This window comes from Bos javanicus, chromosome 19, assembly GCF_032452875.1.
Source record: "Bos javanicus breed banteng chromosome 19, ARS-OSU_banteng_1.0, whole genome shotgun sequence".
NCBI classification, from domain to species: domain Eukaryota; kingdom Metazoa; phylum Chordata; class Mammalia; order Artiodactyla; family Bovidae; genus Bos; species Bos javanicus.
The window spans coordinates 34139826-34200773 of record NC_083886.1 but is presented as its reverse complement, the minus strand read 5'-3'; the positions used below and the strand labels follow the sequence as shown (position 1 = coordinate 34200773).

General features: G+C 47.4%; 1 protein-coding gene across 3 annotated transcripts; it reads left to right on the top strand.

Moving 5' to 3' along the window:
• Nucleotides 1-11376: 11376 nt before the first annotated feature.
• Nucleotides 11377-39757, top strand: PMP22 (peripheral myelin protein 22). 3 transcript variants are annotated; one of them, XM_061391128.1, is made up of 5 exons: nucleotides 11377-11479; nucleotides 15657-15773; nucleotides 16989-17088; nucleotides 31382-31522; nucleotides 38436-39757. In XM_061391128.1, exons 2-5 carry the CDS (start codon nucleotides 15696-15698, stop codon nucleotides 38597-38599), a joined length of 483 nt encoding a protein of 160 aa, XP_061247112.1. In that variant the 5' UTR covers nucleotides 11377-11479; nucleotides 15657-15695; the 3' UTR covers nucleotides 38600-39757. The 3 variants fall into 3 exon arrangements, with proteins under 3 accessions (XP_061247112.1, XP_061247113.1, XP_061247111.1); XM_061391129.1 differs by lacking the exon at nucleotides 11377-11479 and adding an exon at nucleotides 13712-13730; XM_061391127.1 differs by lacking the exon at nucleotides 11377-11479 and adding an exon at nucleotides 14016-14106.
• The last annotated feature ends 21191 nt before the right edge of the window (nucleotides 39758-60948 follow it).

Below are 60948 nucleotides of genomic sequence, written 5' to 3'. Positions count from 1 at the left end.
AGTTCCCATCCATGAGCACTTTTCTAAGTCCAATTTGTTCATAAGTCCAATAAAATCAGCCTAGGTACCCAGCTAACATGATTGGCTATATATTGATAGTTCAGTTCAGTTAATCAGTTGTGTCTGACTCTTTGTGACCCCATGGACTGTAGCACACCAGGCTTCCCTGTCCATCATTGATAGTACTGAACTGAAATAGGTTTATAATACTTTTCACACATGATAAAGAATCCACCTGCAATGCAGGAGACACGGGTTTGATCCCTGGGTTGGGAAGATCCCCTGGAGAAGAGAATGGCAACATACTCCAGTATTCTTGCCTGGAAAATTCCACGGACAGAAGAGCCTGGTGGGCTAACAGTTCATGGGATCACAAAGAACTGGACAAGACTAACACACACTCCATAAAAAACAAAGAAAAATAAAATATTTTAAATTTTATAGTACAATAATCTTATAGACATATGAACTAACTCATGTGATTGGACTTGCAAATACATGTTTGCATCTTTGAAAGTTGGCAACTTGGAGTTTCGTATATAGGGGACTTACTGTACTAGTACAATGTCCAGAACATAACAAGTTGGTGATGATGGTTATTTTTAATGGTCATTAGATAGTGACAAAGTGCAGGCAGAGAGAGCATTTGGCTTTGGCAGTAATTCAGAGAAATTAAACCAGGGCCTAAAATAGAGTGGTTGCCATGAGAATGAAGGTGGTGGAAACAGTTTGGAGATGGAGCTGCTAACACTCGGTGATCCACGGGTAACTGGTGTTGAGAGAAGGTGCAGAGTCTGGGGTGATGCCACAGCTTCCGGTCTTGACAACGGATGGTTGGATGCTGGTACCTTTCAGAGGGGCCCATCCTTTCCGGATGAAGGAGAGCAGGCTCTAGAATGTCCTGGTCCCGAGGCTGTTTTGTAGTGAAGGAGCTGCAGCAGCCCTGTTTGACAAGTCGGCTCCTCTTATCTTCCCCACTTCCACAGAGCAATGCAAAACGTGTCAAGCTTTGTTTCCACCAGTGAGAGGAATATCTTAAGGCTGCAAGACTCAGCCTCAGGAAGGTGCTTCAAGGGACACTCTTTAAAGCACTTTGCAGATTTCTCTGGAAATGACAGCTCTATGGTCCTGGGGTCTGCAGGTTGTTAAGATAGTAGTGGCTCCGTGGAGGGGGGTGACCGCTCAGAATGTTCTAGAGTGTGGTTCCTGCAGCCCTGAGACCCTCGCCCAGCACTGTTGGACCAGTGCTCCGGGCAGGGCCAGCCTCAGAATAGTGCTGCCATCAACACTGTAGCTCAGGGACTTCCCTGGGTGTCTGGCAGTTAAGAATCTGCCTTGCAATGCAGGGGACACGGTCCAGGAACTAACATCCCATATGCCACGGAGCACCGAAGCCCAGGCACCACAACTACTGAAACCTGCACTTCAGAGCCTGCGCTCTGCCCAAGAGAGGCCACTGAAGTGAGGAGCCGTGCACAGCAAGGAGGACTTGACACAGCCAAAAGTAAATAAATAAATAAATACTTAAAAAACAGACTGTGGCTCAGAGATGGTGGTGATAGAGCAGTGCTTCCTGGTATGACTATTTTCTCTGGCCAAGGAAATGCTGAACGTTGAGAGTTATTCTGTTCATTATTCAGTGCTCTTCCCAAGTAAGGGTGCTGTTTTTCATAAAAACGTGCCTGTTACTTGATTTTCCATGGGCCTTGCTTTGGGGGTTGAAGACCTGAATCAGAGGAAAAGTGTTAATAGTCAGGTTTACGCCACAGATGAGAGCCCATGGTTCCAGGCAGGGGGCTGTACGAGTTGCGGGGTTGGCCTCAGCTGTCTCCACGGTGATGCTGCTGGAAGCTTTGTGAGCACACAGCTCACCAACCGGAACAGGGCTGCCATGAGGAAGTACACATTGAGAGTGAGACTTTAGAAGCTTTTAGAGAGATTTTACATGGCATGACACCCAGTGTGTGACCAGGGGACATGTCCCTCTGGCATATCTATTGGATCCTACAGAACCTTGGAGTCTTCTCAGTCTCTTTCTCTATCACTCTCATTCCTCAGAAATACAGCTGAGCCAGTGATTAAAGCCTGTCTTCTAGGCTCCAAAGAACCAGGAATGTGAGGAAGTCTATCCATGACATGGGTGGGGCCGGAGTGGGGGGTTGCAATTGCCTCTGCTGGCAGAGTCCTGCTTCTGATTATAACCTGTTTGATATGAAATCCCAACTCTATGATTCTTCATGTATCAGTTAGCTTTAGCTACATAAGAAATCATTCCCAAACTTTTATTTTTTTGGCTGAACTGTATGGCATGTGGGATCCTAGTTCCCCCACCGGATATTGAACCCTACATTGGAAGTTCAGAATCTTAACCAATGGGCCACCAGGGAAGTCCCCATTCCTAAACTCAGTGGCTTAAAATGACAATTTATTGATTTTCAAGATTCTGAGAGCTGGCTGGGCTTTGTTTCGCATCCCTTCTGATCTGGGCCTGAATCCACTGTTCTGTCCAGGGTGGCTTGTGGGTCTGGAGTCTTTGCTGAGTTGGGTGGGATGTTTCAGATCATGCTCCATGAGGTCTCCCCATACCCAGCAGGCTTCCCTGGGCTTGTTGTGATGATGGGGGAACAGTCCCCAGCAGTAGTGGATTAACCCTCAATGGGTAAGTGCTCTTTAAGCCTCCTAACATCCCATTGGCTAAAGCAGGTCTGCTCTGGATTCAAACGGTGCAGAAACAGACTGTACCTCCTCACAGAGGGAACAGAAAAGCTACATTGTAAGGAGGCGAGCAGACAGGGACCAGAAGCTTTCGTGGCTATTTTTGCATTTAATGAAGATTGACGAGACCCTGTGACAATGTTCACCCCTGGCTCATAGTAGCTGCTCACTAAAGAGTTATTAAATGAATAAGATTTTAAGACTTTATTTTTCCTTCTTTTCACATAGTTGAGGTTAAGATGCTCAAAATACACTGCTCCCAGAGGCTGGTTCTGACTGTGGATGCCAAAAATGCCCAGTCATCTGTTTACTCTGTCATCATGGAAGAAGCCAGTAAAGTCCAGTGACCTTAGTTAGAGGAACTGTATAGCTTTTGTTTCCTTTATAGAAGCAGCCACTGGCATAGACTGGGAACTCAGTCTTCATCCATTGTGTGGTTGTTAAAACAACACCAACTGGTTTCAGCTCCACCCAGGTATTCACACATAACATTGTGTACAAGGAGTAGGGGGTAAGGATCAGCCACTAAAATTACTGGGTGGAAAATGGCTCTATCAGGGATATCTCTGGAGAAAAGTCTAGTCTGAAAAGATGCATGCACCCCAAAGTTCATAGCAGCACTATGCACAACAGCCAAGACACGGAAGCAACCTAAGTGTCCATGGACAGAGAAATGGGTAATAAAGATGTCATACACATATGTCATATATATACAATGAAATATTACTCAGCCATAAAAAAGAATGAAATAAGGCCATTTGTGGCAACATGGATTTACCTAGATATTATCCCACTAAGTGAAGTAAGTCAGAAAGACAAATATCATGTGATACTGCTTATATATGAATCTAAAAATGAAGATACAAATTAACTTATTTATAGCACAGAAATACACTCACAGATATAGAAAAGAAAACAAACTTATGGTTACTGAAGGGAAATAGCAGGGAGGAAGGATAAATTAGGAGTGTGGGATTAACAGATACACTACTATTTAGAAAATAAATAATCAACAAGGACCTACTGTATAGCACAGGGGACTCTACTCAATATTTTGTAATAATCTATAAAGGAAAAGAATCTGAAAAATGATATACGTACACATGTGTAACTGAATTCCTTTGCCGTACATGTGAAACGAATACAACATTGTAAATCAACTATAATTCAATTTAAAAAAAAAAAGGAAAAAGAGGATAGAAAAACTTGAACTTACAGAAAAAGTCTTATTGCCTTTTCTAATAAACCTCACATTCTCAGGAAAAAGAAAAAGAAAAGTGGCTCCACCAGTCACCTGGGTGGACACATACCTGCTGGGGTGTTGTCTGAGTGTGGGGCTCCGGTGCCACCGGGCTTGTGCACAGGCTGGTGGACCAGGTTCCTATTTTCTCTATCTCCATAGCTGCGGAGTCCAGGTATCCAGCCCCTAGTGGTCGTCTTCCTCAGCTTGCTGGAGTGAAACTCTTTCTCAGAAGGTCTTCCAGTTGGGGGGCCATCCCTGACAACCCTCGCCAACCACTCTCCCCCTGGATTCTCTGGAAGAACCTCTTTGAGGGGGTTATTTGAGGAACCTGGGGTGATCTGAGTAACAATGTGATCAGGATGCTTTTATTTCGCTGGAGGAGTTCTTGCCCTCCCTTGCAGCCTGCAACCCTGGGGCATCGCTGGGCTTCTGCGCACTGGCTCAGTGTTCCTCTGTGTGTCACTGGTCTCTGTGTGTGGAGGTGTGTCAGGGGGTCCTGGAGCTGACCTAGGAGAAAAGATATGGCCATAAGAGCCTGCAACACACAGCAAGCTTCATCAGTGGGTCTTGGACAGGGTCGCATGAGAGACAAGGTCAGCGCATCACAGCTAGAGACCATACACAGGGACCACCATCCAGAAAGGGAGGAGGGGAAGGGACTCCTGGGAGTGGGGCCAGGAGCGAGGGCTTACATGTGTATCTGTGTGTATCCAGTGATGCTGCCCAATGGGACATCTCTGGGTCAGAGGACCGAAGGACCGTAGCGGTTTGCGGGGGTTTTACAACCACAGACTCTTTCTCATCAATGGCTTGGAGTCATGGGGTAAGGTCTCATGGGGCTTGCAAAGCAGCCAAGTTCTAAGTGGCTAAAACTTTTGGGCTATTTTTAAATAATTGGATGTGTAAGCATTGGAGTTAGAAGCCAGGGAGCTTTTAAGTAATGGGTCTCAGCCTGCAGTGAAGATATAAACCACCCGGAGGCCACCTTCAGATCATTCCTATAACCCCGTAACTGGGGTCTGGGTGTTCTTCCAAAGTCCATGATGAGGCCAAGCCCTGAGCTAAGACTCAGTGCTCCTCCCGAGAGGAGAATGACCACCTGATAGGGGAGAGCCTGAATGGTCACTGGGAACCACGTGTCCCTGATGGCCTCAGGCCACATCCTCCCTATTCCTTACTGGGGATCACAGCCCCTGTGAACACTGCCTCTTCCCTGCCAGGGTTGGGGAGGCCTTGGCCGATGTCTCCTGCCTCCACACCTGCCTCTTCATTTCCTGAAATGCCTGGAGCCATCTCTTCCGTTTGTGTCCATTGATTTAGGCTAGAATGTCAGGGCCCACGAGGGTCATGTAGCGCAGTGTTTCCAGTGGTGAGTTCCAGGGAATCTAATCCTTGGAGACAATCTGAGAATAAGCATTCAGTGCTCTGATATATCTAGGAAAGGCTTCATCACCTAGTCTCCTCCTAGGGGCTCCTAAGACACAGTTGTAGGTTCAAGGATCCAAGATGATAGCGGAGTGAGTATGTTGTGTGGGGCAGCCTTTGGGGAGGTTCTGGAAAGGACCTCGCTGGGGAGGAAAATTCAAAAGAGTCCTGATGTCTCCAAGGATCGAGAAGCTTACAAGGTAGTGAAATTCAGATTTTAATGGTATTTTTATTTCATTATGGTTGTACAGCATAAAGGATGAATGAGCTATGAGAGCGATGAGGGAGAGAGAGCAAAAGAGGGACAGAGAGAGATTCGGAGACATAAGATAGCAATACAAGGGGAGGGGCTTCCCTGATGGTCCAGAGGTTAATGCTTCACCTTCCAATGCAGGGGGTGCAGGTTTGATCCCTGGTCGAGGAGCTAAGATCTCATATGCCTCATGGCCAAAAAACCAAACCATAAAAAAACAGAAGCAATATTGTAATACATTCAATAAATACTTTTAAAAAAGGTGCACATAAAGAAATCTTTAAAAAGAAAAGGACAATAAGACAAGGGAGTCATTTAATCCCCATGGTTGAATGGACCACACTTTTCATCTGAACCATGTCTGACCTTGCTTTTAGTGAGAGTTATAATGACTCTCAGGCTTCCCAGGTGGCGCTAGTGGTAAAGAACCCGCCCGCTGATGCAGGAGATGTAAGAGAAGCAGGTTTGATCCCTGGGTGGGGAAGATCCCCTGGAGAAGGGCATGGCAACCCACTCCAGTATCCTTGCCTGGAGAATCCCATGGATAGAGCGGCCTCATAGTTGTGGTGGGCTCAGTACTTGTGGTGCATGGATTGAGTTACTCCTTGGCATGTAGGATCTTCCTGGACCAGGGATCCAACCCATGTCCCCTGCACTGGCAGGCAGATTCTTAACCACTGGACTAACAGGGAAGTCCAACACTTTCATTTTCGTCACTGTGAAAACTGGGTTGAGTCCACAGAGGCACATTTACGGGATGTAGTGGCTTATCCAAGTTTATGTTTGGGCTGCATCACCTGCCAACTCTGTGCCCTTGGGCACTGTGGTAACCTCTGGGGGCTGAAGGGGTCACAGTGGTCCACTCCTTCTGGGATTGTTGTAGGTAATAAAGTCAAGGTTTCAGCACAGCGTCTGGGGAGTGCCTGATCAGTTATAGGCATCGCATTTTGTAATTCCCTCTCCAACCACACGATGTTGACTTTTCTTCATTTCATTAAATTATCTTCCTTGACATTATTTTTAATATCTTCACAGCATTTCATCTTATGACTGTACCAACCTTTATCCCCTATTGTTTGAAATATAGCATGTTCATTTTCCTTCTACAACAAACAGCTGCTTTTTTTTTTTTTGCATATCCATATTTCTAGAATTTTCCTTTCTGGATCAAAACTGTAAGGTAATTGCCCCACGAGGTCCGGGATTTATCACTGAAGTCCCCCGGAGAGGTATTTCCTAGTCTTAAACAATGAAGAGTAAAAATACTTAAAGCTTTGCCCAGTCTTGCCTTGAACCTCTCCAAAGGTTTTGACCTTGATCTGTGAACTTCCTAGACTTTCCCTGAGGTTTCCCACTGGTTAAGTGGTTCAGGGGGTCACGAGGGAGAAAACATCTGTTCTCAAGTTCAATTGAAGTGCAGCCTCGATCCTCCAGCTCAAAAGTGCTCAGGGAACAAAAGGAAGCATCAATGAGGCAGCTTGGGGAACGCTCCCCCGGGTCCCTTGCTGAGATGCTTTGTGTGTGCCCGTCGTTTTGTTTTGCTTTGCTGGTAATGAATGCTTTGCTGCCTGGTGTGGTCCCACCTGCCTGAATCAAGCATTCCCTTGGCTTAGAGTGGACCTTCCCATCCACCTCCCTCAAAAACAACCGGCCTCTGCCAGCCAGCCCAGGTTGCCTTCTTGGCCTTGTCTTGCCGGGCCTGCGGGACTTGAAAAGTCCGTCCACGCCTCTCCAATTCCCTCACCTCAAGACTGTTACTTCCTCTATCCAAGGGAGCCTCTCTCCACCAGGAGAAGAAAAACGTTCCTTAGCAATAAGAGTTTTTAGAAAAGTTTCAGAGTCCTCAGTCCCAAGTGCAAAGCCACATGGGACCCTCTCTTTCTTAGGTTACTTCAGAATCCCCCCTCTCGCCTGCTCGTGAGATGCCAGAGAAGACCGCCTTGCCCCTCCACTTGCATCTATGGAATTCAGCCTTTCTCAGCAACAATGTGTTTGGGAACAAAGAGTTCTTTGTACTTCGTATCGTGCCAATGGCTCCGCACGACCATTCTGTGCTTTCTCTCTCCCATAAGTGTGGCAGCTAAAGATGCGATATATCCCATGATAAACTGTCAATCTGTGTAACTGAGGGAATGGCCCTGTGCCAACCTGAGTTTGTGTGTCATAGGCTGCTTTTTACCTGCGTCTTCGTTGCTCATTGAGAATATCTTCTAGGGGCTTGGAGATGACATAACTTCAGACACATCCAGCTATAGCAGAATCTGCACACGGAAGTCAACACTGGCTTCATTCCTCCTCTTCCCCTTCTCCTCCTCTTCTTTCTCTCCTCCCTCCCTCTCTTCCTTCATCCCCCTCTTCAGCTCACTCTCTTAATAATAAACTGCTCAGAGAGTCTAAATGGGTCTGGATGGGGCAGTAACCAGCCTTCCGAGACCCTTTCAGACCAGCTGTGTCCGAGCCCCGCCAGAAACTCCCACACAGCCTGCTGGCTGTAAGGAAACAGGAAAGGCCACCCTGCTGGAGTAAACACTCCCCAGATATTGACTGAGTGCTTGGTGGGGCTGATGTGCCAACGACATTCATCCCCTGGACAAATGCCCGATTGAGACTCATGTCTGTTTTTCCTTTGGGGAATTCTGCATAATGGAAAAACATCACAGGTTTGGAAACCAGAGGAGCTGGTTGCAAGTCCCAGCAGGTACTCGCTGGTGCACGGAGGAAAGACCCTCAATTTTCCAAGCCTCAGTTTCTAGCTAGAAAATAGTCCTGATTCCCTTCAAGTAAGATACTATATGAAATGGCATTTTGGCCACTCTAAGTGCAGAAGACAAGGGTTGCCTCTCACTTCCATGCATCTGATTCTCCTCCCTGTAGAGAGCAGTGATGGTCTCATGAAATCAAACTACCAGCCGTGCACTGGGTCCACCTTGTGCCAGCTGCACAGGTGAGTGATGCTGACAGCTTGGAGGCAGGATGAGTCGGGGCACGGGGAATGGGGGCCGCACAGGATGGGGCAATGGGTAGAGGTTGTAGGATGTTCTCTCTTTTTTTTTAATGAGAAAATAAACTGGGATGCATAAACAGATAAAACGTGTCAGTATCTTTGGTGAAAAAAGGGAATTAGATCACATAACATCTATGGAAGCACCATGAAAAAGTTTAGATGTACTATGAATCCAGACAGCTATGTGTGTTTGTCGCTCAGTGGTGTTTGACTTCTTTATTTTTTTGTGACTGCATGGACTGTAACCCACCAGGTTCCTCTGTCCATAAGATTCTCCATGGGGAATCCTGGAGTGGGTTGTCATTCCCTTCTCCAGGGGATCTTTCCAACCCAGGAATCAAACCCGAGTCTCCTGTGTTACAGGCAGATTCTTTACTGTGTGAGCCACCAGGAAGGCCCCAGACACCAATAAGAGGCTCCAAAAAGCAGTGGGTACCAAGAGTGGATTCTGCAGCCAGGTACCCAGATTGAATCTGTCCTCAGCCGTTTCCTCATGGGGCATCTTGAGAAAGTCACTCCATGTCTTACTGTGCCTTGATTTCCCCCACACCCCATCTTGCCCCAGTCTCCTTCCTCTGAATTCTTAGGCCCTGAAGCAGGAATCTCCAGGCTGAGTCCTGGCCTGAGTGGCAGCAGCCTCTGCAATGCAGTCTTCAGAGTCAGATCCTGGGGGCATCCAGGAAGGCGGGGTGTCTGGGTGGGGGGGCGGTTTGCTGAGACACCGTGCTCATCGGTCCCCATCACCACCATGTCAGCAGAGGACTGTGGGAAACTCCTCTCTCTCTCTGTCTCTGTCTCTCTCTCTCACACACACATACACACACACCAGGTATACATACAAGCCCCTCTTATGCCTGCCAAGACTCTGACCACAGCTGTGTAACACTGCAGCCTCCACTGGGACTTACCTCGATTTGGGGCCCCCTGACACCATATGATGCGAAGAACCGACTCATTGGAAAAGACCCTGATGCTGGGAAAGACTGAAGGCAGGAGGAGAAGGGGGCTACAGAGGATGAGATGGTTGGATGGCATCATTGACTCTATGGACACGAGTTTGAGCAAACTCCGGGAGATGGTGAAGGACAGGGAAGCCTGCTGTGCTGCAGTCCATGGGATCACAAAGAGGCGGACATGACTGAGCAACTGAACTGAACTGACGCCATGTGACGATCTGACTGGATGCTGGAACATCCCGGTGAATGTTAGAAATGACCTACACCTGAGCCCCTTCCCAGACCACCGCGTCCATGTGTGGCTCTGGGTCTGGGCAAGGACGTTCCCAATCAAGGACTGATTCTGAGGAGCAGCCAAAGTTGAAATCTGAGATATGAAAACAGACTAAATTGTTTCCCTGTGACTGGGGAGATGCTGCCTGGGGGCAGAACTCCCTCCTGACTGTGGAGTCCAGCAGAACACAAAGTGTCTGTGGCAGAAGGGGACCTCCCTGCATGCATGGGTGCTCCAGATGGGGGACCCTTCACAGAAGAGGGAGAGAAACTGCCAGAATTTCAGGAAATTCATTCACTGAAACCAAGCCCCCTTGCCCAGAAGCTTCCACCTAGAGAACTTGGTAGAGATGGAGGACATTTTCTTTTTTTTTTAAATTAATTTTTATTGGAGTACAGTTGTATTTCAATGTTGTGTCAGTTTTTGCTGAACAATGAAGTGAATCAGCTATACATATACATATATCCCCTCATTTTTGGATTTGCTGCCCATTTAGGTCACCACAGGGCATTGAGAATTCCCTGTGCTCTACAGTAGGTTCTCATTAGTCATCTATCTTAAACATAGTGGCAATCTGTTATACGTGTCAATTCCAGTCTCCCAGTTCTCCCACCCCTTGGAGAATGTTTTCTGAGGGTTTGAAGGTGTCCAAGCTGCAAAGAGTCTGAGAAACACCCTCCTTTCTTTTGTGTGCCTCTCCGCAGCTTTTCCATCGTCCTGCCCGACAGGTTAGAATGTTCTCAACAGAGGCTTGTTTATTTGAATTATCTCATGAAGGTCAACATTTAATCCTGACTCGATTAAAACCCCATGGAAGACAGAGCTGTAGGAACCCATTTCCAGGAGCTGCGTTTCAATGCCTGCCTGTGTGACAGAGCGGAGAGAGGTCTAGACAGTCATGGCAGGTGGCGGGGGCCCTGATTTGGTTCCCTGCTGAGATCCTGTGAAGAGATGACCTGTGCAATGTTTGAGTGCCTTAAAATGATGTCGTTGATAAAGGATGAAACCTACCTGCACACACATTATACACATAGTGTACTGCATTGGCCTCAAAGTCCGTTTGAGCTTTTGTATACGCTGTAAAAGAAAAACCTGAATGAACCTTTTGGCCAACCCTATGTTTCATCTTCGCAGACTTCACTGGGGGTGGAGGGGGGCACTGAGGACTGGGTGATCTCTTTGCTCTGACACAGGCTGGCACTGGTGGTGAGAATGGCCTCGGCATCCCAGCTTTCAGGCACACCTGAAGCTCCTCTCCCTCCAGTCCAGGCTCCCCACACTCTAAGGGCCTCTTGGGATCACTGTGTTCTGGTGAGGACACAAAGCTGGGTGCTGTCTCTTTAAACAGTAGAGGCTGAGACGCTCTCAGGCCACCATGACATATCCCAGCATTGGACCAGCCCCTGAATAAACTGGATGGACGCCTGGTCTGGCTTCAGTTACTGGGGAGCATCACCAGGGCGCATTTCGGGGATCCTGGTGGGAAGCAGCAGGACTAGACCTGCCAGCTGCTGGTGTCTCGGCTGCCCTGTCCTGGGAGGGGCCTGCCTGACACGCGTCTGAGTGTGAAGACAGCCGCGTGGAGGAAAGGGTGACCCTGTTTGGCCCGGTGAGTTATCTTGGCAGACTGTGCCTCTGGATGGTGTGTGCTCATGATTTACAGAGCACTTGCTGCCCAGCCCCACGCCCTGCAAACCACAAATGGAAAGGATCGCAGGGGAGACAGCGCGTGTGTGTTGGAAATGACCAGAGAATCCGAGGGTTTCTAAAATCCTTGGCTAAGAGCTGGATATACACACTGGCTGGGGAGGCCAGAAGGGCCCTTTGGGAGCACCTAGAAACCCTGGCACATCCAGAGTTGAAGGGAGGAAGGGGACCAGACACGCCAGCCCTGATGGAAAACAGCTCCACGCACACAGCTGGCAGGTGACCTCGGATTGTAAGCAGGTTGGGGAGAGGCTTCCACTTGTAACGGAGCCCTGGCTGGGACCTGGGTGTGGCCGAGCTGGTGACATCACCCTAGGCGGCGGCATTTGTCTTCCACAGCTGGGGGCTGAATGGGCAGGAGGCAGGCGAGGGGCACTGAAGTGACTGACAGGGATGGGTGGGTTCAGATGTCCTGCAGTGTGACTATTGTGCGACCTGGTTAATGACTAAAACCTTGGGTGCAAAGGAAAGGAAGAAATGAGCTATATCTTACCATGTGTGCACTTTTCTAGATGTCTATATTTCATTCAGAAGTTTAGCTGGGAAAAAAGACAAGAAAGGAAGAAAATCCTGAGTAGATATGCTAATATTTATAAAGTGCTTAGAACAATCCCGGGAACCTGGTGATCATGTCAATGTTGGTTTAATAAATAAAAAGTCTGGATGGCACAAATTCCCAGGCAATTGCCCTGGCAATAATTCCCAGGGCAAACCCAGCCTAGAATATGACCCAGGAGGAAAGTGATCACTCCCATTTGTTTAGTTAGTCCTTCTACCTACAAATGTGCTTTCAATCTAGGAGGCTGATAAGCGATTTTAGTTTAGGGGGTCGGGCTTTCCTTAAAAGGTTGTTGTGAGGATTAAATGTGAAATAATATTAATAGTGACAATTTCCTGGGTACCACTGATCCTTTATTTGGTTCCAGACATTATGCTAAGTATTTCATAACTATCTCTTTTAATCAACACCATAACTCTTTAAAAAAAATGGGCATTCTCAGTCCTGTTTGCAGATGAGAAAACTGAAGCACCCCGTACCTCAGCAAACTGACCAAATCCACAGCCCTGAGTAAGCAGGCTAATCAGGTTTGTTTGAGCCTCCACACCTAACCACTGGACCACACCCCTCTTACAGACCACCTCAGAGTCTTGCTAACCCACCTGCCGTATCACTGGGCAGGGAACAAAAATTTCCCAAGGATTCGTCTTTTTAATCTAAGGATTTTTGAAAGACCATTGTTTGAAGAATTTTTCCAAATTATCTTTGCTTGAAGAATGTATAATTAGCTGCCACAGGCAGCCGCTTTCAGATAGTAAAATAAGTAGATGGGGGTATTTGAGTCATTCAGAGCGGTGATGTTCTGTGACACAGAGCTCTGGCAGGTGCTGGTGACTTGTGTGTGACCTGCTGCGTTGGCAGGCAGACCTGTAACGCCCACCTTCCCGCTCCGCGTTCCTGCATCAAGGCGGGCTCCCAGAGCGTCTTCCCCTCTTACTGGGGCGCACCCACCCTGCGCCCGGAAGGGCTATCCTCTCTCCCCGTGACGCTGGGCAGGCCGCCTTCAGCCGACTATGAATCAGCTGATTTCCCTGGCTGCTCTTCCCCCACCTCAAATGGCCAACTCACCACCCTATGGCCGGGGACGCCAGCCCAGGCCGGGCACCAAGCCAGCAAACTCGTCTGGAGTGTACCCGGTTGTGGTCTGGATTTGCCCAGCGACCCCCGGGCGCGCTGTCCTGCAATGGGCAGCCTTTTCCCCCTCCTCCTCCAACTCTCTCCCTAGCAGGCCCGCTAGATCCGTCCCGGGAATCCGAGGCACCTGGCGCACCGCCTGGGCGCAGACGGGATCGCGCGGGCGGGCTTGGTGCGGGTGAGCCCCGCTAGGACGCCGGGGCAGGCCAGGGGCGCCAGGACTCCAGGGGAGGGATGTCTGCCTGCGCTTAAGTGCCATCTCCCCCTATCCGTGGGAGGGGCATCCAGGCTGGACCTCCGCGTGGGCGCGGTCCGAATGCGTGCGTCCCAGAGCCTGGCGCTGGGCACCCGCGGGGGCAACCTCTGGTCGACTTTCCCACTTGGGCGGAGGGGGCGGAGGGGCCAGTATATCGGTCAACTCTTGGTCTCGGTAAAGTCAGCGAAACCACGGGAAACAGAGGTGAGAAAGCTGCGCGGTCTGCTAGTTTCCAGGATAAGTCACAGCGGTTTTGCCGTCATCGACTTTCTCCCGGGGCGCAGCGTAAGGCCCAGGCTGTCTCCTGCCCTCCCTCTCTCCCGGCTGCCCTCTCCCCTCCCCGAGTCCCGCCCCCCTGCACACGCTGACCCAGGGACACACCCTACTGCAGCGACGCAGACAGGGCGTTGTTCCCGTTAAAGGGGAACGCCGGGAGCCTCCCTCCTGCCCCTCGCTTGGCGCGCGTAGCCCCGCAGCGCAGCTGCCTTTGCGGACGCCAGCCGCTGAGCGGACGCACGGAGTGTGTGCCCGAGGCAGCTCTGAGGATCTCTGAGGATCGGGGACAGCTATCCTTTGGGCCGTAAGTGCTTTGGCCGGGAGAGTGGAGGAGACGAAGGAGGAATGTGGGCATCTTCCATCGACGGCGCCAGAACGCGCGGAGCGAGGGGGCTTCGGGCTGGCGCGTTCCCCGATCGCTGGCAGAACACCGCCTGTCCGGCGTCATTCCTGCGGGGCTTGTAAGGGTCTGGTATGGAGAACCTGCGGGTCTGTGAACCGCCGGGGGCGCGGGTGCTGATGTCTGGATGTGGGGCAGGGGCGGAGGACTTTTCGTCTCGCTGGAGAGTCGCCTACTCGGAGACTCGCTGGCAAAGCAGTCCCTGCGGTGGACATCTTCAGGGTATAGGGTCCCCGGGGCCCCCCAATTTCTAGCTATATACCCGTTTATCTTTCTCTTGTCTCCCCCCACTTCCCCCCGCCTCCTCGGCATGAGGAGTCACTGGATTTAATTTAAACCTTCTGGGAGACGTCAGAAAACCCTGCTTATTTCCTCTGCACGTTCCAGGGTTTTTTTTGTTTGTTTTTTTTTAAAGTGTTGCTGAAGGAGAGGACGGAGGGGCCTGCGACTGGGTACTTTAAACACTTAAGTTATTGAATCGTTGTTTCTAGCCCAAGACTCTGTCCTTCAGCACTTTCTTAAACGCAGCTTCGTCTTAGCAAACGTGCGGATCCTTCCGCAGATCAGACTCGGGATGTGAGGTGTGGTGTGAGGACCGCACCGCGGCGGATAGAAGAGGTCCTGCCGGCTCCATGCTGCTGCACTTATTTCTGGCGGGGGGGAGCTCACCCCATTACCTCCACCTCTCCTTCGCACGGACACTTGCTCCCCTCCAGCCTGGGCCCTGAGCGCATCGGCCCGACCAGCGCCCGGGGAGGGCAGGAGGCGCCGGCCCCAGCAATTCTCCCGGGCAGTTCTTTCCTCTTCCCTCGGCTCTGTGCCTTCTCTCCGGGGCCGCGGATGTCTTTGCCAAGCGGTGGTGGGGTCGGGGCGGCTCCCCCGCGCGGGCCAAACTTGAGTGGAAACTCGGAGCCTAACGAAACGCGGAGCGGTCTAAGGGACCCGGCTCTAAGCCGCGCGCTATCCTTCCCAGCACGCCGCTGGATCCCCGGGCCTCTCGCAGAGACCTAGGCCCCTGCCTGCCCCTCGCCCCCACCTCCACTCCACCGGGAGAGCGCTCGCTCTCCCTTTTTCTGCCCCCCTTCCGCAAGCTGGGCCGCCCCCGGAGCGCCCGGGTGGGTGGAGGCGCGCTGCAGCCTCTGCTTGGCACTCTGGAAAAACCTCCCCTCCCGGGAAGACTTCGACGTTTGTCGTGCGTACCGCTTGTTTTCTTCCAAAAGCAAAAGATATTCGGCCCGGCGGGCTGCGGGGCAGGGATGCTACGGTCGGCTGCTGCCCTCTCTCGGCGGCCGCGGGGCGGGGTGGGCGGGCGGCGGGCCAGGACCGGGCATTCCGAGCGCAGGACCCTCCCTCCTCCCCTCCCTCCTCTCCTCCCTCCTCCCCTCCCTCCCTCGCTCGCCTGCTCGGGCCAGTTAGCCCGACCTCACGTCCAATTCGGCTGTGTCTCCTGTCAGGCCAGACGGAAACTCCGCTGAGCAGAACCCGCCGCCAGAATGCTGCTCCTGCTGCTGGGTATCATCGTCCTCCACGTGGCCGTGCTGGTGCTGCTGTTCGTGTCCACGATCGTCAGCGTGAGTGTCCGGCCGGGTAGCGCGCGGTTGGGGCGCCCGGAGCTCGCCCAGAGCTTGGCCTCCGGACCACGATTCCCGCCACGCCCCCTCAAGTTTGCAGATCGCGAGTCTCAGACATCCTTGGGCCTTTTGCAGTTTCTGGCAATCCGCGCCTTTTCAGTAGTTTTTGAGAATATCAGAGTGGATTCAGGGTTGGGGAGAAAGCAAGCAAGCGCTGGGCTAGGTCAGCACACAGGCCTCTCTTTAAGCCAAAGAATGTGAATGCAGATCCAGGGTCCCCCCTACCCCCTTCATGTGATAAGCTTGTTTAGCATTTTTCTTGATGGGGCGGGGGAGGCGGGGAGGTGGGGGGCGGGGGGGGGGGGCGGTGGTGGTTGTCCTTGAGGAAGGAAGTGGAGAATTTAGGAAGGTCTGTTTTTTCTCCAAACGGCATCCATCAGATGGGTGACTTAGTTCATGAAACGGCCTTTAGGACTTAAAACTGGCAAGTTAAAATTAGATTTTCCTTAATGGTTCATAGTCCCAGGTCTGTTTTGTGCTGTGGACAGGGCACCTTCTTAGAAAAGCCTCCTCCAGTACAAACAGATCATTGGGATAACTTGCATTACAAAATCAGCAAACATCCAGCTCAGTAGGTTTTAAACTTATTTTCTTAAAGATGAGCCCAGACTTGGGCAGTCATGTGACTGTGGTCTTAACTTCTTAATATACGACAAGTCCCAGGTATGATGTTCTTGCTTGGTTCAAAGATTGAAAAATAATTATGTTGGGGACTGATGAGTTGATTCATCACTTACCAGCATCTTCCCAACATCTTAACAGTAGGTTGACAGGAATTACCAATAAGGAAATGAGTTCAGAGTGGCTGTGGCACGGGGTCTGGGAGTCAGGAGATCAGGGGAGGAGAGACGGCTTGGATGCAGGTGTCCTGGCTTAAGTCCATGGCTCCTTCTACTGCTGTACACACCTTGGCACAGAGAAACTCATATTTGTGAGGTTTTTTTCCACTTACAAAGTGCTTTTTACTTGCAAAGCCCTGGCCCTCCCCTAGAAAAAAGGTTTGGGCCAGAGCACCACCTCTTCCCTTTCTCTAGCACCGTGGGCTCTGGCTGGACAGTCGATGAGGCTGCTCTTTGCCTTGCCTTGGTCTTCTCCCTCCCCTTCTCTGTCACTCCTCACTGCCTCCTCTGACTTACTGCATCTGGTTCTTTCTAGCAATGGATGGTGGGCAATGGACACGCGACTGACCTCTGGCAAAACTGTAGCACCTCCTTGATGGGCAGTGTCCAGCACTGTTTTTCGTCATCAGCAAATGGTGAGGATGGTTTTTTGTTCCACAAACTCGTCCTGGTCTGTCTGCAATGTGCCTCTCTCTCCAGACCTAGAAGCACTTTGTTCTTGGAAGCTAGAGCGGTGTTGCTGGGCTGGGGTGAGATGTGGCCAGGGGCTGGGAAGCCAAGGTGAAAGGAGAAGGGTGGTAGCTTTACTGGCTAAGCTGAGATCTCAGGGAATTGTTGTGCATTCTCTCTACCTGGAGAGAAGCCCTAGACCTGCCCTCCTGTTCCTGCTCTTCACTTAGTGTAATTCTTTTAGTGAGTGAAGAAATGTGGATGCAGATAAGCAATGATGATGCAAAATCTCAGGCAGATTCTGCTGGGAGTTTCGATCCAACAAGCAAGTTTGGTTTGGTGGTGGAATATGCAGGAGTGCCCTGGGTCTTCCTGGTGCAGTGATGGAGGGGCTGTCCCGGGAATCCATGGGCCCCTTTTGGTCTCCAGTTACAGGACTTCCTCTCTGGGTCTTGGGCCTCAAAGATCCCATATAGCCATCAGAGCTGTAGAGTGATTTCTTATTGCAAGACGGGGCATTGACACTGTTTGCATGTCCCCAAGCTGAGCCCGGGGGTATTTTTACTCTGTCCTCAGCATCTTTGTTTGTGAGATGTTGGAATCCAGGCTTTCTTGGGTTCAGGTTAAAGGGATTAATTGGCAGTGGAAGCACACTCTTAGACCCTTGCAGTATCCAGAGGGAGGGAGGGCTCAGCAGGGCCCTGGGGCCTGTGAATGTAGAGAGGCAGTAATAAATACGATGCAGTCTTTTTGGTGGCTGAGAAGTATCTGGTGGCAGCATGGACCCTGGCAGGGGCCACAGTGCCTGGTGTTGAGAACACAGTGGGCCAGGCTCTTCACAGTCTCATGTTCCAAAGGATGTGTCCTCAGCCTGGACATGAGGTTTCAATGTGGCCGCAGCTGCCCCTTGATCAAATATTTCTGTCGAAGATGCTATAGCCAGTGAGAGAAACCATTTCAGATGCAGCTGAACAAGGCAGGCAGGGCAGTGGCCATTGGTTCTGGCTTCTCACCATCCAATTTCACTGCTGGCCTTTCCTTCTCTGGGCTATGTACCCAAATTGTCCCTGAAGCATCACCAACCAAACATCTCTAACCTCAGCATAAAGAGAAACTGCTAGAACTACTCGAGGAGGATAGCCAAGCAGTAGAAAACACTGTCTTATGTGTCTGCTTTCCTGGGGGCAAGAAAAGAGACCCCAGTCCTTGTGGAAGGGAGCAGTCCTTAATTCTTTTCTGTGAGTCTGTGAAGAATATTGAATTAAAACCACCCTTGAGGCTGCGTGGTGAGTTGGTAGCCAAGTAACCGAAACCCTCAGGAGTGTCTGAGCGTGTGGCCGGAGCACTGCTTGGCCCCAAAGCCGCAGCATCCGGTGTCTCCTGGGCAAGGTCTGGCTGAAGTTCCCTGAAGGCTGAGAATGGGAGGTGCTCTGCTCCCTACTGACACCTGGTGGCCATGCGTGGTGACTCCGCCCACAAGGGCTGGCTTTCCCTGAGACCCCGGGTACCCACTTGCACCTCCCCCAAGTGGTGTGTGGCCATGTGGAGTTGGCAGGAGATTCTACACTCACAGGCCCGGAAGGGACAGTTTTGGCAGGCATGTTCCAACCCGGCTGGGTTTCAAGAGGGATGAGTCGGCAGAGGAGCAGGGATCTAAATTGTCCTGCAGCAGGGCAGCGATGTTCGTATGCTGCTGGCCTGCCTTCTGCATTGACCGCGGTCAGTTAGGAATGGCTGCTCTACCGTCCTCCCAGCAGCTCCCAAAGAGGCACCAGTGTCGTTTCAGTTGGGAACTTCCCATCGCTCAGCTAGCTCTTTGTGTTCAACCTCATCTTCTTGGATTTGCTGACAGTGACCTTGGAGTGTTTCATCTTGGGTTTTTATCCAAATCCACATTGTTGTTTTCCTGGGGCGGGGGGTTCCAAGATCCTGCTTCTCCCCTACACATGCCTTCTCTTCTCTCCCAGGAAGGGCATTTTTGAGGAGCTCTGGACAAGCTGTGTTTGTTTGCACTTGAACTTCTAAGTAAGATGTTCCCATTTCAGCTTCCCCAGTGGTCAGTATCTCTGCTCTCGTCTTCTGATGGGTCAGCTTGTGTTACAGCCTAAGCTCTGGTGGATTTGAAGCCACTGGGCCTCCTTTGCCTTCGGACTGGGTTTAACCATTTTTGTGCCAAACAAGAGGCGAAAAAAATACATAATTAAGAAAAAAATTAGACTGCCTTTACAGATGAACTCTGTTAGTCATAAACCAGTCACCATGGTTTGTATTTGCTCTTAGGATGTTTCAAACATACCTTTTATTTAAGTCATTGAAAGTAATTTTTTATTGATACTTGTTTGTGAAGAATATGTCAACAAGTTTGTTATGTGAAAATGCGTTGGTTTACATGACTTGCTATTTTTTTGAAGGGGCCTGTCTTTGCCTGAGTGGTGCTGGAGCCCTGCACCTCTGCAGGGCTTCATTCTTTTTTTTTTTCCTTATATGAATGATGCTTGTTACCACATTGACTGCATGGCAGTCAAACGTCTATGTTACTTAGTTGGATGGAGACAGATTTTCCTTGAACTCCCTCTTTGTATTAGAGTTGGTTTTAGATTTCTTACTAAATGCCCTCAACTTTGTCTGCTTTTCCATTATCTAAATTCATTTACATACATTTAGAATATAAATCCCTGGCTCTATCCTGATCCTGGCTGCAGACAGAGGTGAAGGAGGCCAGTGAGGGAATATTTATCATGACCTTGTTTTGAATGCCTCTTGACCCAGGGCATACAAGGACTTGTAGACTCTGGACTTTGGTCCTGATAGTCCTGAGCTCTGTGAGGAGTCAAGAGATCACTTCGGGGAGATGAAGACAGCATAGGCCAGATGCCCGAGGAGTGGAGGCAGGCAGGCAGAGCCGGAGTTCAGGGGAGGAAGTGGAAGGCAGGTCTCCTGTGGGAGGTGGGATTTGAGCCATCCTCCAAAGGATGGGCAGGATTTAAATAAACACAGGCAAGAAGGAGGCAATTCCCTGTCGAGGCTATGACATGACCTAAAGCAGGGGGAAGGGTAATGGAGAGACGCGTTCCGGTTGAGATTAAGATTGACCCCACAAAACAAAACATCTTTAAATGGTAGTGACTTAAATAAGATAGTTTATTTCTCTCTCTTTCAAAAGAAGTATGGAAATAGGCAGCCTAACATAGATATGGCAATTCCAGGAAACTGTCAGAGCCATAGGCACTTTCTACCTCATTTCTTTGTCTAATCCTTATGGAGCAGACAGCTGCTACAGCGCCAGCCATTTCATCTCTGCTTCAAGCCGCAGAATAGAGAAAGGAGGAGGAGAAGAATGTGTCCTCCTCCCTTTTAATGAAACATCTTCAGATAGACCACACACCTCTGTTTTTGTCTTTTCCTGGAAGTCAGTCACAGAGCCACACCTACTGTCAAGGGAGGCTGAGCATGGAGTCATTTGACGTCATGGGAAGCATGACTTCTTGATTCACAGAAATTTAATAGCAAGCACCTCCCAGTAAGCCTGGCTTCTCTTCAAGGCTGTGACCACATCCATCCATACCCAGTCATACTCTGACAATAGCTCTGGTGCATCCTATGCTGTTTCAGACTGGAGCCCAGTTACTTTAGGATTCAGCAGACAGTCTATCTCTGCCGTGTCCTGGGACCCTTCAGCAGCACAGTGACCTGTGTCGGCAATCGGAAGACCCTTCGACTTCCTTCTCTTTTTCTCCACTTCCCCAGTCATTAGCAGCTCTTACTGTTTCATGGTGTCTCTTGAATCCTTGTTTCCTCCCAGGCTAGTCCTCTCTTCTGACCTCCAGACCAGCCTGGCCAGCCACCCACTGGAAGGTTCTGCCGGGATGTCTCAGAGGTGTCCCCAGACCAGCCAGCCTTCGTCCTCCTCTACCCAGTCTCCCCCTTTGACAGTTTCCAGTATTTTAGTGGAGGCTGTCTCGCCGTCCAGTGAGATTCACACTCAGAGTCTGCCTGGATGTGTCTTCTCTCCCTTCTCAGAATCATCCTGGTCCCACTGGTCACTCGACATCCCCACCCACATCACACCAGGGCCACTGCAGCAGCCTCCTTACTCCTGATCTTTCTCTCTTCGTTGTTCCTCATTTTGTACATTGAATCCAGGATGATATTTAAAAATACAAACCTTGTCATATCAGTCTCAATTTAAAACCTCTCAGAGGTCCCTTTGGTCTCCATCTTCAGATGAACATCTTTGCTAAGGTCCATACGTCTACATGAATGATCTGCTCCTATTAAACCTCACCCCATCTCTTCTCCCCTTCATCTTGGCATTTCAGCCTTCTCTCACTTCAGTGATCATGGACTGCCTGCCTGGACTGCCTGCCTCAGGATGCCCCCTCTCCTCCCTTCTCCCCTTTCTCCCTGGTCTCCTCCCTTCTCTCCTCTGCCCTTTCATGCAGGACTATTCACTGAACACCTGTCTTGCAGAAGATTCCACTGCAGACACTGAGGGTGCCAGTGGATGAGAGCTTCCATTTTACTGGGCAGATCAGTCAATAAATGTGGATAATCAGAAGGCAGTGATAGGAAGGATGAGGAGAATAAAGCAGGGTGATGTGTGGTGAGGGATTGGGATGGGGAAGAAATGATCTCTTGAGGATGACCAGGAAGAAGTCAGCCACAGGGACATCAGGGGCAGATTCCAGACAGTGGGACTTCCTGAGGACAAGGTCCCTGGGGCGGGAAGGAGCCTGGCAAAGGTGATGCACGGAGAACACAGGGGATGGAGAAGCAAGCCAGCCTGCAGGGTCTTCTAGATCCCAGGAAGGACTCTGGGGCATGTGGATGGGGTTCTAAGTTTCATGATTTGATTTAGACCTGCTCTGTCTTGTATGCATTTCTCAGCTGTTCTATTCCAAGTTGGAGTAACAATCCTGTGCATTTATAAGGCAGAATATGTCAGAAATCTTACAAAGTAGAAATCCTATCTGTTTCCAGCAGTAGCGACCTTATGGCCAGCAGTAGGTTGTAGGCAGCCTTAAACCAGTCCTTTGGATTGAAAGTCAGAAAACAATACGTCTGGCCAGTCTCAGGAGCCCCTCCCTGACTTGAGCACTCTGTGTCTCCTGGGACTGTATCTCCTGTGATCGCCAGGTTTATCTTGTTTATCCGTTTGGTGGTATTGCCATTTCGGCAAGGACATCAGACCATTTCCTCATCTGTGGCTCAGCTTTTGGTCAACAATTTTAAAAACATAGGAGGCCCTCTGCACTTAGGGGCTCGTGTTTTGCAATTTAGCATCTTTGTGGCTCCCTGGGCTAACCCACAAGCTCTGCCCCAGCAATGGCTCTGGATTCTACACGCCCTTGTGGGATGCGGAGGTCCCGGCGGGCAAGGGAGGTGCGGGGTGGGACGAGGCGTCCTGATGCTGATGTTTCAACCCTTGGAGTCTCTCATCAGATGCCATCACCTAGGAGTAAATTCAGAGGCTTGTGCAGACCTGTGTCCCACCATATGGTGCTAGATACTCAGTCTTTGCTTTTTAAAAAATGTAAATTGCTTTCCCGGGATTTTACCAGTGTTGAGAATGCATCCTTTGTAGTTCAGAAGCTGGGATTGGCCATGGGGCAGCTTGAGGGCATAGATGCTGTCTTTTGGTGCCCAAGAAAAGGATGCCTGGCAGGAAGCCTTCTGAGTATGTGCTCATCAGCACACATGTAGACTCTGATGTTGGCAGGGGCTCTGGAGGTCATCAGACCCATCCCCCTGCCCCATGTCACTCACTTCAGACCCCTCTGCAATGTACCCATTATATGCTCATCCTACCAGTGACAGGGGACTCACTACCTTTCAAGAGACTCCCTTTCATTTCAAAGAGCTAACAGAGTGGTCCATTCATCCATTCTTTAACTAGACTGAGTGTGTGCTAGGTACTGGGCACTGTTCCAGAAACCGAGCTGATGGAGCTGAACAAGAAATACCAGTCCCTGCTCCAGTGGATGGAGCTCACAGTTACTCAGGGGAGGTGGAAGAAAGACAATGAATGAGTCACTGTGGGCAGCGGACAGTGCTCTGCAGGAGACGGCCAGAGCAACGGATAGCAGGGCGCCACTAGGGAGGAAGCAGCTGGTCACAGAAGGCCTCTTCCTGCCAGTCACATGGACAGAGGCTTAAAAGATGGGAGGGGCCAGCTGTATGAAGAACCACAGGAGGAACATTCCAGGAGGTACTGAAAAGGGCCAGCTCCTTAGGCAGGGAGGAGTCTGGTGTGTCCACCAGTGCTGGGCCAACATGACTGAGTGCCAGGCTGCAGGCAGGAGAGGACAGGCTCTGATGCTGAAAAAGCCACCCAGGGCATACAGAAGGGTCTGGAGCAGAAGGGGGGTGTAATTTGATTTGTGTTTTGAAGACGCATTCTGGCTGATACATTGAGAAGGTACAGTGTCAGCAAAGCACTTGGATTTAGGAATCTGTGGCTCAGGGTAGACGTCTGGCATGGACATTCAGCTTTGGGGTCATCGGTGTCCGCAGGAGGGTATTTAATGTCTGCAGGGGAATTGATGAGAGGTGGAAGGAGCAAGGGGTCCAGTGTGAGTCTTGTGACATCTGGTGGCTGATGGGGGCAGGAAGGAGCTGGCAGAAAGGTTGGGGAGGAGGGGCCCATGATGTAGAAGGGGTGAACTGCTGTGGGATACTGTCATTAAGAACTTACTTAGCTGTGGGACTTCCCTCGTGGTTCAGTGGTTAGGCCTCTGAGCTCCCATTACAGGGAGCATGGGTTTGATCCCTGGTTAGGGAACTAAGATCCCACATGCTGTATGGTACAGCAAATAAAAAAATAAAGCAACTTAAAAAAAAGAAAGAAATCACTCAGCTGAGGCCACATCAGTCCCCTAAATTTTTCAGTGGTTTCTGGTTGTCTTCATTCATGCCTGGAGGCTTGGACCTCATCCTCAAGGTGTCTAAATCCCTGTTCTGTCCTTGGAAGCTGTGGTTTTTTCTTCCCGGGTCTCCCCTTCTCCAGGTGGTGCTTCCTCCTTGCAGTGACCTTTCTGTTGCTGGTAAGAGTTCTGTGCCCCCCATCCCCACCTGTGTAACACGTTGTCTCTGGACCATGGGCATTGGCCTCCTGGTGCCACTCAGCTGCTGGCTGGTGGTTGGCCTGGCAGGTAGACACACAGAGAGGGGGTCTCTCTCCTGTGGCCACCCCATTCATTCTCCTCCCCACTAGGCTCTGTGGATGCCAAACCTAAAGAAAGGCTGAAGGATCATTTAACTCCTTAGATTTCAAACATGCTTTTGAACTTCTTGGGCTTCCCTGGTGGCTCAGACAGTTGAGAATCTGCCTGCAATGCAGGAGACCCACGTTCAATCCCTGGGTCAGGAAGATGCTCTGGAGAAGGGAATGGCTACCCACTCCAGTATTCTTGCCTGGGAAATCCCATGGACAGTGGAAGGGTGGGCTACAGTCCATGGGGTCGCAAAGAGTTGGACACGACTGAGTGACTAATAACACTTTGAACTTCTCAGCACCCCAGTGGATTGGCATCATGAGTGCCTGCTTTTCTGCACGGGGTATGCCTCTCAGAAGCTGGTTACCTGGGGCAAGTACCCTCATGGCCTAATAGGGTAACTGTGGAGGCAAGACCTGGGGTGGTCGCCCATCATGTCCCATGCACCCTGAGTCCTCTTCCCATTCAGGATATAATTGTGACATGGGGGGATCTTGAGTGGACACCGCCTTTGAGCTGGGCCTTGGAAATTGGGTAGAACTTCAGTAGGTGTGGGGAGAGGGGAGAGTGCTTGGTACTGAGCTTGGTGGGCTGGTGGCTCTTAATTTCCATGATGCTTGGACAGAAGGCCTCTGATTATTTGCATATGGAGAATGCTTTTTAAACCTAAAGATCCTGAACCCCTTCCTCCACCAGGCATCCCCTTTTCCTCTGTACATCCCTTACCTCCCCTGGGCAATTGAAATGTCTTTCTCTTCTCTTCCTTTCTGAAGTCACTGTCTGTGGCCAGACTCCACATATTCAAGTGTTCTTGACAACACCAACACAAAGTGTTCTCTGATCAGTCAATTTGGAAAAGACTATTTCAAATCTACTCAGGCTCTTCTTTTTAATCGTAAGACTTTTCAGAACTTTGAGTACCTTACTGTACGTTGCAGTGTCCAAGGAGGGACGTTAATATACTTGACCACGGAAGCCACTTACTTTGTTTTTCTGTGTGTGTGTGTGTGTGTGTGTGTGTGCATATTAGATGGCTCAGTTGTGTCTGATTCTTTGTGACCCCATGGACTGTAGCCCACCAGGCTCCTCTGTCCTTGGGATTTCCCAGGCAATAATACTGGAGTGGGTTGCCATTTCCTTCTTCAGGGGACCTTCCTGACCCAAGGATCAAACTCACGTCTCCCGCATTGGCAGGTGGAGTCCTTACCACTGCGCCACCTGGGAAGCCCTCCATTTTTCTGTTTAATCAACAATGTTTTGGGAAACAGCCTAACCTGACCCTCCTGTTACTAGAGTTTTCCAACCAGGGAATGGAGGAAGCCTGAAATAGCTGGACATTTTCAGTAACCTCGGAACCTCAATGACTGTATTATATTCCCTGTTCCAGTTTGAAGACTAGTGGGAATAAGACCGTTGGTGTCAAACCACACATATAAATTAGACTCTGGAACAAATTCCTCTGCCCACGAGGGAGCCTCTTGGTCAGGAGGGCAGTTAACCAAGTGACGGTGTCAGGTGCAGCCTGAGCGCCTGGAACATGAGTTCACTCATCGTCAGCCAGAGGTTTAGCTGGAGTTGAAATGCCCCCCAGGATTAGTGTGGAAAGAGCCTCCCTCATGGTCTCCCTCATCCTTGTGAGCTTCCGGCCAGGGTCTGTGGGCTGAAAGACCCCATTATGGCTTTTCCCTCTGGCTGCATCCTTGTGGGTCCCAGGGAAAGTGAACCCGGGGCCCAATTTCAGAGCTCCCATTGGGTGAGATGGGAAGAAGCTGGAACCCTGGGCAAGGACCACTCGGTCCCTGCTCAGGCTCCTGCCAGTGGGCAAAGCAAACATACAGCAAAGTCCTCGTGGATAGGATGGAGGCTGCTCGCAAGTCAGCAGCCTCTGGAATGACATCCATCCCAAGAAGGAAGGAAAGTGGCAATTTGTGGGATGTCAGTGGGGAGGGTGCCAGCTAGTTCAGTGGTAGAGAATCCATCTGCCAATGCAGGAGACGTGGGTTTGATCCCTGGCTCGGGCAGATCCCCTGGGGAAGGAAATGGCAACCGGCTCCAGTATTCTTGCCTGGATAATCCCATGGACAGAGGAGCCTGGAGGGCTACAGTCCACGGGGTCACAAAGATTCAGACACAACTGAGTGACAGAACAACAACAGTGGGAAGGGAGGTTAGCGGGTGTGTCAGCTGCTTTGCAAGATGGCCCAGCATTCTGGACAGGGGCGGCTCTCACTCCCCCAGTGGTGATTCACCCCAGTGGCTCCTTCCTCCTGGCTTGGCCTCCCCAGTTCATGCTCTGACCCATCTGCCACTGCCCTTCCTTTCATTCTTGATGGAGTCAGAGAGCTTTTGTGAATTGCCAGAGTGGGACTCGAGGTTGAGGGGGGAGCAGGCGCTCGGGCGTCCCTCTAGGCTGGGAGGAAAGGAGGCAGAAGGACGCAGAGGGGCCGGTGCATTGAAGAGCGTTGTAGCCTCCCTGAGCACTTCGCTAGCTGGCTCGTTGGCCCTGGGCTAAGAATACAGCTGAGGGGGCAGATGTATTTCCTTCATAGCTTAGCTGCTGCGGGGTAGGAATCTGACCTTTGGTCATTGGGCATCTGCAGCTTTCCCTTCTGTGGCAGGGAGGAGCAGGCTTCTGCTGGCCGCCACAGCCTAGCCCACGTCAGAAAGCTGTCAGCAACCCTATTACCTGACAGGCTCGTCAGAAGAGCAGGTTTGCAAGGAATTCGGGGGTTTTTAATTCCCGGGCTCAGCACCAACATTGGAGGTTAAAACGCTGTCACTGGGCATTCCACAAATAGTTGCCGGGCACTGAGCAAGGCCTGGAGAATGACCGTGGGTGCTGGTCATGGGCTCTGCCAATGACCCTGAACTTGCAATTTGAGAGAAAAGAGTATCATTGGCCTGGGGCTTGGGTAGAAGTTCAGATTTGCCACCTGGCATGCTGGCCTCACATTAATTTGACTTTGTATAAAACAGGACTGCAGTGGACAGCATTTTCCTCTGCATCCAGGTCTTTCCACTCTAATCATTGTTTTCTGTACATTGGATGTATTTGGCTATAGTAGAGGTTGGCATCTGATGCAAAGAGCCGACTCATTGGAAAAGACCCTGATGCTGGGAAAGATTGAAGGCAGAAAGAGAAGAGGGTGGCAGAGCGTGAGATGGTTGGATGGCATCACTGACTCAATGGACATGAATTTGAGCGAACTCCAGGAGACAGTGAAGAATAGGGAAGCTTGGCATGCTGTAGTCTATGGGGGTCACAAAGTTGGATATGACTTAGTAGCTGAACAGCAGCAACAGAGGTTGGCAAGCAATGGCCTGCAGATCCAGTTGGGTCCACTGCCTGACTGTGTAGATAAGGTTTTGTTAAGGTGAACAGGCCACACCCACTCATTTACATATTGAATGAGGCTGATTTTGTGCTAAGATGGCAAACTTCAGCAGTTGCCGTGGAAACCATACGACCTGAGAAGCCTAAACTATTTATAGTTTGACCCTTCACAGATAATTTGCCAACCTCTGTGCTGAAGCTCTTGTAAGAACTGGTATCAGAATTGTATTGAAATGGGCTCTGCTCTCAAACAGCATTCTGGTTGGCACCCTATAATGGCTTATGTGGACACAGTTGTCCATCTTATTCCTTGGTGTGGCCCAGATAAAGATACCCTAAGGACCCCCTCCCCACCCTCCACCATAGTCTACAGCTACTAATTTACTCTGCCCCTGAGCTCAGCCTTTTAATGGGGTTATTTGTATTGTACAGAGCTTTTATATCAACATTCTTATTTGAACATTACACAGTCCTCTGAGGTAGTTGGTCCCTCTTGTTAGCCAGTTAAGCAGGGGGTACCCAGGCCTGTTTTGATGGAGCACATGGCCTAGCCTGGCTGGGGCCACAGCCTGTAGGTTTAAGGTACATACTGTCAGTAGCATTCCTTGCTGAAGAAAGCTTTACTTCTCATCTTGATTTCTTTATCCAAGGGATTATCTGGAATAGTCTTTTAACATTTCCGAATTTATTTTGGCTGGTTTGTTTCTTTTGAGATTTATTGAGGCTTTTTTTGTTGTTGCCTACTGCATAATTGGTAAGACTATCCCATATGTGTTTGAAAATTTTATCGTCATCACTATAGAGACATAAAATAATGTACATCTTATCATATTTTTGATCTACTTGATTTACCTATTCTGAGAGAGGTATGCTGAAGTCTCCCACTGTGCTTGTAGGTGTATCCGTTTCATCTTATACTTCAGTCATTTGTTGCTTTATATTTTTTCCAGGTCACACTGTGAACAGAGGTTTATGACTTTTGTATCTTTATGATAAACTGGAAATACCATAAAATATCCTATGAAATATCCCTCTTTGGCCATCTTCATCTTTTTCAGTTTGAATTCCAGTTGTCTGATGCTATTATTACTGTATCTTTTTGTTAATATTTGCTTGGTGCCTCTTTTAAAAAACGTTTTAACTTTAACTGTTGTTGGTTTTAGGTATCTCTCTCGTATCAGACTCTAGATAGGAATTACATAATTCAAGATGGAATTCTACATCTTATAATGATTTCCATTACTGTGATTGATAATATAGTTGAATTTGTCCTACTTTCATCACGTATGTGTGTTATTTATTGTGCTTCAGGTTGAAAACTTTCTTCTTCAACTTTGTATTCCCAGAGCTCAAAACAGTAGATTTTTAGCCAAGGCCTGCTGAATAAAAACGTCCTTGATTTCTTAATTCTGGTTTGATTAGAGACCTAACTTATGGAAAATTAACTCAGTTGTAATGAGGTTGGCATTAAAATTCAAGTTCCTGGTAAAAGAAGTTTTGAGAAGAATTTAGTGACATCACTAAATTTAAGAGACTTTTCCTATTGATGTAGTTTTAATTTGTATGATTTTGAGTTTTCTTTAAATGTGAGGCCTGGCAGAAGTTTCTGTTATTAATGAGTGGAGATAGAGACTAAGGAAAAGATCTCAGAATTGGAGAAAGAAATCTGGGATGTTGCCTGCACCAACCGTGCTCCTTCTAAGGGTGTGCCTTGAAGGACATTCCCCAGGATCTCTGTTTTAGTTCTATACTTAGTTCTAGATTTATTTTTGTGGCTCAGATTTCTTTATGTTTCCAGCTTCACTTACCAGACTGCTGGATAATTGCTTTATTCAAAACGTAGAGTCTTCCCTGGTGGTCCAGTGGCTAAGACTCCATGCTCCCAATGCGGGATGCCTGGGTTTGATCCTTGGACAGGGAACAAGATCCCACATGCTGCAACTGAAGATCCCAGTGGAGCCAAATAAATAAATTAAAATAAATATTAAAAAGATAATATTATGGCGGCAGTAGCTTTGTTGAAGACTGCTCCTCCAGAAGAACCACTGCACTGGGTGTGAGTCAGTGAATGAGTGATAGTCGCTCAGAGTGAAGGTCACTCAGTCACGTCCAACTCTTTGCGACCCCATGGACTGTAGCCCATCAGGCTCCTCTGTCCATGGAATTCTCCAGGCAAGGATACTGGAGTCTGTTGCTATTTCCTTCTCTAACTACACTGGGTAGAATGGTTCAATGAGAGATATGAAAATGAAGTCAGAATGGCTCACAGCCCATTAGATATCTTTTTCTAACCTTAATTGACAAAGAAATTGCAAAGATTAAAAAAAGCATATGGTCCATCAAGGTAGAAAGATCACCAGACTAGAACAAGGGCCTCCCAACCTTGGCCATGCCAATGGTGCTCAGTCGAACATCTCTGGAAATCTCTCTCAGTACAAAGGGCCTGGGTTAGCTGATCCCACAGGCTTCTTCCAACTCTAAAATGCTTCCAGAAGATTCTTCCCATCTTCCATGAAACTCTAGTCACAGTTGACCTAATCAGCATCCTTAAAATTCTTCCATGAACTACTTGCAACTCAAACCAGGGTCATCTTAGTGAGGTATTGATGTAAGCCATCCAGATTTCACAGTTTTTTCTACTGTGATAAGCATAGGCATGTATTTTTCTAAGCCAATGCACATTAGTCTGTTCCTGACTGTGGAGGAGCAGACCTTGGGTCTTCTCTAACTGATCTTCCTTGTTTAGAGCAGCACCCACCCCCAGGATTCTCTGGCACTTGGAAGGAGGGATGCAGGAAGGAAGGATGACAAGGCCCTTGGAGGTCTCCAGGGGGAACCTGGCGGGTTCCTGTCTCTGATGCCAAACCCAGGTTTTTGCATCTTGTTGGTTCCTTCTGGAATTGACATTCATTTGTAGTAGATGGTGAACTACAGAGTTCTCTTCCTTGCCTGAATTTCAGTTGGACGCTTGGAGATTTGATCTAAGGCTGGTGGTTCAGCTAAGATAAGGAATTGTCATCTGTGCTCCTATCTGATGACCAGACTGAGCGCTGACTGCTCTGAGATGAGCTGGGAACAGACACAGTGTGGCTGAGCAAGTAGTTTATAGCTAAATAAAGCATGCTCTTCCCATCAGCATCTTCTTCCAACTTTCTGCAAAATTAATCTTGGCTCCAATATAATTTTCTTCGTCCCAGCCGTCCCCAGGATCTCTCTGACTCCTTGGGGGATGCTGACATTTTGAACGGTGGTTTGGAACTATTCTCAGAATCCAGGGGTTCCAAGAAGCCCTTCAAACCCCCTGAGGACAGAGAGAGAGAGGACGCAGAGGGCAGGGTTCAGAGCCCCTTGAACACACGCATATCTGTGTAAGTAACTCATTTGGCTAAAGGACTGGAAGGAAATTTAATATATTTTAACTTGATTTTAGCTCCTTGCGGTGGGACAGTATTTTCTTACAGCCTTTTCTTAAAATGTCTACAATTAAACATGTATTAATACCTCTTTTTTTTTTTCCTCCAAAAGAAAGCATGAAATAAAGAATGACTTTTAAGAGTGGGAAAGTGAATAGCCTGAGTTTCATTCAGAAGAGGGCTGCTGCTCCTGGGAGTGGGTGTGGCTTTCTGCTGCCCAGGCCACGCCCCCTGGAAGAGCCCCGCCCCACTGGCTGGCCCGTGCCGCCTTTTCCTAACCCCGTGTCTCCTCCCCTAGAATGGCTGCAGTCTGTCCAGGCCACCATGATCCTGTCCATCATCTTCAGCGTTTTGTCTCTGTTCCTGTTCTTCTGCCAGCTCTTCACCCTCACCAAGGGCGGCCGGTTCTACATCACTGGGGTCTTCCAGATCCTCGCTGGTAAGTTGGAGAGGACCAAGTCCCCGTGGGGGCTAGGCTCCCCCAGACTGCATGCAGGATGGTCAGCCAGGTGGGCATGGCTCCAGAATGACTGACGTGCGTGAGTCCTCCCCCTGGATGGATTTCATACAGCACAGGGGTGTGTGTGGATGTGAATCTAGAAACTCTCCATGGAAAGGGGTACATGGGGAATAGACTTAGGGGCTCTGGAAGGAGGGTCCCTAACTGTGGGACGGAGCTACAATCCAATGTAAATGTTGAAAGTGTCCATAGAGCAGAGGCCGGTCTCGAGGCTGGATTTCTGTAGCTCACATCGTGTGCCCTGGGAAGCACCCCTGCTCCAGTGTGGAAATGGCCCCTATGTACTGCCCAGATTGCTCTAGGGTACGTGTCTCCCTCTCTAAGCAGTGGTGGAGCCATCTGCCAAATCTTTCTCTCCTTTACTCCAGCCCCTGGAGTCCACTGGGCTCCTGTTTACTGGCATTTCCTTTTGTGTAACGTGTAATGCATGGTCAGTTCCAGACATGGGGCCATGACACCAAGGTCTTCTCTGCCCCCTCCCTGAACTGCCTTGAGCAACCCCCTTTGCACAGGCTATTCACACGGTCTGTGTGCAGAGTCCTAGACGTGACACCTTCCCGCTCTTGTCTCTGGATACTGGCCCTTGTCTCACTTTGTTGCCTCTTATCCTTCTGTCCATCGATGACCAGCTGAGTGAGTCCTCAGGGCACCAGAGAGACATAGAAGGTGGATGTGGTGGATTCTGTAGTCCAGGCTCAGATCAGATCAGATCAGATTGGTTGCTCAGTCGTGTCCAACTCTTTGCGACCCCGTGAATCACAGCACGCCAGGCCTCCCTGTCCATCACCAACTCCCAGAGTTCACTCAGACTCACGTCCATCGAGTCAGTGATGCCATCCAGCCATCTCATCCTCTGTCGTCCCCTTCTCCTCCTGCCCCCAATCCCTCCCAGCATCAGAGTCTTTTCCAATGAGTCAGCTCTTCGCATGAGGTGGCCAAAGTACTAGAGTTTCAGCTTTAGCACCATTCCTTCCAAAGAAATCCCAGGGCTGATCTCCTTCAGAATGGACTGGTTGGATCTCCTTGCAGTAGTCCAGGCTAATAACCCACAAACCTCATACGTGCTGGAGTACATCTGGGGACTGTAAAGTATTCTCAATTCTGACCCCTGATTGGGCAGTGGGTAGCATCTCTTGTTTAGTTGCTGGATCACAAGCAGTCATTGGAGGGTTGAAAACAGCCCACATGTCCTAGATGGATGGATGGACGGGCAGGCAGATCTCATGGCTTATGCAGGGCTGTATGACAAGACACAGCCTCAAGTTGGACGTCGATGACCCTTTTCTAGAAGACAGAGAGTTACCTTTCCCTGGAAAAAGGAAGTAAACTAGAAAACCGTGTCTCCTCAAATCCCTAAATACAGCAGGTCAATGTGCACAGTTTGGAATTTCAAAGTCAAATAGAGCTTGGCTAGTTGCCCAGGTTTCATTATACCAGCTAAGCTTCTCGGGTGTTTCCAGCTTTATTAAAGTACTAATTCTGTGGTGAGAAATCATTTCTGGGGATGTTAGGAGCAGAGACCATCAGTCACCCAGAAGAAACAGAGAACTAGGATGTATTCTGGGATTTCTTCTTTGGGTCCCTATTTACCGTTTGATATCAGAGGTGATCATCTCCTCTGTATCAATGACTGTGTCCTCAAGAAAAAGGGACACAGACGTAGGAAGCAGAAGTTTCATAAAATACTTATATTTGCTCTATACACTCTTGTTATGTTACTGATAAATAAGCTGAGACCAGGAGAGGCTACATGAAAGCGCAGCTCATGCAAGCACGCTGGGATGTCCCCACTTCCTCCCATCCCACGTGGAATGAATAGAGATTCAGAATCCACTCCAGTTTTTAATGAACACAAGATCCAAGGCAGAAACTACTTTTTATGTGATCTTTCATTGAACCCGATTGACCATGGAAGATGAATTCAAATCTACATCCTTTTTGATCCCCAAGGTCCCAAACATCTGTGATGAATGAGTCTGTGTGTCAGAACTGATGAGTAGTCAGACTGAAAACATCAAAATGGAGTGAACTTATTACTGTTGAAGGGGCATCTCAAGGCAGGGAGTATGTTATCTTTTTTCCTCTGAGGTATTTTAGCTTAAAATTCTCTAACAATGTCTTTTTAGCAAGGTCATTTTCAGTCAAAACTAGAGTCCAGAGATGAGTACTTCCTTGCAGCCTGAACACTCTTAGGTATTGAGTTTTTCTAATCTAAAGTTTATTTACTCATTGCTACTTGTTTCACCATTTGGATTCTTCTCCGAACTCAGTCCAAGCCGTTCGGTACTCTGCCACAAAAACCTCTGAATTTAGAAGCACTTGATTTGTTCTTGCATTATCCCTTCCAGATCTAGCTTCTTATCTCTCATGAGACTTCATTTTCGGTTACTGGTTCGTCAGCTTAGCAGTCCCTCTGTGAATAGGAAGTTACTGAATTAGAATGTTGATCCAGAATAGCAGTTGTACTCTATACATCGAAGAGTGCTCCATGCTTGTTCCCTCTGGGCAAAAGAACCCGAGAGCTGGTCTAAGAAACCTCAGCTCTCTAGAATGTTGCATTTGAACTTGCTGAAGCATCTTTCCACTCTAGTTGGGAATCTAAGAGAGTGGGGACTTCCCTTAGAGATTTCATAACTTTTAGCATCTGACAACCCTGCTCTTGTGTGTTTCTCCTCTCATGATCTAAAGGATCCAGTAACTAGGGAGATTGCAGACAGTGACTACAATCATGCAATTAAAGGATGCTTGCTCATTGGAAGGAAAGCTATGACAAACCTAGACAGCGTATTAAAAGGCAAAGACATCACTTTGCTAACAAAGGTCCATCTAGTCAAAGCTATGGCTTTTCCAGTAGTCATGTATGGATGTGAGAGTTGGACCATAAAGAAGGCTGAGTGCCAAAGAATTGATGCTCCTGAACTATGATGCTGGTGAAGAATCTTGAGAGTCCCCTGGACTACAAGGAGACCAAACCAGTCAATCCTAAAGGAAATCAACCCTGAATATTCATTGGAAGGACTGATGCTGAAGCTGAAGCCCCAGTACTTTGGCCACCTGATACAAAGAGCAAACTCATTGGAAAAGACCCTGATGCTGGGAAAGATTGAAAGCAAAAGAAGACGGTGGCAGAAAATGAGATGGTTGGATGATATCACCAACTGAACAGATATGAATTTGAGCAAACTCCAGGAGACAGTGAAGAACGGAGGAGCCTGGCATGCAGCAGTCCATGGGATTGCGAAGAATTGGACATGACTGGGTGACTGAACAACAGCAGCAACAAACTAGGGAGACAGTTCGGGGAGGGTTGTTGGTGACAAAGGCTGGTGATAGCCCGAGAAATTACCCCTAAATATCAAGGAGCAAATCAGAAAGCAAAAACAGCCACGCAGTAAACAAAAAGAAGAGTAGAACGGAGTAAGGAAGGGAGGAAAGAAGGAAGTAGGTCCACAGTTGCGGGGTGCGGTCCACAGGCAGGTTGCCCACCGCAGGCAAGGTCCACTCAGGGCAGGGCAGATGCTTCTTTAAACACTGCACCCTGTTGGGTGGAAGCCCCAGAATCCACTGAGCATCCCCGGGGCTGTTGCAGCTGAAGGGCCTGGCTATGTGGACTCCAGACACGCATGTGAGCGTGCAGGGAAGGCAGGTGAAAGGTTGTGTGGAGCTCTTCCGCTGACTACAGACCTGGGAGCCGTCCCTGCCTGGCGCTGCCTGTCTTGCTGCATCATCCCTTCTCCACTTATAATAAGCTGAGAGTCTCACCTGTAAGAACTATCTTTCCTTGATTACATAGTTCTCAGTTTGGCTGTTTCCTGAAGACGTTTCGAGAGGCACCCCGTCATCCTCTTTGGTGCTTCTCAATCTTAGCTGCACATCAGAATCCCATTTTTTTTTTTAAAGGGGATGCTTTTAAAAAGGGCTTTCCAGGGGGCTCAATGATAAAGAATCCGCCTGCCAATGCAGGAGACGTGGATTTGATCCCTAGGTTGGGAAGATCCCCTGGAGGAGGAAATGGCAGCCCATTCCAGTATTCTTGCCTGGAGAATCCCACGGGCAGGGGTGCCTGGCAGACGACAGTCCAAGGGGTCGCAAAGAGTCGGACACAACTTAGCTACTGAACAGCAACAAAAGGGCATTTAGAATAAAAACCTGGGGGAGGAATAAGAACCCAGTGCCCTTTCTGTTCTGAGTGGTTCGAAGTCGATTTAAGTCGGAGACCACGTTTAGAAACGCTGGTTCTGGGTGACTTGTCCCAGCTGTCGCCCTGGCCAGGCCAGGATGAGCATCTTGTAAGGCTGGGGGGTGATGTGTGAGGCTACAGGGGTCACTTGGAGGCTGAGAGTGGAAGGAGGGACAGCGGCTTACCTATTCCACGGGAACCTTCATAAAGGTTCCCCACCTACTGGTGGCTGAGAACGCGAGCCACAGTCCCCTTACGGGGGGAGGTGTTTGACTTTTTGGGATTCCTGTATGACACTGCCTGCTCTGTATTCCAGGGCACGACTGTTGCTTTGCACACAGACAGCCTCGTAATGATATATTCCCTAAAACATCAGTCTCCTGACAACAATAATTATCAAGTAGTGTGTCTTCTCGTTGGTTTGTAAGTGTATAAGCTTATGGCTTCTTGAAGCTAAGCACAAATTCCTTTACTTCTGAGATTCTCCCAGGGCGGATGTCACATAATTAAGCCATCGACTCAGTCACTGCACTTGTGCGTGCTGTTTCTCTTGCTCCCCCAGGTCACAGATGGAGTGTTTTGTCTTTGCTGTTTTTTGTTTGCTGGGGAATTCTGGGCCCAGCTGGTCCGCACAGGTGTCATGGCATTTCTCCATGCTGGGTGGACATGGGTCCCATCTGGAAGCCCTGCCAAGAGGGTGGGCACCATCCTACCCTTCGGACGCTCTGTTTAAACCTCCCTCTCCCTTGGTCAGGCCTCCCCTTTGAGAGCTCTGCCCTCATTAGGTAGGTCAGACAATGAATTAGCACACTTGAGGTGAGCCATGGACCTCGAGGCAAATACAGTGTGTTTCCAGCAGGTCAACACTGCACTTCCCCTCCATGACAGTTCACCACCTATGACACCCCTGTGGACACAGATGTCTTCGCGTCTCCCGGGCTTTCAGGAGGTGGAAGGTCCTGGAGCTGACCCCCTGGGGGTCTCAGGCCTGCTGTGTGGCTCCCTCAAGGTGGGGGGGCAATGCAGTGGGAGTCTCCTCTCTCGGACTTGCAGAAGGACGGTCGTATCAGGGCGTTGAACGTGACACATTCCCACCTCTGCACTTTGTTCAGACAGAGCCACAGTGTCCAGTGAAATAGCCCAAATAGCAGTGAGGTTAGATGTAGGTGGTCCAGCCTGGGGGGCCCTGGACCCAGAGGCATCCCACATGCTTGCTGGACTCATAATAGAGTCACTTAGAGCCTGTCAAAGCCCCTGTGTTCAGGAGGGGACAGAGTGGCCTTTGTGCTGCTGGAGCTGGGGTGCTGACCTCACTGGACCCCTCCCCGCAGGGATGCTGACTGTCCCCGTGGGCAGGGACCGTCACGCTGGAACTTGCCTGCTGTGTGAGGTCCCAGGTGGAGGTTTTTCTTGTCCCTCCCACCCCAAAGGCTGCATGGTCAATGAAGCAGGGGTGGGCCGACAGGCCTGCCCATCTGAGACCTTCTCACCTTCGTCTGGGCTGCAGACCAACCTTGGGGGACTACGGGTAGCTGAAAGGGACCAAGCGCCAGGAAGCTTGTCCGTGACTGCCTCCTCTCTTGGCTGTGTCCTTCCTCCTGCATTCTTCCCCCACCACCCTGTTCCCCTCCACGTGTTCCTCTGTCTGCCTAGCAGTGCCCACGGGCGTTGTTGCTCTGTCTCTGATGTATTGATCCTGCCACGGGGGTCAGCACAGCCTTCTGCCCTGTGCTTGGCGTGAGTGCCACTCAGATAATGATAAAGTGTCGCTTTCCGTGGTTTCAGAGACCGCTACCACCCATCTATGGAACGCTTCACAGCTTCCAGGGGCTCCACAGCCAGCCATCCTTGCAAAGAGATGGATGGGCTTCTCTTGATACCTGAATTCTCGCTGGTGCCCTCGTGTTGACTGGCCATGGGTGACAGTTAAGGGAGATGAGGCAGGAGAGAGGCTGAGGGGCCCGTGACCTGGGTCAGGTGGACTGGACACAGAGAGAGACTGTTTGCTGGTTCCTGTACCTTCCCCTTCCTCCTCACAGTTCTGGGTCTGTTGGCAGATTCCTGCTTGAGATGGACTTGCCTTCTCTCCCTGCAGCCTACATCCTTCTTCCTAAGAAAGAGAGAAGCGTGCCCTGGTGTGTGTGTGTGTGTGTGTGTGTGTGTGTATGTGGTGTGGTGTGGTGTGGTGTGGTGTGTGTGTGGGGTGTGTGTGTGTGTATGTGTGGTGTGTGTTTTTGTGTGTGTGTGGTGTGTGTCTGTGTGTGTGGTGTGTGTGTGTGTGTGGTGTATGTGTGTGGTGTATGTCTATGTGTGTGGTGTGTGTCTGTGGTGTATGTGTGTGGTGTGTGTGTGTGTCTGTGTGTGTGTGGTATGTATGTGTGTGTGTGTGTGTGTGTGTGTGGTGTGTGTGTGTGTGGTGTGTGTGTGTGTGCGTGTGTGTGTGTGGTGTGTGTCTGTGTGTGTGTGTGGTGTGTGTGTGTGTGGTGTGTATATATGTGTGTGTGTGCAAGTGTGAGGTGAGCTGGAGTTTGGGGAAGAGAAGAGTGGGTGGGGGAGGTACCCAGGGTCTTGGGGAGTCTGGGTTGGGGGTGGTGCAGCGTCCCTGCCCCGTGGTGACCCCTCCCACTCCCAACTGATCCCTCTCCTTCCCAGGTCTGTGCGTGATGAGCGCGGCGTCCATCTACACGGTCCGGCACCCGGAATGGCATTTCAACTCGGACGGCTCCTATGGCTTCGCCTACATCCTGGCCTGGGTGGCCTTCCCCCTGGCACTTCTCAGCGGTGTCATCTATGTGATCTTGCGGAAGCGTGAATGAGGCCCGGGGATGGGACGGCCGAGGCTCTGAGCTCACGTGGGGAGGGAGGAAGCAAACCAGAAGCCAGGAAAACAAACAAAAAAAACCAAGCTAGCCAAAAAACCCAAACTCAAACCAAACCAAACAGAAAGCAGTGCGGGGGGTGGGGGGGTGGTTAGTGTTGATTGAAGATGTATATAATATCGACGGTTTATAAAACCTATTTATAACACTTTTTACATATATGTACATAGTATTGTTTGCTTTACGTGTTGACCATCAGCCTTGGGTTGAACCTTAAAGTAGCTAAGGAACTTGACATCCTAACCATATAATCAAGCTCAGTTGTTTTTTTTTTTTTTCGTTTTTCTTTGTTTGTTTTGCCCAGAAAGAAAGTAAGCCCATCACGCCCCTTCCCCTTCATCTGAAAGAAGTTACCTCCCTCCCACTCCACCTCATTTAGAAAACCAAAGTGTGGGTAGAAACCCTCAACGGCCCAAAGCCTTTAACTGTGGGTGACCCGCCGTGTGTCACAGACACGCGCTGCCCACGCCTCTGTGTGCAGCCTTACCTGCACTCAACAAAGCCCCCAAACTGGAGCCCTCGGAGAGTCGCGGCTTGTGGCTTTGGAACCCTTGCCCTGGAGAGGACGCGGTGTCCCAGTCACGCGTCTAGGTTAGGAATCGGTGACAACCAACCTACGAAGTGGTGCTATCCATTTACCATTCCTTACGGTCACTAATCGTCTAAACGCCTCACTGGAAATTCAATTAACAGTCTTACAACATAAAGTTGAATGGAGACCTGAATAATTCTGTGTAATATACATGGTTTATAACTGCTTTTGTACCTGGCTAGGCTGCTGTTATTACTATAATACATAACAATGCACCGCCTTTATCACGCCCACATTTCCTTATGGTCGGAGCATCCGGACAAGCTTCTAGACCCGCTGGGACGGTGGGATCCCAGGATATGGCGGAGTCTAGATTGTCCTCTGCCTCCAAGGACTGTCTGGCAATGACTCGTACTGGCCACCAACGGTAGATGTATATACGGGGCCCTTCTGATGCCAAGACTCCAGACCTTGTTTTTTCCCTCTTTTTTTGCTTTGCTTTTTCTGATTTTATACCAACTGTGTGGACTAAGATGCATTAAAATAAACATCAGAGTAACTCACCGAGTTCTCATGGGTTTTTGTGGGTGAGGGTGTGAGGTGTATGTTGGAGCAGATGGAAGAGGGTTGTGAAGCTGCTGTTGGGTAGATGATCTGGGTTGTAGTTTGGTGCTAAGGAACCAGAATCTTCACCTTTGTCCAGGCTCCCAGGGGCATCTTACACCTTCTAGAAACCTGTGCAAACATCTGCTAGCTGGAAAGGCTAGCCCTTGTGGCTGAAACAGACCCTACAAGTGGGCTGGAGGGACTCAAGTGTTATTTAGCCAAACCATCTTTCTTCTGTTCTGGCCTCTGATGACCCACATGGGGTCTGGAGCACCGCACACACTCACGTAATGTATGAGATGTTGGCATGAGCAGTGCCGGTCCCTAACCTTTGGGGGGGCAGGTGTGATCTGGTGGATTGTCAGTGGATCATCTGCATGATGATGATCTGAGGCCAGACTTTCAGGTCAGACGTTTGTCAGAACCAACTCCTCCCCATGCTGTCCCCAGGGAGCTGGGGTCACTGTGCTGTCAGCTCCAGGGTCCCAAGCTGTATCTCACTTTCACATTTTCTTTTACTCAATACTTTGAGCTAATGATGACCTTGCTATTCTTCAGCATTATCCAGCACATGTATTGATGGACATACTTCTTGATCTCCACGGTGACATTTTAGTGAGAGGCACAGCAGAGAATTAACTATGTTACAATGTTGTTGTTCAGTGGCTCAGACGTGTCTGACTCTTTGTGACCCCGTGGACTGCAGCATGCCAGGCTTCCCTGTCCTTCAGTATCTCCCAGTTTGCTCAAATTCATGTCCATTGAGTCAATGATGCCATCCAACCATCTCATCCTCTGCCACCCTCTTCCCCTCTTGCCTTCTATCTTTTCCAGCATCAGGGTCTTTTCCAATAGTCGGCTCTTTGTATCAGGTGGCCAAAGTATTGGAGCTTCAGCTTCAGCATCAGTCTTCCCAATGAATATTCAGGGTACACATAAATTAGAGACCTTGGCTTTGAACCTGCCCTCTGCCCCTTGCCAGCTATGTGAGGCCGGACAGTTTCCTTAAACTCTTAAGGTTGTATTTCCTTATCTGTGAGATGAAGATGCTGATTCCAAGCTTACAAGATTGTGGAGATTAAAAGGAGGTGATCAACATGTATAAAACATTTAGCCTAGGGACCAGCGGGTAGACAATACTCTATAAATGAGTACTTATCCCCAAAGTCATGTTAGAGGTGTATTGGAAGATGTTGGCTGTTCTGGGGAATCAATACCTACATATTAGAATCGCCTGTGCAGGGCTCACCCAGAGATGCAGCTTCCTTGTGCTGGTGGTGGGACCCATCTTGTCTGGATAGTCTTAAAGAACCTCGCCAGTGACTGCAGCATTCAGCTCGGGGTGACAAGCTCTGAGCTCGTCCAGGGCTTTTAGACTTGAATCTGCTAGTGAATTTCCTGGGAGTCCTGTAGTCCTGTAAAATCTGAGTGGGTACTGAGGTGCTGTATTTCCAACTTAGAGCGTGAGAGATGCCGGTGCCACCAGCCCAGATCACACTCTGAGTAGCAAAGATGTCAAATGAGGCCACCTTCAGGCACCTCATGCTCCAACGTCTTTGAACATCTGTGATGGAAGGCCTTCTCCCTTCCAAGGTTTCTGATAGTAACCCGCACGCTCTGCTTTGACTTGGATAGATGGGGTAAGTTGGCACAGATGGCCGTGAGGTGACTGAAAACTGGGAATTTCACTTCATGAGCTCGAACACTGAAGATACACACTTTCATTTCATAAGCTTTCTTTATAACATTTAACTAGAAATTTAAAATGAATACAGTTAAGAACAAAGAAGAAAACCAGAAATGGCCCAGATCTCACCATCCATGTAAGTGTGTTGGTCGCTCAGTCGTGTCCGACTCTTTGCGATCCTATGGACTGTAGCCCACCAGGCTCCTGTCCATGGAATTCTCCAGGCAAGAATATGGGAGTGGTTGCCATTTACTTCTCCATCCAGATAAACCTTTTGGAATTAAAAAAAAACTAAGTCTAGGATCATGACATCCTAAAATTATCCAGAGGGAAAGATAAGATGCGAAAGCCTCTTTTCCTCTTTTTTTTTTTCCTGTAGTCTCTTGCCAAATGTAACTAGAAGACATGGCTTATGATTTCCTCCAGGATAAAAGGGGATACCCACATAGATATCTATTCAAATATTTGTAAGATTTCCACAAAATGGAGCAAAGTACTCATATTATTCTACACCATGCTGTTCTTTCCCTGTAGTAAGGATATCAATTGGAGATCTTTCTATAGCAACATATACCTTATTCTATTTTTAGTGAGCTCTGCTTCATTCTTTCAGAATCCACATAGTATTTCACTGCGGAGCTGCACAGACATTGATTTCCCAACTCCTCAATGATAAGCACTTTGATTGTGTCCTGGTTTTTATTATTACCCAAAATACGTCAGTGAACATCCTTACACATGAGTATTGGTGCATTTTAAGAGTACATCCAAGTGCTAAATTCCTGGTAAGGATATTGCCAAGAAAAGGACATGCATATTTTAAAAAATGTACCAGCTGTGGCCAGCTTTAGTCTCCAAAAAAATTACACCAACTCTGACAGTGAGCTTTATTTTCTAATCATACCTCATGAGGACTGCCAAATACAGATGCATGTTAAAATAAAAACACTTGAGTAGAATCAGGTATTTGCTACCAGTTCCTTTGTATGTGACTGTGATGGATCTTTCATCCACAAGCCAGTCTTTCTGATCTGGGAACCTGTCTGCTATAGATTATTTTCTAAGTGTGAGAATACTTGTAAATCGTTTATCTGGAAATTGACTTGTATTCAGAATATATATAAGGAACTCTTATCAGTCAGTTCAGTTCAGTTGTTCAGTTGTATCTGACTCTTTTGCCACCCCATGGACTGCAGCACGCCAGGCTTCCCTGTCCATCACCAACTCCTGGAGCTTGTTCAGACTCATGTCCATAGAGTTGGTGATGCCATCCAGCCATCTCATCCTCTGTCATCCCCTTCTCCTGCTTCTAGCAAGTATAAGAACTCTTATACTCAATAATAAAAAGACAAACCATCCAATTAAGGGGTCTTCTTGGTGGTTCAGATGGTAAAGAATCTACCTGCAACACAGCTGACCTGGGTTCAGTCCCTGAATCAGGGAGATCCCCTGGAGGAGGAAATGGTAAACCATTCCTGTATTCTTGCCTGGAGAATTCTATAAACAGAGGAGTTTGGTGGGCTACAGTCCACAGGGTCACAAAAAGTTGGACATGACTTAGTGATTGAACAACCACATATATACAAATGGCTAATAAGCAACTGAAAAAAATGTTCAGCATCATGGGTCATCAGGGAAATGCAAATCCAACCACGGTTCGGTGCTGTTAGTCCACACCCACTAGGTGAGCTTGGGTTGAAAAGAGTGATGATAGCACAGGGTGATGAGGAGGTGCAGAAATTGGAGCTTTCCATCCTTGAGCAACCTGGTATGCTGCTGGTGGGAATGGAAATGGTACAACCACTTTGGAGAACCTTGATATTTCCTTAAAGGGTTAAACATAGCATTGCCCTAGGACCCAGCAATTCTAGATACTCATGTAAGAGACATGAGCAAATATGTCTGAGCAGGAACTTATATGTTCCTTGGATGTTTATGGCCGCATTATTTATAGTGGTCAAAAGATGGAAACAACCCAAATGTCTATCAGCTGATAAATGAATTAACAAAAGTGTCCATGTGCCGGGCTACTACTTGGCCACAAAAAGAAATGAGATACTGCTATGTGCTACAACATGGACGAGCCTAGGATATTTTATGCTAAATGAAAGAATCTAGTCATAAAAGACTGCATTTTTATGTGATTGAATTTCCATGAAAGTCCCAACTGGAAAGTCTTTAGAGACAGAAAGTCCCCTATGGTTTGTTTAGAGCTGGGAAAAGGTGGGTGAGGATGTAGGGTTGTAAAAACTAACATGTGTGATGTTTCCTTTCGAGTTGATGAAATGTTCTAAAACGCATTGCGATGATGGTTGCATCCCTTTTCACAGATGTGAATATACTAACATCCAATGAATCGTATGCTTAAAATGGGTCAATTGTATAGGAGGAGAAATACATTTCAATAAAGTTTCTAAAAAAGAAAAGGGACAGCTGTCTGCTGTAGCTGTTCCTAATTTTCTCATTCAGTCTGTTCTCTCTGGAAAGCAATACCTCTTTTTTTTTTTTTCCCTTGGTTTTGGATCTATATTTTAAAGGGAAGAGATTCTTACTCCTTCTGAGCAATTTAAAGCACAACAGGATATTGGAGACGAACAGTTAACATAGTTCTTCACTCAGAATCTTGAGTTTTCCCAGAGGATTTTTTTAATGACATTTATTTTCCATCCTTGAGCTCTTCTGAGAAATAATGCAATCTTAAGAATTTGTAGCAATGGAAATTTGATTCAAAACCACCCTCCTGACAGTTTCTTTGTGCTTTGCACTCAGGGAGGGTACCGTTTAGGAAATGGTGAGTGCAGACAGGGGTGAGGCTGGCTTCTTTGCAATTGTCTTCTCTCCAGGACCTTGAACCCTTCATGTCTTAGCAACCCTGAACTCCAATTTTGTCTCCCAGCTCTTTGAGCTCCTGAGAACGATGTTAGTCTTCCTGCCCTCAGCAAGTGGTTTCAGGGCAGCTTTTCAGTTTCTTGGTCTGTTGCTTATTAATTGGCAAATTCTTTCAGCAGGAATTCAGAAGATGTTGGACTGGTCCAAATGAGGGGGGGTGGGTTTCTTCTCACACCTGCGAGCTCCTGAATCCTGGAGGCCTTGGTATCTCTTGATGCTGTCAAACAGAAGGAAAAATCTAATCCAGATTTTCTAATAATTCTTGGCCAGAAGAGTCTGTCTTTCTATAAGATGCTACAAGCTATTCTACAAGAAAGCCCTTTTGTTCCGAAAACAAAAGTTCAGTATTTATTTTGAAAGAGGTCATTTAATTTTTTATATTTATTTATTTATTTGAACGCAGGATCTTTGATGTGGCATGTGGGATCTAGTTCCTTGACCAGGGATTGAACCCAGGCCCCCTGCATTGGGAGAGCAGAGTCTTAACCACTGGGCTGCCAGGGAAGTTCCAAAAGAGTTAATTTAAATGTATAAATGAATGTCAACAGGGAGATATTGATATCGTTTCAGGCATGTTCCCAGTCTGAACAAACTCTAATGAGTCTGATCTTTGTTTACACCTTCATAACATTTTTTTGTTTCCATTATATAGGTCCTATACTTTTATATTAACTCTATTTCTAGGCATTTACATGCTTTATGAATTTCTTTTATTCTGTGGTGTTTTATTATTAGCTCCTGTGTATGTGTTGGAAACATGGATTTTTCTTAGCCAGTTTTATAATTGTTTCTTTGACTGAATTGTCTTACTGTTTTCCATATTTATCCAGTTGATTATCTTGGCTTTTTACATAGATAATCACAGCAGTGCAAAGACAGAAAAAAAAAGAGGTAATGTGCTTTTATTTCTTTTTCCATATTTACAGTTCTTCATTTTTAAAATTATCTGATTGATTTTCTAGATCTTCCAGCACATGCCAAGTAATAGTTAGGATGGTAAACACTGTTTCACTTTTTCCCCCTTGAATTTAATGGAAATGCTGATGCTTATAGTTAACTTGTTTAAACATAATTTATTTTGGTAAGTGCGTATTTCTGATTCTCAGCTTAATAGGAATTTTATCTAAGAATTATATTACACATTATGCAATGTTTTCGGTCTTTATCTGCTGCTGCTGCTAAGTTGCTTCAGTCGTGTCCGACTCTTTGCAACCCCATGGACAGCAGCCCACCAGGCTCCTCTGTCCATGGGATTCTCCGTTCAAGAATATGGGAGAGGGTTGCCATTTCCTTCTCCACAATCTTTATCAAGAAGACTTAATTTTGTTATACCTTTAACCAGTTACTCTGGCGAATCCTATCAATAGTTTTCTTAATATTGACTCATTCATTTTGTAAATGAAATAAAGGCCAGTTTTGGGAAAGTGGCATTCTTTTGATGTTGATGGGTTATTTATTTATGTATTTTTGACTGTTCGGGGTCTTTGTTGCTTTGAGGGCTTTTCCCTGGTTGCCGTGAGTGTGACGACTCTCTAGTCGTGGTGTAGGGGCTTCTCCTGTTGTGGAGCGTGGGCTCCAGGGCATCAGGGCTTCCCTAGTTGAGGCCCACGTGCTTAGTTGCTCCCCTGCATATGGGCTCTTCCCGGACCAGGGATTGAACCCGTGTCTCCTGCAGTGGCAGGTGCGTTCTCCACCCCTGAGCCACCAGGGAGGCCCCTTCTTGGCTTATTTTTGCTTACATTTTATTAAGGCTTTTTATATTTTATTAAGGTATTTACCTTTGTAAATAAGATTGGTTTTTAGGGATGTGTGTGTGTGGAGGATGGAAAAGTGACATGAATTCCATCCGTATTAGTACAGAGAAAACATTAACTTGTTTCTCTGGGGTACTGTGTGGGGGTTCTCATTTTCTGTACAGTTGGCAGTTTTCACGTAAGGCACACTGCTGGGCAAGTGACTGCTGGAAATTGTAAGACAGTTCACAATCGATTGACTTATCGACCTGACATAATTGGTAGTGACGCTTAGACGCTGTCATTCACAGTCTGATCAGTGGACTCCAAAATTTAACTCCACATGTTTAGAATTTCAAGTGGATCTTGTCTGGAATTTAAATTGATCCTTTTCTTTTTGGAATTCCAAATGGAGCCAAGAAGAAAGCGAAAACAAAACTTTAAAATGCCCAGGCTTTACTACTGCATTCAGATTTACAACGTAAAATCTTCAACCCACTGATCCATAGCGGGCAGGCATGTAGGTTTAAGAGCTGGAGACGCATGGAATCATCTTGAGGCTCCTACACTATTTATCAGGACCTGGATCTCTGAGAAATATACGGTGAGTCCCCATCTCCAATGGACTGCAGCCAAGACACATTTCCTAACTGAATGAAAAATCATTCCCTTTATTCTTTGTGCTCCTTTGGTTTCCATTAGGTATATCCCAGGATAACTTTATTGCCTGCCAAATTAAGACTAACAACAAGAAAACCATTCTCCAAGAGTGCCTCCCTAAGACTTATAGCATCTTTCTATACTCACCCTATTCATCTTAGAGCAAGTGAACATTCACTTTACTAAATCAGCAACTCGGCTTCATAACTACCAGAAAGGCTTTCATTACCCACATAGACAGGGGATGTCAGTCTTGCAAGGTTAAATTATGGGTGCTTTTCTCATTCCATTCCCAAGGAGGTAATTCAAGGAGTCAATTACAATGTATGGGTTTCAAAGTAGATTTCCAGCAGGGGGAGCCCCTGCTTGGGTAATAGAGTGTTCCTTTTATCTTCGTTAAAATGCACAAAGTGAAGATTTTGAATAGAATTCATTAGCATAATTTTCCACCTCCAGCTCCATTTGTAGTCAAATGCTCTATCACTGAGCTCCACTCCCCACCATTCCAGCTCTATGTGTAGACTAAGCACATAATTTTTTTTTTTTTTTGGCAAAAATGAACCAAATGACTGTTTCTATATCTAGACCCCAGGGCAGGAATTGCCCAGGGTTCAGGACCCTGGCTTTGGTGCCTGGTAATTGGCCATCCCTGTGGCTCAGTTGGTAAAGAATCCGCTTGCCAGTGTAAGAGACCACCTGGAATACAGGAGACCCGGGTTTGATCCCTGGGTCAAGAAGATCCCCTGGAGAAGGAAATGGCAACCTGCTCCGGTATTCTTTCCTTGGGAATCCCATGGACAGAGGAGCCTAGCTCAGTCTAGGCCTCATTAGTCCCCTCCAGAGGGGCATTCTGAGCCCTGTGGTGGGAATGAATTGAAGGTGGTGGAGTAAGAGCCTGAGGTTCAGAATCAGGTGCCTAACGTTCAAATCCCAGCTTTTCCATTCACAGACTGTCCCTTGGATGCGTTGTGCAACCTTTCCAAGAGAATGTCAGTATTTACCATACAGGGTTGGATACAGAATATCAGGTGACATAATGCTGGCAAATAATAAGAGCCTTATAATATGTTAGGCATTATTGCTGTTGTTGCTTTTATTAAACCCAACTTGCCTTTGGGGTCCTAAATTCTTGCCCTGAGATCCTCTAATTCTGCTTCACCCTTGCAGCTTGCTGACAACCGTAGGAAGAATAATTAGGCAATTGTCATGTGTAACACACTATATAATTTTTCCCCCACTTTACATTATGTGCATAATTTTATCATTTGGTATCAAAGGGAATTGAAGAGTTCTCATACCATTCTCCTGTTCCCAAAACACTGGGGCAGAGGGTGTGGGAGGGACAGGGTGGACAGAGGGTGAACACAAGATCTCATTTTAGTTGTTGAGGAAAATGTCTTAGAAAGCAAAACCCACAAAGACAGATCCAATGCTGCCTTTTTAGGGGGAAAAAATCTCCTGTAAATATATGTACACCAATGTAATCTTATAAATTCTTGTCTGATACAAACTAAAATCATTAGCATAACCCTCAATATCCAGTTTCAGATTTTAATCCTATGTTCTGGGCTGAACGGGTTATCTTCAATTGGTCTCTATTGATTGGACTTCTCCTGAGAGTCACTCTCATTTCTGGTTTGACAAAAGAAACATTTGCTGTTGTTAAACCTCCTTTTTTTTTTTTTTTTTCCTATTGATTTTGCCCTTTTTCTTTAATCTCTTATGTGATCTGCCTTTTGGGTGAAGGACGTTCCAGAGGTCTGGAGGGAATGAAATAGGGTTTGCAAGAGGAGGGGTTGTTGAGTTGGGGGTTATTTTTGCAGACACCTGTCCTAGAAAGAGGTGTGGAAAGCCCCCTCTCCTTGTAATTCTTCACTTTGAACTGATGGAGGTGTATGTGGAGGGGGAACCTGAGGTTGTAAAAGTAAATGACTGTTTTCTGGGAGCTCTAGCAGCTTCCAGTGGGGAGGGACAGCCAGTTCAAAGGATCAGGACCACTTGGACACACCCAGCTGTTCCCAAACGCCACTGGCCACCACTTTCTAAAAATGAAGTGTTAAGACACCGGGAGGAGAAAAGAGATGTCTGGCTTTTAGCTGCTAAATGTGGACTCACCGTCACTCGTTGTAGGCGGGTAGCAAGCACTGGGAAGATTAAACTGACCTTTGTTTTTGCATAAATACAGAACCAGGGAAAGTGTGGAGTATTCTCAAGTGGTTTCAATCTGCATTCTCCTGCCCAGGAACCAGCAGCCACATGTATCCACTGGGGCGCTTGCAATGTGGTTGGTATGTTGAACTGAATTTTTAACTTCAGTAATAATTTACATTGAATTCATGTGCAGTGTTTTTGTATATTTATTATATATTGAAAAAAATTTCCCTGGTGGCTCAGACGGTAAAAAATCTGCCTGCCATTCAGCAGATCCAGGTTTGATCCCTGGGTTGGGAAGATCCCCTGGGGGAGGGAATGGCTACCCACCTCAGTATTCTTGCCTGGAGAACTCCATGGACAGAGGAGCCTGATGGGATACAGTCCATGGGGTCACAAAGAGTTGGGCGTGACTGAACGACTAACACACACATTATAAATTGAAATGATAATATTTTAGATACACTGGGTTAAATATATTTTTGAAATTAACTTCATTGTTTCATTATACATTTTTAAAAATATGTGAAAATATATTTAAAAAATGTGTCAGTGGTTCATTCCTTTTAGTTATGGACAAGTGTTCCATTGTTTGGCTACCACACTTCGTTCATTCACTTGTTAATGGATATTAAGATTGTTCCTGTTTAGAGACCATTATATATCAAGCTGCTATGAACATTCATGTTTGAGTCTGAATGAGTACATATTGATATTTCCTTTTTGTTGTTGTTCGGTTGCTTAGTCGTGTCCAACTCTTTGCAACCCCATGGGCTGCGGCATGGGATGTAGGAATAAAGTGACTGACTTCCAGGTCAGGGTTAGTCTACCTTTATAAGAAGGAGTGATACTGTTTTGCAAAGTGGCTGCATCATTTTATACATTCACCTGCAAGGCAAGAGTGATTTGGTTCCTCTACATCCTTGCCATCATCAGATCAGTCTTTGATTTTAGCAGTTTTGGAGGATAATAGAAAATATATGTCGGTCTCTCCCCCCTGGTTCCTGGCACAGAGCTCCTAAAGCCCTCGTAATTTCCTAAGTGATAAGAACATTAGGAGCACCTCATTCTAATGCTAGTCCTTGACCTCTGTTCCTGACACAGAGCTCCCAAACTCTTGGAATTTCCTGGGTGATAAGAGTGTCTTTTGTTTTAATGAGGCCACTCTGGATGAGGGCTGGCCACCAGAGAGACCAAATCATGATTAGAAGCTTGGAATTTTCAGCTCCCCCATTCTACTACAATTCTCTTGAGAAGGAAGAGGGACTAAAATGGAGTTAATGATGGATCATGCCTATGTGAGGAAGGCCCTGTAATATCCCCAAATTACAGGGCTCAGAGAGCTTCCGGGTTGGGGTTGATGTACACATGGAGATGCAGGCGGAGTCGGTGTGGAGCTCAGCCCCGTTTCCTCCGTGCCCTGCCCCAACCCCTCTTCTCCATGCGTGTTCACCTGTTGTTGTTCACTCCCTAAATCATGTCTGACTCTTGCAACCCCATGGACCACAGCACACCAGGCTCCTCTGTCCTCCAGTGTCTCTTGGAGTTTGCTCAAATTCATGTCTATTGAGTCAGTGATGCCATCCGACCATCTCATCTTCTGTTGCCCCCTTCTCCTCCTGCCCTCAATCTTTCCCAGCAACAGAGTCTTTTCCGATGAGCAGGCTCTTCGCCTCAGGTGGCCAAAGTATTGAAGCTTCAGTTTCAGGATCAGTCCTTCCAATGAATATTCAGGGTTGATTTCCTTTAAGATTGACTGGTTTGATCTCTCTGCCTGTCCAAGGGACTCTCAAGAGTCTTCTCCAATTCGAAAGCATTAATTCTTTTGTGCTTGGTCTTCTTTATGATCCAAGTCTCACATCTGTACATGACTACTGAAAAAGCCATAGTTTTGACCATACAGACTCTGGCGGCAAAGTGATGTCTCTGCTTTTATCATATTCTTCGTAATAAACCTATAAGCCTAAGCCTATTGTTTTCTCGAGCTCTGTGAGCCACTTTGGCAAATTAATTGAATTCATTAAAATCTCCCATCTCTAGTTGGTTGGTCAGAAGTCCAGGTTATTACTGGTCTTTCCAGAGATCTGAGGGGGAGTGTGTGTGTGTGTGTGTGTGTGTGTGTGTGTGTGTGTGAGTCTTGTGGGACTGAGCCCTTAACCCATGTGATCTGACACTATCTCTGGGTAACTAGTGTCAGAATTGAGTTAAATTATGGGACCCTCAGCTGATGTCATCGAGAATTGCTGGGGGTGGTGGAACCTTCACTCATTTGGTGACCAGAAGCATCAGGATTGATAGTGTCAGCTATCTGTGTACATTGTACAGAAAAGAAATAGAACTTGGTTTTTCCCTACACAGGAGGTAGATAACTGAGTTCTTCTTTACACATTCTGATCAGTTTGTAGTTGTAGCTCATTGTGGTTTTAACTCACACCCTCAAATGACTTACAAGGTTGAACATTTTTTAATGTGTTTATTTTCAAGCTGCATATATTTGCTTAACTCCCTGCTCACATGTTTTTGTGATTTTTGAATGGGGTTGTTTGCTTTCTTCTTATTGGCTTTGGATATGTTTTTATTTATTCTGGTTACAAGCCCTTTGTTGGGTGTAGGATTCATAAATATTTTCTCCTGATTTGTGACTCATTTTTCCATTCTCCTAACAGTGTGTTTCAAAGAGCAGAAGTTTTTGATTTTGGCAAAGCCCAGTTTACAGATTTTTTAATTGTATGGATTATGTTTTTGGTGTTTGTGGCTGTGAAACCTTTGCCAAACCTAAAGTTGTAATCATTTTCTCCTGTATTTTCTTTTGGAGTTTTATAGTTTTGGGGTTTTACATCTAGGTCTCTCATCTGTTTTGAGTTAATTTTTGCATATAGTGTGAGGTGTGGGTCAAAGTTCCTTTCATCTTTCTATTTTTTTTTTTTTTTTGCATGTGGCTATCTGATTGTCCTGCCATTGTGTGTTGAAAACCATCTTTTCTCCACTAAATTTCCTTAGTGTGGAAAACCAGTTTTTCGGCATGTATAGGTCTATTTTTGGACTTGATTTCTTTGATCTATTTGTATATCTTGATGCTAAAACATACTATCTTGATTTCTGAGGCTTTATAATAAGTCTGGAAACTAGATAGTTTACTGTTAATGCAAGTTTGCATGCCTGGCACACGGTGAGGCCAAACACACCAAAACATTGGAGTTTGGAGCAGAGAAAGGTTTACTGCAGAGTCATGAAAGGAGATAGGTGTGGCTCACGTTCCCCAAAGTCCCTAACTCTCTGAAGGGTTTCAGCAAAGTGTTTTAAAAAGCCAAGTGAGGGAAGGGATGGTATGCAATCAGCTGGTACAGTTCTCTGATTGGCTGACGGGTGAGAGAAGAGGGTGATGTCACAGGGGTTAGCCTTCTCAGTCCTGAGGCTCCAGGTGGCCTGGGGCCGTGTGCTCATGGTCCTCAAGTAGTCTAGCATCTTCCATGTGGTGGGAGGTTTTCACATTTGAATATTCATTGGAAGGACTGATGCTGATGCTGAAACTCCAATACTTTGGCCACCTGCTGTGAAGAACTGACTCATTGGAAAAGACCCTGATACTGGGAATGATTGAAGGCGAGAGGAGAAGGGGACGACAGATGAGATGGTTGGATGGCATCACTGACTCAATGGACATGAATTTGAGTAGGCTCCGGGAATTGGTGATGGACAGGGAAGCCTGGCATACTGCAGTCCATGGGGTCGCAAAGAGTCGGACATGACAGCGACTGAACTGAACTGAAACAACTCAGGAAATCTGCATCAAATGGTATTATCTAGGTACTTCTGAGAAGAGCTAAAGCAGAGGCTAAGGGGAAAGACCTATACTGGGAAGGAGGGCCTCAGTGAGTCCTGCTCTGTTACACAACTACTCTACTCTGATCTGTTTCAAGTTCTTGTGGCCCTTCTGTGTCTTTTGCATTTTGTGCTACTGTTTTTATATATTTAATTTTTACATGTATTACCAATCTCACATTACTTTGTTATAGTGTTTGTCTAAACAATGATCTTTGAGAGTGTTTTTCCCCATTTTTTTTTTTGGTAAATTATGCATAGTGCAAGGAGATCCAACCAGTCCATTCTGAAGGAGATCAGCCCTGGGATTTCTTTGGAAGGAATGATGCTGAAGCTGAAACTCCAGTACTTTGGCCACCTCATGCGAAGAGTTGACTCATTGGAAAAGACTCTGATGCTGGGAGGGATTGGGGGCAGGAGGAGAAGGGGACGACAGAGGATGAGATGGTTGGATGGCATCACTGACTCGATGGACGTGAGTCTGAGTGAACTCCGGGAGTTGGTGAAGGACAGGGAGGCCTGGCGTGCTGGGATTCATGGGGTCGCAAAGAGTCAGACACGACTGAGCGACTGATCTGATCTGATGCATAACATTTGCCATCTTAATCATTTTTAAGTATTCGGTTCATTGGTGTTAAATATTTCATAAGGTGGTGCAGCCATCTCTGCCATCCATCCCCATAGCTCTTTCCATCTCCGAAAAGTGGAAACACTAAACTAGTAAACACTAACTCCCTATTCCTCCGCTCGTGAACCCCTGGAAACCACCAGTTTTCTTTGTCTCTGTGAACCTGACCACAGTAGGTACAAATGAGGCCATGTCCATTTGTGATGGCTTATTTCACTCAGCACAATGTCCTCAACGTTCATCCTTATTGCAGTAGGTGTCAGAATCTCCTCCCTTTTGAAGGCTGAACGATATTCCACTGTGTGTTTAGACCACACTTTGCTTCTCCATTCATCCACTGACGGATATTCGAGCTGCTTCCACATGTCAGCTATTGTGAATTATGCTGCAGTGAACATGGTGTACAGATATCTCTTTGAGATCCTGCTTTCAATTCTTTTAGGTATCTTGTATACTGTTTTTGAGTATGTATCCATGTATAGTTTTTTTTTTTTTTAGCATTTTAAATACTAAAAGATACATGTATGATTTTTATTGATATCAACATTTTACCAATTGGGGTACAGAACTAAGGACGAAACAGCTCAATGAGAAACAAAATGAATTAAATCTAAGCATCTAGGTTCTTAGAGAGACTACAGACCAACGGGGTGGGGTAGACAGATGTACACTCAGAATCTCTGTGGCATCCTTGCAATTTGACCTAAGCTCAAAACAATATGGGCACATCCCAAAGTGAGAAATAATGGTGTCACCCACCACTTATTAAGTGCTTTACTGGGCACGCACTGGAGTGTTTCCATGCATTGTTTCTTTGACACCGCGTGGGAAATGGATATGAAAATCTGAACTTACAAAATAGATCAATTAAAGGGTGACTATTTGCATTATAAAAGAATTCTTTGTGGTACAAGAGGATTAGCATGGGGTTCCTTTAAATGGCATCTCCCCTGGGTATTAATGTGTTTATTTATAGATCATTAACTACTTGACAAAGATGCCTCGGGGCAGAGCAGCTCAGAGACAACTGGTCAGGGGGCCCTGGGTGGAAGATCAATTAAATTGGAAGACAAAGTGTCTTTGAAAGAATACACAAAGTTAATAGAGAAAGGGGATTCATTTGCCCACATTTGTTTTATCTCAGTGGGGAGCACATGTATTGGGTGAACAGCACACCTACGTGCTCTCATTCATGGCTTGTCCAGGCAGATGCATGCTCTCTTCTGTGTGGCTGAGGTCTGACATGTCCAGGGTCATAGCTATGTTTGGCCCCCTTGTGGTTGTGCTTTAATTAAGAGGTAAAATGATTAAAGTGGCAGATGTTTCTAGCCTGAGGACCCGGGCCCTGTTACATCAAGCAGATGGTCCCAAGCAGGAGAGCATCCTTTAACGAAGAAGCATTTGCAATTCATGAGCGTTCAGGACGTCCGTTTCTCTCAGTGCCCAGTGTTCTGCTTGTCAGGGCTCCCATTGTGTGGCCAGGGAGCATGATGAATTAGGCAAACCCCTTCTGGTTTGGGATGGCATCTCACGCTGATGAAAATTAAAAGTATTATCGCCCAGAAGATCAAGGGACCCTGATCAACGGAGTGGGGGTTCTCCTGCCCTCTCTCTCATGTGCCTGGTGATCTGGCCAAGAGCCATCACCCACATCACAGGCTCTACCCAAGGTATGACTTGGCTTTAAGGACCCAGAACTGTGAAAGAACTTCCTTCTTCAGTCGATTCCTGAAATTTTCACCTTGGAGGGGACCCTGGTTGGATCTGAGGCTCATTTTGATTCTTTCCCAGGATGACTGGCAGGCAGAGACTTTGGAAAGACTGCCATTTACAGGGAAAATATTTTGGTTCGATATCCATGTGACCTGGGGCAGATAACACACACACACATACAAAATCACACACAAACTGGGTAAATGTAACCAAAATGCTTGCTCAGTTGCTTCTGACTCTGCAACCCCATGGACTGTAGCCCGCCAGGCTCCTCTGTCCAAAGATTTTCCAGGCAAGAATACTGGAGTGGGTTGCCATTTCCTTCTCAGGGATCTTCCTGACCCAGGGATCAAACCCACACCTCTTGAGTCTCCTGTATTGGCAGGTGGATTCTTTACTGCTGCACTACAAAATATTTCATCCTGATACCCATGTGACCCTGGGGCAGATCTCACACACACACACACACACACACACACACACACACACACACACTAAACTTAATCAAAATAAGAGACAACAAATACACAACATTAGAAACGGGGAAGGTGACCATAGATTCTGAGTGGGTTAAAAGAGCAAAGAGAGGATTCTGTAAACAATTCCATGCAAATCTACTTCAAATTCTTATAAACAGATGCTTTCCTTGGAAATTCAGATGTTGACGCAAGAAGCAGAGACCTAAATAAAGCAATCACCATGAGAAAATTTTTAAGCATTTGTCAAAGGACTGTCCCATCCCGAAAATACTAGGCCAAGGGGGCACTAAAGACTAGCTCTTTGACCTTCCAAGACTAGAAGATTCTTGCATTGTTTCATGTGTTCCAGAGCATAGATAAAAATAGAAGGCTTTCCAACTCATTTTACTAAGTTAGCCTAACCACAGGCGTCCATCAGGTTCCCAGCAGGAAAGAGATGTCACTCTTACAGTGGCTAATTTGAAGAGAGCTCAGTTAAGGAGTGGGGAAGATTCAGAAGCGCTAGGTGGCAATGCAGTCCTGCTCCCCACCTTGGCTTGAAGGGACCGGGAAGCAGGCCTTATCAGAGTTTCTCAGAAGGGCCTGGTAGGAGCTATAATCTTTGCTCCTGGGATCCAGTCAGCTTACTGACACCTTGCAGGGCAGGCCTGGGAGAAGAGATGCCCTCACCCGCTTCTTCTCCCACCCTCCAATTTCCTTCCTGGTTCCCCATTGGCCAAACACAACTGGAAGCCACAGGTCAGTGGAGTCCGTTGATGTGGTCCTTATGAGTCAGCCTCCCAGGGCATAGAGCGGGTGGAGGTAGGTGGAGGTGGCCCTGGAGGGGCTGATGGAAGTCCTGTCACACCCCTGGTACTGCAATCTGATAAGCATTACACAAAGAACACAGGTGGAGGACAACCTAACCTCTAAAGAGAGATGCAAAAACACTGAAATGAAATACTAGCAAATTGAATTCAGAACTTGATAAGGATACTATTAGCAAATAATGCTATGCAGTTGGGCTGGCTGTTATTTCAATTCTATATATGTATTTGGACTTCCCTGATGGCTCAGGGGCTAAAGAATCACCAACAGTACAGGGGACACAGGAGACCTGGGTTCCATTCCTGGGTCTGGAAGATCCCTGGAGGAGGAAATGACCACCCACTCCAGTGGCCTAGGGAATCCCATGGACAGAAGATCCTGGTGGGCTACAGTCCAAAGGGTCACAAAGAGGTGGAAACGACTGAGTGACAAAGTGCATATATATTTTTAGGACACTGTGTTTTTGGTTCTTCATTTTTCTAGGAAAATTCCCATTCTTTCCCTCCTTATTCTGTTCTTCCCAAGGGAGGAGAAATGACTGGCTTCACGGATGTGTTGAAGAGGACACTAAAGCTGCTGGGTTGGTTTTGGAATGAGTTTCTTTGTGGAAGGTAAGCCTCCCCCACTTCTCCAGCATCACAATGGGGGCCTCTGGGCTCCACGCTGGACCAGTGACTGGGGGGCAAGTTATTGAATTCAGCAGCAAAGAATTAGCAAAACCATTTAGCTGTGCATCTAGGCCGTGTCATCCAATCAGTTTTTTATCAGTAATCAAGCTAATATTTATCTCCATCTAATTCCTCTTATCTTTTATTCATTCATTTTATTATTCACTGGAGGAAGATAAACTGTTAATTGATTAGCCTTTAAAAATGCCAACATCAAGGATATGAAGAAAAGGGAAAGCTTATACACTGTTGATGGGAATGGAAATTGGTGCAGCTATGATAGAATACAGTATGGTGATTCCTTAAAAACTGAACTACCATGCAATCCAGCATTCCCATTCCTGAGTGCATTATCTGAAGGAATAAACCATTGTCTTGAAGAGATATCTGCAGATCCATGTTCACTGCATTAGCCAAAATAGTCAAGACACAGAAATAACCGAAGTGTCTGTCAGCTGATGACTGGATAGAGACGATGTGGTCTGTAGATAGAAAATGGAATAGTATTCGGTTATAAAAAAGAAGGAAATCCTGCCATTTGCAACGGCATGGAAGGAACTTGAGGGTGTTAGGCTAAGTACGATAAGTCAGACTGAGAAACACAAATAGTATGTGATCTCACTTACAAGTGGAAAGTGAAAAAACAACTGAGTTGTGGACTAGTCGTCCACCAGAGTGGACTGGTGGTCACCAGGGGTTGGGGACGGAGGATCTGGGGAGACGATGTTTAAGGATACAAATGGCAACTGGTTGATAATAAGTTGAGAGATCTCATGCACAGCATACCGAAGATAGTCAAAAACACTGTAACTTCAAAGTTACTAAGAGACTAGATCTTAACTGTTCTTAACACAAAGAAGAAATGACAATTATGTGCCCTGATAAACGTGTTGGCTAACATTGCTGTGGGGCTTCGTTGGTGGCTCAGTGGGAAAGAGTCTGCCTGCAATGTGGGAAACTCGGGTTCGATTCCTGGGTCGGGAAGATCCTCTGGAGAGGGAAATAGCAACCCACTCCAGGCTTCTTGCTTGGGAAATCCCCTGGACCTAGGAGCTGGGGATTCACATATGATGAATTATGACTCATATATGATGTGTATATGTATATATAATATGTACATATATGAATCACCTTGTAGTTCACCTGAAACTAACACAACATAGTAAATCAACTTTATTTTACTAACAATTGAAAAAAAATAAGGTGGCTTTGCAAGATTCCTGGGCTCCTTGGGGGAAAGCAGCCAGAATTCCCTGCCCCAGCCCCATGGTGGAAGGCTAGATGTCTGTTAGAACCAGTGGTCCCTAGAGGACACTTTGCAATTTCCTGTTGTCCTTAGATCCTGGATCTGAGGCCAGGAGCTTGAATTTGGGCAGAAGGGCACAGCTGACACCTTCGGGCAGAGATGCTAAACTCTGCCTGCACTTTCTCTCTTCTGGGGGCCCGGGTAGGTCCCGTCAGCACCTGCCAGAGGCCAGAGGCCAGAGGCTCTTGTTTCCCCCATATTTCCCGGTAGTATTCCTCAGAGGTCCTGGTGTCTTAGGAAGCTTCGTGGTGTTGTGATGCAAGAAATGTGTGTCTTGGCTGTTCTTAAAGGGCCTGCCATGAGCAGATGATGGGGTAATGCTAAGACCATGATCAGATGAAGACAGGAAGCAGGTGATGCTAAGAGTAAAGATGCACAAAAGGACCAAACCTTTCAAAGAATTTGCTCCCAGAAGCGTTGAATCGGAGTCACCCAGAATGGATCAAAACACTTACCCAGGAACGCTGTGAGGTGGCAGAGAGAGCGTTCAGACCCAGGGTTCAAGCTTCTGGCTGGTCTGGTCCTCACTTGTTCCTTCTCACTGGGCTGCTGGGATGCCTCCAGGTCGTGATGAATGTCAATGAACTTTTAATGAGGTCTTAATCAACTGCTTCGTTACTGGGACTCTCTTCGGGGAGCCCAGCCATGGCCCTTTGGAGACAAAGGCGGGTATTCAAGCCAGAGGGACTTGGGATCCCTCACAGGTCCCGCTCCTTTTCAAGGCCAGCCTTTTCACCCGGCTACTCCCACTGCTGGGAGGACCTTGAAGCAAACAAAAGGAAACCCTCAGACCTGCTTTGCGTGAGCTCTGGACTGCCCTTGGCCTTGGTGCTAATAAGGAACTCAACAAATGCCCTCTGAAAAGTTGCATTTTATTAGCATATGTTTAGCTGGCCCCAGTATCCCTACTTCCTAAGACTGCTGTGACCCTCAGAAAACCACAGGAAGCCACATTTTTCTTCCCTCTCTCTCTGGCCTGGCCTCTTCCCTAGCCCAGCTAACCTGTCTTGCTTGTTGAGGTCCGTCTAACAACAAGGTTTAGCCCCCTGGCAGATTTTTCACAGGACAGAGAGACAGACATTCCTACACCTTCATTCCAAGGCATTAACTCAGCTTGAAAAATCCCAGCTTGATCTCATTTCTTACTGTCTTTTCTCCTTCAAAGGCCCAAATGTGGACTCGCTAGTGAATCAGGAGAGCTGCTGCTGGATGAAGGGTCCCTCTCGATAAGCTCTCAGTTTTCAGGCGTTTCACCAGGTAACGTGGATCTGTCACGGGTCTTACGTCTGGGTGCCGAGATCAGACTCAAGGAAAACTGGCAGAGACGTTTTGTGTATTTCACAGTCATTCTCATCAGATGCCTTGAACATGGAGCTCTGGAAACAGCCAGCTTTTAAAATTCAGATACTGGCATCTACCAATGTACTTTCTGACTGTATGAATTTGACTATTCTAGGTACTTCATATAAGCGGAATCAAACAGTATTTGTCTGCATCTACTATATATTGGAATACATTTTAACCCTATTATATAGTTGTGTATTATGCAGTCTTCTAAAGCTGTAATATATTATATAATTCATTCATCAAAAAACTAGGGAGCCCTCTATGTTAGTGGGTATTATACATATATGCACACACAGTAGAATTCATTCATCAGAAAAGTTAGGGAGACTTCTCACAGAGAGGAAAGTTGGTGATCTCTATTTTGAAAGACATTCTATCTACAGGTACGCTCAGAGCAGTGCAGGCCATGGGGCTGCAACCTCAGCTGCTCGAGCAGCCCCAGGAGGATGGGGGGGCAGAGGGGCTGTGGTCCCTGGGAGTGATGGCAGCGGACAGGCACAAGCTGCCAGTTTGGGGATTCCCTTGAGGTCCAATCTGTCCCTTTACATGTCCAGGTGAATTTTAAAACCAATTTCCTCCTTAAGAAAGAGGAGCAACAGCTCAGTGAGGTGTGGACAACACTGATAAGCATGAGGCTAGTAACTGCAGGGAATCATAAAGACAGGTTAGGGTCATCCTTAATGGACTGAGAGACTTCAAACCCAGGAGAAATCTCTGAAAGGGCCAGAGCTGAAGACAAAAGCAAAAAAGGAGAGGTATTAAGGCTAAGAAAGTCCGATATCTCTCAGAGCGACAGTGACCACAACCCACCACCCCCAACCTTGTACCTGCAACGGTTCGTTCACCACACACACTTGTGTAACCCAGCAGGGACTCAGCGCTTACATACACCATCTCACGAGGTGAATATCTGTAGCCCCATTTTATTTTATTTTTAAATTTTATATTGAAGTACAGCTGATTTTGGGCTTCCCAGGTGGCTTAGTGGTAAAGAATCCGGCTGTCAATGCAGAAGACATGGGTTCGATTCATAGAGTTGTAAATTCCATAGGGCTGCAAAGAGTTGGACATGACTGAAGAGACTTAGCATGCAGGCAGGCAAACATGGCCAGGTTCAGGACATGCAAGCCCCAAACATGGCTTCTGGGCACACGAAATGTTTTTGACCAAAAGCATTTGAGAAACAGTGGGTACAGGAAGGAAGTATCTTGCTGGTGGATCACTACAACCATTCACATAACAAATGGCCATTTCTGAT

Bases quoted from the DNA above. Each gene is read 5' to 3' on its own strand.
- PMP22 (XM_061391128.1), top strand. From the start codon at position 15,696: ATGCTGCTCCTGCTGCTGGGTATCATCGTCCTCCACGTGGCCGTGCTG. The intron at 15,774-16,988 runs GTGAGTGTCCGG...GGTTCTTTCTAG, and splicing joins TCGTGTCCACGATCGTCAGC to CAATGGATGGTGGGCAATGG. The intron at 17,089-31,381 runs GTGAGGATGGTT...CTCCTCCCCTAG, and splicing joins TTTTTCGTCATCAGCAAATG to AATGGCTGCAGTCTGTCCAG.